This window comes from Marmota flaviventris, chromosome 6 (genome assembly GCF_047511675.1).
Source record: "Marmota flaviventris isolate mMarFla1 chromosome 6, mMarFla1.hap1, whole genome shotgun sequence".
Taxonomy (NCBI): domain Eukaryota; kingdom Metazoa; phylum Chordata; class Mammalia; order Rodentia; family Sciuridae; genus Marmota; species Marmota flaviventris.
The window spans coordinates 18,288,272-18,360,360 of NC_092503.1; the positions used below are offsets into that span (position 1 = coordinate 18,288,272).

Consider the following 72,089-nt stretch of genomic DNA (forward strand, 5'->3'; position numbering starts at 1 on the left):
CTGGGGGACGTTGTCCTCACTAGAGAACTGAATCTGACAGTTCTTTGATCTTGAACTTCCCAGCATCCCGAACTGTGAGAAATAAATTTCTCTTCCTTTTATCCAGTCTCAGATTTTCTGTTGTAGGAGCACAAACTACACGAAGTCAAAAACTGGTGCTGAGACTAGGGGTCTGCTATAGCAAATACCTACCAATATGCAAGCCGCTTTGGCACTGGGTAATCGGTACAGCTAGAGCAGCTTTAAAGTGAATGTTGGGTTTGCCTCTGTTACCAAGAATGGAGCATGGAGGGTGATTCTGGTGAGGGTGCAGGAGATGAGGAGAGCCTCAGTCTCACCCGAGATTGACTAAGTGGTCCCGAGTAGAAAGCTGCTAGAAACATGGAGAGACAGGAGGCTGTTCTGATGAGGGGTCACGTAGAAATGAAGAACAAGGCACTGGAGACGGGAGGAAAGGGCATCCTTGTTCTAGTGTCTTTCTTTCTTCTCGTGCTAGGGATAGAACCTGTGACTTCACACATGCTGAACATGCGCTATACCAGTGAGCTACACCCCCAAGGCCTCTCCTTATTTTAAAGTGGTAAGAATTCCGGCTGACTTATGTTCTTCTAGGACTTTCAGGAAGGCAGAACTTAAGAATGACGGATGAGACCATTTGACTGAAGAAATCACAAGGCAGCAAAGTGCTGAAGCTGCACAGCTTCTTTTAATTGCTTATAGCAACATGCAAGAAAACAGAAATGATTTAAAGACAGAATTCATAATTGAAGGGAAGCAGAACATAAAGATTTGGAAAATTCTCAGCCTGGCCATATAAAGAGTAAAAAAAAAAAAACATGTTTAGGAGGGAAAATCAAGGGTGCAGAGATTAATAAGATAGTGTGAAGCCAGGTTCTGTTTATCAAGACCATGGCAGAACGATTATGAAGGCATTTCAAAGATCTTCAAGGCTGATACATCCATCCTACACCCATAATACCAGAGTCTTGAGAGCAGAATAAATTTGGGGGGACATCCACAGGATATCAATGCTTGCTACCCAATGCCACCTCAAGATGCTGCTCCCCACATTCCAGCACAGGAGTCGGTGGCTACCCCAGCTGTGGCAAGAACTTGGGTTCAACTGGGGCCAGCATTCTGCAAGCACATGCAGCAAGCCTTGCTGGTATCCACATGGTGGATACTGCAGGCAGGGATGGGCTGTGGAGACCCTGCTACCACCACCCTGATTTCAAAAAAATACCACCTTGGGGCCCAGGCAGAGACCTAGGAAGGGACAGGCTGCTCTAGGGCAAGGTTTAGGGAACTCTCGGACAGGTGTGACCCCCAGAATGCAAAGCCAGACTTGTAAGAGCCTCAGGCTTCTGCCTCCATCCCATGAGAACTGTGGCTTAAAGAGAGTGGGGTTGTCTGAACCTTGAAGACCAACTCCTAGATTGGTGTGTTCAGATGGTGGGACATGGAATAAGGAAGATTATTCTGGAGCCTTAAGATTCGATGTTTGCATGGTTGGGCTTTGGCCTTGCTTTGTGACTCCTTCCTTCTTTCTTATTGCTCCTTTTGGAATGGGAATGTCCACCCTATGCCTGCCCCAGCATTGTACTTAGGAAGCATATAACTTGTTTGATTGCACAGGTTCAGAGCTGCAGAGCAACTGGCCTCAAGATGAAATGCATCTTTGAGTCTTACCCACACCTGACGAAGATGATGGATGAGACTGTGGACTTAAACTTTTGAGTTCACGCTGAAACAAGTTAGCATCTCAGATGGGGGGCTTCTGGGATGGAGTGACTACATTTTGCATGGAAAGAGGACACAAATTTTGGGAAGCCAAGAGCAGAATGCAATGGTTTGGATGTATCCCCTCCCAAACTAAGATGTTATCCGTGTATTAGTATTAAGAGATGAGGCCTTTAAGAAGTGCCTGGGTCACAGGAGTTGCTCCCTTGTGAATGAGACTAAGGCCCTTATAAGAGGCTTCACGAAGCACTTGATCTCTTCAATTCTGCCTATGCCATGTAAGGTCACAGCATTCTTTCCCCCAGTGTATGAAACCCTCACCAGAAAACAACAACAACAACAACAAAAAAAAACAGCCAATACCCTGATAGAACTTCCCATCCATCAGAACTATAAGAAAATATTTTGTTTTTATAAATTGCTCTCTGGTGTTCATAGTAATGCAAAATGGACCAAGACGACATTTTTAGCTGGTGTCCTGATCCCTAGAGCATCCCCTCTTTTTACGGTAATTTGTCAATCTTATTTCTTGATATATGGTCCTTATATTTGATTCTTTATTACATTTGGCTCTTAGAAGACATAAAGGTTAAGAGGATAGGCTTAAAGTGAAACTGCTGAGCCTTAAATTTCCGCTTACTTGGTCACTGGCTATATGACCTTGGGCAAATTAACAACATCATTTCATAAGGTTGTTGTGAAGATTAAGTGAACTAATACATGTAAAGTGCTTTGAATAGTCCTGACATATATTAAATGTTCTTTTAAAAGTGCTGGCAACTGTATTTTTAATGTTGCTTCGTAGTTGATTCAGGAATGCAAGCTTTTTCACTAACATATCTTGAAAACAATTTTCATTCATGAGTTACAAATCTCTTTTCCCACCCCTTCCACCACCACCTAGCTGATGTAGTAAAACACACTACAGTGAACCTCACCACTATGTACATCACATGACACTAGTTTTAAAAAGAAAAAAAAAACTATACGAAAATAGCAGAAAGATCAATAGAGTAGAGGGAAGGGAATTGGGTGGGAGGAAGGGAGGGGAGGGGAAATTCTGGGGACTGAATTAGAGCAAATTATATGTTTTTATAATTATGCCATAATATATTCTATTGCCATATGTAAACAAAAAGAACAATTTTTTTATTAAAAAAAAGAACTTATGTTCCTCACACATAAGGTCTTCTATCAGTTATCACACCTGGTATTTTAAGAGGTGGTATTTACCTCATTTTCCAGGTGATAGAGCAGATGGGAAAGGGTTTAGTAGTTTGCATAAGTCACAGCCAAGCATGGGAAGCTGGGATTTGTATCCAGAATTTTGTGACCCTAAAGCTGAAATGTTTCTCCCTCCCTTCCACAAACTCCACGCACATCAGAAAAAGAACAGAGACACAGTTTGCAATCACCACAGAGCTACAGGCCCCTCTTAGGTCAAGGGACTCTACCTCTCAGCAGCTTATTGGGACTCAAGCTCAGGTCTGAACAATCCTGGACCGTTCCTAACTACTCCACTCTTTTCTGCCTTCCTCTTGGTAAAAGATAAGAACAAAAGAAACCTTCCCTGAAGTTGTTTCTATTTCCAAGAACAAAAATCATGGGTCCCAAATTCATATCTGCAAGGGGTGTGTGTGAAAATGCTGGGAAGGAAGTTCGAAGCGCGAAGAATCGGCTCTGAAAATGTCTTTGCAGTTTATCTAGCAGCATACCATATGCTAACAGGTATGTGATAAAGAATTAAGGGGTTTGATTAGCTCTAATTGCAGGGATAGGCTGGTACTTATTAGTTTTAATTTGCAGGAATAGATGCCAATCCTCTCACAATTCAGACTAGGAAAAAATGATGGAAAGAAAACCTTAATTCAAATAGTGTGTCATGTTAGTCTAAGCACATGCCCTTGCCAACCACAGTGTTTAATACATTCCTGCAAAAGGAGACCTCATTGAATATATAAAATTTTACTTGAGAAATTATACAAAACAAGAATGTCAGAAGACCCAAGTAAAAGCAAAACCATACCCCAAGGTAAACTTCTAATAAAGAGAAACTTTTGTTTCCCAGATTTGAGGGTGGAAGGCATTGCTATCCTACAGACATAAAGCCACAGTATTCCTCCACCATCCCTCAAAATAGGCAATGCCTGGTAGAACCAGCTCAGACAACCTCAGGATTCAGTTTCCTTAGGCATGGGAGAAAGCTCACTTGGTCCTTCATTCACTCAACAATATTATGGAACACCTACAAGGTGACAAACACATACTAGGAACTGAGGAAGCAGCTAGTGGGGGCAATCAGATGTGCTCACAGCCTGGTGGAAACCAGCAAAAAACAAGCAGAGTAAGTCATTTAGTGACTTCCTTCTAAAGAACGTGAGGTTATTCAGATACCATCTGTTTCTCAGACCTTCCGCAGGGCGTGTTTGGCAATCCTGCTCCCTGAGCACTTTTACAGATGGGTGACCGAAGGTGTAAAAGGAAGTGTCTTAGACAGCTCTACTCCCTAGGAAAACCAAGACCGGATTCAGGGCTTCTGATTTATAGGCAAAGATCTGAAATAAAACTAAATGTATATATTCGTCACTCAAATCGTCTACTTTCGTGAACTCTCTTATGTAGATTAACTTCCAAAATGAAGTTGGAGTTAAATTGATTGAGCTAAAAGGGATGTCAAAGAATACACAATGAATATATACAGTTCATGATCTGTGCTTATTTTTCAACCAAGAAACAGATGAGACTCCACAGACATCCTGTTATTGGTACACGAAGGTATTTTAAAGAAGAGGAGCTAGCCAAAAAAGTGTCCATGGTTACATGAATGCATTCTGTCCTCAGAGTAACTCTGGTAGGGCTGGGGCTAAGTTTTTCACTTGCAATTGTTCAAGACTTCTCTTTTAAATTAAAAACCTTTAGTGGGGCAGCAGATGGCCCAGAATGAGACTAGAAGTTTTCATTATCCAGATTCAGATGAAAGACATTTTTAAAGCTGCCTAATGTGAAGTGACTTTATTAATGACAAAGACCATCTTATTCTTAAACATTTATTTGTGAGCTTTACTGCTGCATTTCCCTTTCTCGTTTTTTTAATGTTTTTTTTTTTTTTTTAGTTGTAGTTGGACACAGTACCTTTATTTTATTTATTTTTATGTGGTACTGAGGATCAAACCCAGGGCCTTGTACATGCTAGGTAAGTGCTCTACCACTGAGCCACAACCCCATATTTCCCTATTTCTAAAACTAAAAAAATAAAAAGATATTTTTGTGCCACTCACCAATATCATGAACTATGAGATCAAAGAAGACGTGAAGAACAAGGGAAGATCAGGATTCTGTACCCTGGTGCTGGCCCCTGCAGAAAATCAGGGTTCCATGGAGGTTTGGTTTGTGAATGTGTCAAGGCTATGTCTTAAAACCACAGATCTAAGTTCAAACTAAGTCCAATCTAGAAAGATGGGTCTTTTTTAAAGAAGCCATGGAACCCTTTAGGTATACTTTCTAAGATCTATATTGGACAAAAAATCAGTAGCAAAGGATCCGGGAAAACTTCTTGTCTGCCACCAACCTGGTGTGTCATGTGAGATGCCACAAACTCTTATTTTTTTTTTTTTTTTTTTTTTAGTGCTTGAACTGTGCAGTTTCTGAATCTGATGTGGTGAATCTTAAGGTCTTTTTTGATTTCCAGAATTTAAATTTTTACATCTTTCTCCTCATATTCAGTGGGAATAAAAAGAGTCACTGATAACCATCAAGACCCAACACATCATGACATTTATATATAACCCAAAGCACTGTTGCAAACTTCTTCAGATAAATTTCTTTGGGCTAGTGAGTATGCTGATCAAGTACAATCATTATTCCATTTTTTCAAGGCTCTGAAACCAGAATGCAGTTATGTTGGGATCTGAATCCAAGACTGGTTTTAACCACTGCTGAGATACTGCTTCTCTGTTCAGCTGATGCAGAATCTGTGCTGCAGAAGCCATAGCAGAATCACATGATCACACACAAGCTCCCTCCTACAACTCGATATACCCCACTACTCCACCTCCCACTGCCTGAGCCACTGACAGCAGAAAATCACACAAGAGAAGGCCACAGGAAGCACACACAACAGGACAAAAGCATCCCTATATGTATGATGGTGTTATCTGAATTCTGCATGCAGTGTGCAGAGACTTGCATTTTCCTTTCTTTCCAGTTAGAGCTCTGATTTCCCATGCTGACCATAATACTGTAATACCATGAACATTTATACATTGTCAATTTAAACAATGCAAAAACGATCACATTCATCAAAATGCAGAATGATCACAAAAGAGGCCAAGGCAGAACTGCTGTGCAGCCATAACATTTATTGAAAAGTAGACATATGTTTGCAAATGACAGAGCTGTGCGGGTTACATTACATGGTTCATAACGACGTTCCAATTAGGCTTCTCATGGAGTCTTCACATATAGCCCTTAAAAAAGATGTAACTGAAAAGGGGAAAAAATTAGTGTGTTTACAAAACCAAATGGTAGCTTTCAATTAGAACAAATCTGTGCTTGGCTACTTAGATATACACATGTTGATTGTTCCGGCCCCGCAGATACTTCTGTATAGCCACAACTCTTCAATGAATAATGGCTTTAGTAACCCAAACTGCATCTCAGAATATTCTTAAGCTTAGGAAACAGGGCCACAACTGTGATAAACAGTAAAACGTCTGACATTTGTCTCCCTCAATATACCACTTTGTCCTTGAGATCGTCCACACAGCATTTCATTTGTAGAATAATAAGGAAAAATTCATCTAAAAAACGGGCAGGATACTGAATATAATCTATAGTAGACATTTCCCATATTAATGTTTAAAAGTTGCCTTATTTCCTTTTGGTACAGTGGAAGAAAATTCTGGGGGCAAAACTGTAAAACAAAAACCAACCACCAGTTCTCAATATGGAGAATTTAACTACTTGTTTTCCTCTAAAAAGGTATCTTTTAACAAAAACAATAAAAAATAAAGCATCTCAAGAATTTAAACTATTTAAATATCACTTTCCGGTTTTACTTTCATTCAATAAGTAAAAAAAGAAAGTTGTGCTGTTCATTTTTCTAAACTACATCTTTGCCCCATTTGCCTTCTATGGAAACATCCCAAAGAGTGATATCGAAATATTTCTAATCATGGACTAGAAAGTTATTTGATTTTATTTCATTAGAGATTAATAAGGTAAAGCTGCAAAGGAGTTTTAAATCAAAGAATTGAATAGTGTAAAATGTCTGATGTGGGGATATGTAATTGGGAAAGATCAGAATAAAATTAGAAAATTCTAAATAAAAAGCTTAATTTGATTTGCTCTGAATAATTTTTTTATTTAGTAAAGCATCTATGTGTGAACCTATGCAGTTTTTTTCTAAGTTATCATCAGTTAATCTTATTTAAGAATTTTCTGATACCTGGCACTTGGTTGGAATTGAGAATTGGTCATTTAGGATTAGGTTCCCACTCATTTCTCACATGTCCCTGGGTAAAATATTCTATTATTTATCACTTATTTACTTTGAAATATTGAAATATTCCAGCTCCCTGGACATATTTTGATACCTCATTATTACATGTAAGAGATTATTTAAGTCAAACATTTTGTCTAAGAACTTTATTATCTTAAATCTCTTTTTGTTCTTCTTCAACCTCTTATACAAGGGATCCATTTACAGCACTCAGCCTAGTAACAGAAAAATTCAGACACGCCGATCTCAGTCCTCAGACAGGTACTTCCCAGTCCCTGGTTGAGCTGGTTTCTCTTCCCATAGAGAAGAGTTTGCTGATCCACCATTATCAGCCTTATCTCTTGGCTGGATGCATCCCAGAAGAAGCTACGGGGGCGATGCCTATTTGCACTCCTCCTTTATAAACCCCAGTCATAAAATCAGAGGAAACCGGAAGCTGCACATCTGCCACTCATTCATTTACACTCCAAATTTTTAAACCTTAAGATGCTACAAGAAACATAGAGGTAAGGAAAACCCTTCATGTGTCTATGTGATTATTTCCCCAGAATTGAAAATGCTGGTCTTTGTGAATCTGAGGATTGTTTTTTAAATATCATATTCTTTTCATTCAATCACTAAACATTTACTGAACCCCTACCATGAGCAAACACGGTAGCCTTTTTTCATGTCTCCAAAAAAGAAAGCAAAGGAGGTCTTTATGCTGTGGGCTACAGCGGCAGATGGGCATGTCAATTTACACTTGAGTTCTCTACTCAGTTTTAAAGTAATCTGTTCCACAGAAGAGGAAATTACAGAAAGTCAGGAAGGAAAGGGAGACAGGAGTCAGCACCTATTTCATGCCAATCCTGGACCAAGAACTACAAGTGGGTATAAGCCACAGAGGTCTTGAGCCTCTTAAGAACTGTAGGAGGCACTATACTTATTTCTCCCATTTTATGAACAAGGAAAAAGAAGCTTTAGTAATGTCCTCACCACTTAAGATCCTTTCCCAAGCTACACTACAGCTTATGCTCTTAATAGGTTCATCATGGGGAAAACACTATTAGGAAAACTCTAGAATCTGAACTGAGATCTGAGTAACTCCAAAGTGAAAACTCAATGCCTCCTGTGTTCACGTCACAGCAGTAATATGCAGGAGATTTCTCTGGACTGAGAAAATGCCTGAGTTCTCTGAATGGAGAAACAACTTTTGTTGCTACACATCCAGTTTTCCCAAGATTGTTGGCTCAGCTCTCCCTCTGGTGAGGAAAGAGCCCTTAAATGTATGTGTCCCTATGCCAAGAAATCTTTTATGTGAATAAAATCTTTCATACCCCTCAAATTTTAAGATGAACCAAAAAGCAATGTGTTACAATCCTCCAAATTCCTCAATGTGATAAAAACAGTCTGTACTTAAATCTCTCTTGGTGTTATAGGAAATATAAATCAAGATTGCTCTTTAGTCTTGATAATATATTTTCCCCTTAGTGAATTGCTATTTCATTTACATTCAAAACTCAAAATTATCGTTAGTATTTAAATAAACTGAATAAAAAACCTGAAGAACTCATCTTAAGAATAATTATCTCCAGATACCATTCATGGTAAGAATAATTCCTTTCTCTTATATTAGACCTCATATTATTTAATGCAAAGAAGGCTTCCCTCAATACTTCTCTTATTATTTAAAAATTTTCTTCCTATAGCTTTAACTAAGAAGTCTTTAAAATCTCTTGGCTATTTCATGGTTCTAAACTGTGACTCTTAATTTAGGTAGAGTATTAAATATTTTCAAATTTCAACAGCAGACTCAGAGAAAGGATTTAACTTTGGCAAAATAAGTGAAGTCAGTCACTACTCAAATAAAAAAATCAAACTTGAAATGACCAAGAGTCTTTTTTGATTTGGGGGGTTGTAGTGGACTGCATCATAATGCCCATAGTGAAAATAATAGACGTTTCAGAAATCAAGTCCTGTGCAGCCACAGCCCAAGAGCTACATGCAAATGTACATCTGTGAAATAAATCTGCCACAGATGCTGCACCTGGAAATGAGGTCTGAAACAGGAAGCCATTTACTATCACAATAAATTATATCAATAATCAATATAGACTCCCCACCCCTTAATTAAACCCAGCTTGAAAATTTTAAAGACTCTACTTCAAAAATTGATGAAAGGCTGACTGGTATATAATCCTTATAAAACCACAGCTAGGTGTAGTTTAAAGGGCAACCTACACACACTTTTAGAATTTCCTTTTATTTGTATTTAAGAGTGAGACATACTTTACTTAGTGTCTAAATTAATCTCTAAAAGTAGCTGAACTATTTAGACCTTATATTTTTTTAAAAAAAATAGTATTGTGTTAGGAGTGTCCTTGGAGACCTAATCCCTTCTTAATTATCTATCTTTTCCTGGGGATCAGTATGCTCCAGGAGATGAACATTAAATCTCTTTTCCTCCGAGAGTTTCCTATTCTTGTCCTGTGTTGATGTAAACTTATCTCTCTTGTATACTTCCACACAGTGCAAGAACACGATACTGCTTAGGGGATCTTGACAGTTCCCAGCCACTACTCTATCTTCTTCCACAGCCTCCTTTTGAATAAGTTTTGGTCCCATCAACAAGCTTGCATTTTCTAAGTAGAAAATAAAACTACCAACACCCAAAGGAAAAAAAAAAAACAATAGGAATCATAAAAACTCCAGCTTCACCTTAATTTCCTCCCTGATCCTCAACCTCTTCTCCTTCAGGGCTGTTCGTGCCCACTGCCTTCTCTCTGTCCCCAGACCCACAGGCCCATGGAGGGAGGTGGGCCAAGACACTGCAATTCAGAGGCCCCCGAAGCAAAACAATTGGCACTTGCTCGATATATGTCAGAGCATGACACTCTTTTTAATCTGAATATCTAACCTCAGCCAGAACAGATTTAAAAGGAGAAGTCAGAAGAAATTGTCTTCCCTTGGTTATGTTCCTTAATTCACTTGCTTTATGTCTGTACTTATTAAATAACTATAAAGCACCTTAAAATAAGAATTCCTTCACCAATCTATTCTATATAGAATTATGAAATATCACAACTTAATGAAAAGAGGGTCCTAAAAGAAGTGAAAGAATGTGTATGTTAACATATCAAATTAAGCCTATTGTTTAAGATTAAAGTTAGAAGTGATATAATTAAAGATTATGATTAGAAACCTACTTTTTGTATTACACTTAAAATAATTTTTACCCAAATGCCTTAACTAACATCATCTATTTTTATGAAGAATTGACAGAATGGAGGGGAAGACCCCAGTGTGTGCATAAGACTGTGTCTCATGCTGGTGTGTCCTTTTAAAAAATGAACTCAGTAAATTATCTGTGATATTTCACTACCTTATTTCTGGCTCTTAAAAGTCAGTTACCCAGTTTCCTAAGTTGATTATTCCAGAATTTTTCCAAGCAAAAAGTTAAGCTGATGAGTATATCCAGGGTCACCATCCATTTCCCTTTTTGAAAGAAGATCCTAAATATGCCCTTTTCCAGTCTTCAGGCACCTCATCAGTCCTCCACGAGTTCTCAAAAATGATATCTAGCGGTTCTGTGACGACTTCGGCCAATTCATTAAGTACTCTAGGATGCCAGCCATTGGGACCTGCGGATTTGAACACATCTGGGTTATTGAAGTTCTCCTTTACCCATTCTTCCCCTAGTCCATCAGGGATTCCTGCTCCTGCTTTTAAGCCATATTTGTTCCTCTTGGGTTACCAGGTGGACTTTTGGGAAAAAAAAAAAAAAGCTTTGAGAATCTCTGATTTTTTATGTAGTAAGTTTTTCTTTCAAGATAATAAATGAAGAATGGATTTTATTCTTTTCAAATCTGTTTTTTTTTATACACCTTTGTTTTATTTATTTATTTTTATATGGTCCTGAGGATTGAACCCAGGGCCTTGCATGCTCTAGGTGAGTACTCCACCTCTAAGCCACAACTCCAGCCCAAATCTGTTTAATTTTTAAAAGTCTACTTCTTTTGCTTTTATATAAAAAAAGAATGTATGATTAAAGTGTACTTTGTAATTGTTTGCATCCCTACATCACTCAATACTACACATTGCATCCTTAATAATAAAGTCAACAGTCAACACTCTCCCTGAGTGTAAAGGCTACCCATCTCATGTTCAAGTGCCAAAGGGTACTTATCTATTCAACTTGTATCTGCAAGTGCTAATTCAAAATGCATCTTCTATGATAAGGAAGATTCACAATCATCTTTAATCATTATCATTTATATGCATAAACAATAATTTTTTCACACAGGCATTTAAAAAGCATAGCTGTAACACAAGTCAGAAAGAAATTAATAAGGATTTCTGACAAAGCAGGAAACTAGTAGAATTCATTTGCTGTGTGGTCATCAGCATCAAGGTTCTCGGGTTTATATTACACTAATTATCTGCAAGCTCTGATAGGTGTTGACAGTTTTAACCCCTTCACTGTCACAATGATCCCCTGAAACTGAAAGACAGCAGCAGATTATTTACTGCCCATCTGTCATAGCCACACCATGTGCTGAGAATCCCTTGACAGATCCATGGTGGACAAAGAACAGGAAGAAAAGGAGAATACAAAGAGAGAAAAAGGATGCCCGAGTTTTTCCCAGGATTTTGAGGCTGCTGCTTCAGTAAAACTTTTTTAAATTGGAAAACGTGGAATCATTTTTTTTTTCTTTTTCCCTCCAAGTCTCTATCTCTCCAATATCACAACAATTTTTTTTATCTTTTGAGGCTTAACCAATGTCAAAAATAAGTAAATATAAATCATATGTGGGCTGGGGATGTAGCTCAGTGGTAGAGCACTTGCCTAGAACATGTGAGGCACTGGGTTAGAGTCTTGGCACCACATTAAGGAAAAAAAAAGGTATAAGTGTCCATCTACAACTAAAAAATATTTTTTAAAAAAATCATACTGCAGAACTGGGGCTGTAGCTCAGTGGCAGAGCACTTGCCTCGCAGGTTTGAGACCCTTGGTTTGACCCTTAGGACCACATAAAAATAAATAAATAAATGGAGTTATTGTGTCCATTTACAACTTAAAAAAATTTTAAAATCATATTGCAAATATCCTGAAGACTTTTTGTAATACTGGGGATTGAATCCAGGGTTGTGTTACCACTGAGCTATATCCTCAGATCTTTTGATTTACTTATTTTATTTTGGAACAGGGTTTTGCTAAGTTGCTTAGAAGGTCTGACTAAGTTGCCAAGGCTGGCCTCAAACTTGTGATCCTCCTACCTCAGCTTCTCAAGCTGCTGGGTTAATAGGCATGCACCACTGTGCCCGGCCATCATGAAGACTTTTAAAGAACAACTGCACATTTTCTCTAAGGTACAATTTGTTTTAGCACATGCTGTTTTCACCCCTGTTCCAATAGCCACCTGCTGATGGCAACATGTTAACTAATATGTCATTATTAATTAGTTTGGGTGACACCACCAGGCAATCACATCTAAATGATAGAAAGTATTTCTATCCAGGAAGGGTGTTTCTTTCTCCAGAGAATCAAGTTATTCTCAGGCCTTTTGTTGTTTGTTTATTTTGGCTGCAACTAAAAAAATATCTAATAACTAATATATTCAAATAGTCACCCTCAAAAAACAATATCCATGACAATTCCTATATTGATATCACTTCCTATCATGATCTATGAAAAAGTTAATGCTAATCTATCTTGATTAGCCAAGTTGTTGGTGTGTTCTGGAGGGGGGAGTGAGGTAGTGAGGGAGGTCCTCTAAATACACTTTAATACAAAGAAGTATATTATAAAGAAGAAAGATGTTTGCTTTTTAATGCTCTAGGAAGTGAAGAAATGAGAACACATTAGTGGTGAAAATTATATTTATTATAGAGTATTAGATAATTAGCTATTTGTATCAGGGGAAAATACCAAAACAACAACAAAAAAAAAAAAAAAAAAAAAAGAAAGAAAAAGAAGAAGCCTTAGGCCACAGAGTTACAAGAAGACTTGGGCTAGGACAGGCAAGGGCCACAGGACCCTGGCCCCATGCATGAAAGCAGGAAGATGGCCTCACCTACTGTATGATCCAGGACACACACAGAGAGAGAGGAAGTACATTCGGACAGGTTTTCATCTAGCACACATCCACACCTCCACATGCAACTCATCTGGAGACGCTGACCATGAAGTCATTTCACAAATCTAATGACAAGCCAACAGCCTCCACAACCTCTGGTTCCACAAAAACAAATCACATTCATCCAACAAGCCCAGCCTTGCAATTTGCTACTTTTCATTCTTTGGAGGAGGTGGTGGGAAGCAGACAAACAGGATTTCTGCAGTTGGGTCATGGAGAGTTTCAAGATGTGAGAGCAGCCACAGACAACAGTAATTAACTGCACACGTTGCTTCATGATCATAGGAAACATTAGTAATTCCCATGTCACGAATACTCATCATACTCTGGTGGCTGATACACACTGTGACATCCCAGAGCCTGGTCCTAATGGATCCCATTTTTCTAGTGGAATAGAAATCAGCAGATTTTTTAAAATTCTGACCATCTTGAAGCTAATACAGGCAAACATGCACTCCATGTATTTCATTTTTCTCCCAACTGTTCTGGGATAGTCCTATCATGAAAACCAGGGCTGTCTTCACTCCAAGGAAAACGATGTCTGTTCACATGTGTTTGTCCTCTTCCTTAGTTCTATATGAGACAGGCTTAAAAATCCTGAAAGCAATCACCTCTAAGTTCTCAAAGTTCATGAAAGCCAATCATGGGAAGAATAAATTCCATGTTTTATTTTTGGTTCATAATACTCCTGAAGTTTTCCCATTTTTCTTTTTTCTTTTTTTAAGACATAGGTCTCAATATGCTTCCCAGGCTGATCTTGAATCCCTGGGCTTAAGAGCTCCTCCTGTCTTGGTGGGGCTCTCCAATAGCTGGAACAATAGGTGCACGCTATTATGCCTGCCTGTTTTCCTTTTTTTTTAAGTTAAAAAAATATTTTTAGTACTGGAGATTGAATCCAGAGGTGCTTTACTACTAAGCTGCATCTCCAGCCCTTGTTATTTTTTTTAATTTTGAGACAGGTCTTACTAAGTTGCCTAGGCTGACCTCTAAGGTGGCAATCCACCTGTCTCCATCTCCTGAGTCACCTGGTTTACCGGCATGTGCCACCATGCCCCAATATTTTCCTATTTTTAAAGACAAGCCTGGTTGGGGAGAAAAAAAATTAAACTGCCAGCAGTTTGTCTGCGGTGTGCCAAATTATCATCTCCTTGTTCCTAGTAAAGCCAAAAGGCTAGTTGGTTTCCTCCCCGTACCTGACTGTGAGACCATGCTCAATCAGAGAGCCCTTGTATTAGGACCATCCAAATATAATTCTCAGGCAGAACTGTGGCTTTCTCAGTTTTTTCTTCCCCTAGGCTTTTATGAAGCTGGGAGGAGCCTCTCATTTCCCAGAGATTTGGCAGATCTCCCATGCCAACTCTATCAATGTTAGTACTCTAATTTGAGAAATATGAAGGGACAGAAAAAGTTATTCAATACTTAAACTATTACCCTATGGTTAAAAATTAAGATTTATGAGATGATTTTTTTTCTAAGTTGATTACTCTGATTTTAACTGACTTCAAATCTGTTATTCTCTGAGCTTTTGATTTTCCCCTAATTAAAGGCAATCAGAGTTGCATGCAGGCTAAACCCACTGAGAAATGTCTCTCTATTGTGATGTTACTGTATAGTGCATACATAGTTCAACTGTAGATGCAAAGTCAATACACAAATTCTCCATATTTGGTTTCTTAAATAAAAAAAAATAACTGGTGTGTAAAATTAATAGCCTGTGCAATTTCCAAAGAGTTTGGGGGGCAAAACACAGTTAAGGACGATACAAACAACTGTCTTCTCTTCTAGTTGACTGAAGGGATATAAAGTTTAACTGTTAGTGGTACTGGTGATAAAACATAGGATATTTTTTAAACCTCATGATAGATTAAAAGATTTCCAATATTCAGCCATGTCACACTGGCTTTATTTATGGGGCTAAGAAAGGTGAGAATTTACTTAGAGGGGGGATTTAAATATAGCCTCATTTTAACTATTAACCTCTCCAAGGGCAAAATCCATATTTTACACTTTTTTATACTAGAGAAGTCCTACAGGATAGAGTTCCTCAGTCTATAGACTAGAAAAACATTTGAGCTATTCTGAAATAAGCTACATAGATTTCTTCTTCTTCTTCTTCTTCTTCTTCTTCTTCTTCGTGTGTGTGTGTGTGTGTGTGTGTGTGTGTGTGAGACTTTAAAAACAAATACCCAAATGTTGTCCCATTACAAACTGCTCTATTTAACCATCTGATCTGTTTTCATGCATGGTGTGTGCTTGACAGGTTGGTAGGTGCTGATTTGGCATTCCAGTTTCTGGGACAAATTAAGTGGGTTATAAGAAACTGCCTCTCACAGTCTCCTCTGGACCCACACAGATCTAATATTCACTAAGGACTTATCTGCAGCTTTTCAACCAACTACACTAGAGAGGCTGGCTGGAAATTTTCCTACTCATTTGTTATTCAGAAAACTCTCAGGAACTTATTCAGAGGTTAAAAAACAAAAACATCTTTGTTTATGCTGTCCTCAGGGCATTAACTGACTTTATAATTTTTCCAACTGAATAGCTATGTAAATTCGCAACTCTTTTAAAAGCACTTTGCTGCACTTATCACAGAATATTCTGAATCAGCGAACTTCCCACACAAGGAACAAGAACCAAGGTCTGCCAGTGGCTACAGGTGCTCCCTTCTGTCCAGGACCTCCCCACAGCTGGAGGTAACATCACAGCTCATCTCCCCCAGCAGAGGGAATGATCAGGAACTTATTGTCTGGGAATTTTGTATTGTATGTTCAATAATTTTATAAAAATTAACCTCTGGTCACAAGAAGCCAGGACTAAGTCATTACTTTTTCATGAAGTTTAGTAGTCTGGCTAAGGAGGTGAAATGCCAATTGATTTTAAGAACAGGGAGGGAGCCTGGGGACACACAGACAGTGAGGAAAGTTTCTATGGAGAGACTAATGGCAAAAGGGTGGTGGTGGTAATCAGGGGCATAATCATTACTTATGTTAAGAGTACTCATTAATTGCTCTCATTATATCAAAGAAGACATTTGGCATTTGTTTTTTAGGGATTGGCTAGCTTCACTTAGCATAATCTGCTCTAGTGCCATCCATTTCCCTGCAAATTCCATGATTTTGTCATTTTTTAGTGCTGCGTAATACTCCATTGTGTATAAATGCCACATTTTTTTTTATCCATTCATCTATTGAAGGGCATCTGGGTTGGTTCCACAGTCTAGCTATTGTGAATTGTGCTCCTATGAACATCTATGTGGCAGTATCCCTGTAGTACGCTCTTTTAAGGTCTGAGAAGGGCAATAGCTGGGTCAAATGGTGGTTCCATTCCCAGCTTTCCCAGGAATCTCCATACTGCTTTCCAAATTGGCCGCACCAATTTGCAGTCCCACCAGCAATGTCCTCCCTGCAACTAAGAACAGAGCAGGGAGGAAGAGCAGGAGGAAAAGATTAACATTAAACTAAGACATGAGGTGGGAGGGAAAGGGAGAGAAAAGGGAAATTGCATGGAAATGGAAGGAGACCCTCATTGTTATACAAAATTACATATAAGAGGTTATGAGGGGAATGGGAAAAAAACAAGGAGAGAAATGAATTACAGTAGATGGGGTAGAGAGAGAAGATGGGAGGGGAGGGGAGGGGGGGATAGTAGAGGATAGGAAAGGTAGCAGAATACAACAGACACTAATATGGCATTATGTAAAAATGTGGATGTGTAACCGATGTGATTCTGCAATCTGTATTTGGGGTAAAAATGGGAGTTCATAACCCACTTGAATCTAATGTATGAAATATGATATGTCAAGAGTTTTGTAATGTTTTGAACAACCAATAAAAAAAAGAAAATAAGTGAAATTTTAAAAAAAAAAAAAGAGTACTCATTAAGAGTCTGAGAGGGGATTGAAGTAATTCCTCATCAAAAATAGAGGGAAAGACTGGGTGCAGTGGCACATACGTGTAATCCCAGAGGCTCTGGAGGCTGAGGCAGGAGGATGGTGAGTTCAAAGCCAGCCTTAGCTGAAAGGGAGGCCCTAAGTAACTCAGTAAAACCCTGTCTCTAAATTAAATACAAAATAGGGCAGGGGATGTGGCTCAGTGGTCTAGTGCCCCTGAGTTCAATCCCTGGTAACCAAAATAACAAATACATAAATAAATATCAAGGTAAAGAAGACTAGATGGGTAAAGATGCCAACACATTGGAGGTGAAGGACGGAGGGAGTGGGGACTAATGATGAAGCTGGTGCTGTCTGCAGAATGGATGCTGGAGTGGGCAAGAGCAGAGCTCTGAGTAGGAAGTGGGGTTGTCTAAAATCACCTCCCAAAGACTTGGCTGCTGCAGGAAGGCAGGTTCAGTGGGCCTTAGAGTCTTTCTCTGCATTAGGCTTAAAAGTCTCTGGTACCACCCAAAATGCAACCAAGATACAGGCCTATAAATGCCCAGAACACAGGAACACATAAGCGCTAGAGCGATTTGAACATGAGTGTGTTGAACAGGAGCTGAACACGTTCGATGGCTCTGTAGTTGAACTCTTCTGATGACGTCTGTCTCCACCCAGGCTGCTCAAGGAGGTTCTCCTCTCCTGCCTGTCTCACCCACGTACTCGCAGTAAAATCATCCATTATCAAGTACTAATGGTCTTTGAAATCAACACTAGTATTAGTCTGCTATTATTCTGATTATCTCCAATATAACTGCCACTAACAGTATGCTGATGATACATACTACGATTATTATTATCTCCTGCCCTAGCAACAATTGAAAATTACTATTACTAATTACTGGATGAATGACCTCTGTAGCAAGCACTGTGCAAAGAAGGTGTGTTTATACATAATCTCCTCTAGGCAACCCAGGATAACTCAATGGTGATCTGGGACCAAACTTTATACATGAAGCTAAAGATTTAAAGTGTAGATAATCTGCCAAGGTCAAGTTGCTAACCAGGAGCAAAGGATTTCTGTCCAACAATAAACCCAACCTCATCAAATTACTTCTATACACTACAGTCATTTTCAGTCGGGTATCTGTATTAGTTGAACAATGTCCCTCCAAATTCACTTTCATCTAGAACCTCAGAATGTAACCTTAGTTGGAAATAGGGCTTTTGGAAACAGATATAATTAGTTAAAAAAAAAAATCTCTGGATGAAATCATCCTGGATTTAAGATGGCCACTAAATCCAATCACTAGTGTCCTCTTGAGGGGCTTGGTAATTTTTGTTTTGTTATGGTTTGGTTTTTTGGTAATAGGGATTGAACCTAGAGTTTTGTGCATGCTTATCAAGAGCTACATCCCCAGCCCACTGATGTCCTCATGAGGAGAGCACACAAGGAAGAAAGCCACACGAAGATAGGAGAAGAGATTCGATTACAAGTCAACAATTGTCATGAATGGCCAGAATCTGGAAGAGACAAAGGCCTTATTTAACACAGAAGAAAGAACAGCCCTGCTGATGTCTTGGTTCCAGCCCTGAGAACTATGAGAGAAACAATTGATTGTTACAAACCACCTGGTTTGTGGTACTTTGTTACAGCAGCCCTAGGACACTAATACAGAGCCCCTTCACCAAAATACATAATTTCTCAAATGCTCTTAGGAATATATTTAATTGCTTCATTGTTCCTGAAAATGAACACAAATGTAAATATAGGCAAAAGGTATTTTATTTTTATTCAGAATATAAAATGTGCAAAATGTTTATTTAGATGATATGTTTAATCTCATTCATAATGTATAAAGAAAAAATTGACTTTTTCTTATTTAATTAGTGATATAAACCTCTTAATTATGTAAGGGAAAACATAATTTCAATTTATAAAAATAAATTAAAATATGTACTACATACACATATATAATATATATGTGGAACAATGTATATTAAAATGCATACTGAGATGCAGCTAGCTGCTACAGCACCAAAAATAGCAAATAGTTAACATACAGAACTATTTTTTTTTCTTTTGCTAAAAGTGTCTACCAGTTTATTATTTACTTGAATACTGTAATTTCCTTTAAATTGCAAGATAAGAAAGAAGTTTCCAGTGGCTATTTCCAAACATTTTTCTACAAATGACACACTGTAGTTGTAGCCAAAATTTATCTCTGATGAATTAAAGTTGAATATAATTTTCAGTAGTTTTCTGTTTTGATATCAGTTTTTAAGAATGAGAGTTTAATGTGTGATATAAGTATATTTGAGCTCTAAGACTTTTTCATGTTAAAGGGAAATATTTAAATAACCATCATTCATATATCTAATAATACATAATGAAACAGTCATGATTCCTAATTTGGAAATCCTTTTTGAATTCTCTTGACAGCTCAAAAACTTCCAGTATGAAAATACTACAATATTCTACATTTGCAGTTTTTAAACATTTCAGTTTGGGATGATGTCTGCATCTTTTTAAAAAATTAAGGATTCCAAAGTGATTTTGTTTATTTGAGTTATAATTATCGGTATTTATTGTATTTTGAATTAAAGCTGATAAATATTTAAAATATTTAATTCCTTAAAAAGTAACACCCATAAATGCACTATATGTTAACACAAATAACTATATTTCTCACCAAAATTAAGAAGAGTGGCATTGTTTTACATTTTGGTCTATCTCTTTATGTCTGGCCTGATAAACTGAAAATACTTTCATCTCCTACATTCAATGTGTGAGAGAGAACATGTGTTTCAGTTGAAGTACATGAAGAAAATCCAGCCTCAAACAGATGTGTCACTGGAAAAGGGAGGAATAGTTGAAAAGTATTTTTAGATAATTATAGATATTCTTTTTGATACCATTCTAAAATGGCAACAGGCAGTTTCTAAAAGATCAGTTGCAATGTGAAATCTGAAACTGTATCAATGAACCTTTTGTGCTCTGCTACTCCATTAAAATCACTGGTCTATTTTCTACTTTTAATGTACTTTTCATTACATGACTTTATATAACATCAAGCATTGCTCATGTGGAAAATATTGGGTTCCTATGTTAAGCAGATCTTCCAAAGGTTGACAAATAATAATTATGCCATTAAAAAAAACATAATATTGCCAACTGTCTTGTTAAAAAAAAAAAAAATCTCCAAGTCCTAGAAATCTGTCAATCTCACTGTGACAGATAGGCGTTTTTTAAGTTCCCAATTCTCCCTCAACCATCCAGCTTATTATTAACAAATATTGTCAATTGTTTTCCTTGAATGGTTAGATTCACTTATTATTAAGAAATCTGCAAATACCCAAGTCTAGATGACCACAGTTTGCCCTGCAGATGTCCTCTCAAGTACACATGGTGTTGTATGACAAAGCAAGATGCTCAGCTGGCATCCTGCACAATGGCATAAGTGGCTGGCCAGGTGACAAGGGTCATATACACTTCCCTCTGAAGAAGTGCTTCATTAGTAGTTCCATTTTGTCACACAGAATTTTTTTTAAATGTGCAAAAAGGCTGAGATTTAATCAATTTATTAATTTCTATTGCTTCATCAATAGTTTTTTTGGGGGGTTGACAAACATGAGAGTGAAGAATATAAAACATACTAATACAGACAGGTACAAATGTGCCAGCATCTGCAGCCATCCTTGATTTTCTTCTAACAGTGCAAACATCTACACCATGAAAAAAAAAATGAGTAACATCCTGGTACTACTGTGAAATTATACCTCACAGACCCCTGAAAGGGTTATATAACCCACAGGGGTCTTTGGACCATGCTTTAAGAACCACTGCTTGATTTCATCTCTGGACCCAAGAAACAGGGAAGATGTCACATAATCAGCATCAAGCAAGTCTTAGACCAGTCTATCAGTCTGGAATACAAATTTGCCCTCTCACATGATACCTCCTTTCTAGCAATCAGTCCACATTTGCTATCCTGGCCTCCCATCTGGCTTGGTTCCAAAAAATTGGTACCTTCCTGCCAGGAAGGTGAGGTGACCTTTCACTCATGTCTCGTGAGAGGATTTGCAGAGATGGTTGGTGGGTTCAGAAAAACCTGCTTGACAGAGATACTTGCTTGCCAGTCCCTTTCAAAGCAATGCAGACAATTCTGAGAACTGCCAGTCTGCCACATGAAAATAACCGGCTGCCTGTCTCCTGGCATCCAGTCTCAGCCCCTACACACTGAAGCATGGCCTCCACTGGGCCTTGACCTCACCTGCCAAATTGGAATGGGCAGGGAAGCAAGACAACTGTCATAATCCTCTTTCGCAATTCTGCAAAAAGGCATATTTGCATGTTTAGTGGCTTCCAGAGTGAGGGCCTATCCAGGGAGCTCGAGCTGTTTTCTATTGCCCTACCTTGTGTCTGACTTTGGCAAAGGTGAAAAGTGACACTATGACATCTAACAAAAACAGCAAGCTATGATGGACCACCACCTAAGGGTTTTAAAGGACAGCCATAGAGAGTCATCTAAACAACCCTCAGAGGCCAGCCTTGTCCGAATGAACTCTGAGGAAGTGTAAGAGCTTACCCGAAGCAGCAAAAGATGTGAGTAGGACTGAGCTGCTTCACACACTGGAGACCCTAACCACTCACTCTTGCTCCTAGGAAGTAGCAGTTCCCCGGAGAAGATCTGGCCCCTCAGTCAGTCCCAGGTCACCTAATGCGTTGTATTCAGAGTGGGCACAGGGTGGGTATGGGGGGTAGTTTTGGGGGAGACAGTAGGGAACATGAGGAATGAAGGACACATGGCTTTTATTACCTCAAACCAAACCAGTCAGCCCCTAGCCACCCCTGGCTGTCATCTCATCTGGTCCAGCCAGGACTAATGGGAAATTCCTGGGGGAAGCAGCCCAGGGTAAGGGATCTGCTCTCTAGATTCAAACCCCAACCCTGCCACTTCCCAGATAGGGTTCCTTGGGCCCAGTGGACCTAACCACTCTCTCCTTTAATTTCCCCTATAAAATAGGAACAAGACTAATACCTCCATCACAGGGGGCTGCTGACAATTAAATTAGCTAAAATCTTAAAATCTTAAGTCTGCTTTGAACAGTATCTGGCTTGTCTATCTGGATGTTTTTCTAGTGCCTGCCTTATACAAAGATGTGGAATTTATACATCTCAGCTCAATCACTGAGTGATATAAACCCATCCCTGAGGAGACATAGATACTTAGGCACATCTTCAGAACAAAAACATAATGGATGTTCAGTGGCATTATTAAGTTAGTCATCCACAAATGTTATTAAAATAAATCATGAATAATGCGTGTGCTTTAAGCACCGTTTAGCCATTAACTTTAAAAATTTTTTCATTTAGCTTTGTGAAGCATGCCCTATAGAACATAAGTACTGTGGTAGTAGTTCTCAGCTTGTTGAAGCATCAAGACCTCTTTAATTGTTTTAAAAACAGTCTCTCCCCACACTGCACATGACTGTGTGTATGCATATAAGCAGAAACACTCACACAGCATAACCTCACTATTATATTTTTCTTACATTGAAAAAAATCACTGCTTTAAAAGAGACCGAGAAATTTAGAAACAACTTCACATATATTTATATAAAGCATATTATTTATGGAGCATCACTGACAACAGTTGATACCCAAATAGGTTCTGGGACTCTTGTATTTATTCCTCAAGCGTCTGTGTTCCTGGCACAGGGAGTATTTTCACGGGGAAATGGAATCATCAGAAGCTAGAATTGGATTCTTAAAGAAGTTCAAACACATTAAAATTTTAAAAAATGGTTAACCAAGCAAGAGTCAAACTCCAGAATCCAAATTTCAGAATCAGCACGAGTGGTCCTACATGTTTGCCCTGGTCAGCATGCAAGAGGCAAAAGTTGACAGCAGCATTTCAAGAAGCTAAAGGCCAACATTTTTTACATCTTAACTCAGAATAACTGGATTTCCTCTCCACACAATCTTCCAAAGGCCTTAAAATATTTCATTGTTCACCCCTTCAGGAATCTGACCCATTGTAGCAAAAATGTTAAATAGAGAACAGAGATTAAACTCATGGAGTTTCTGCAGGAGCCATGGTTCCCAAAACAAAATAGAAAGGACACAAACTTCCTGGGACTCATACAGATCCATGGAAACACACCTGAGTAAAAACACAGAGGTTCAATGGGATCAGTTCCCCCCACCCCGAAAATGTATTACCCTCCCTTCTATTGATAAAGAAGGTTATGCCCTCCCTCTTATTGATAGGAGCTTCCTGTGTATGTCATAGGACACAATTCCAAGCATTGACTTTGGTCCATCAGAGATACATACACACACACACACACACACACACACACACACACCTGCTCAAATCACATTTAGAAACAAATTCTTCCATTTTTTCCTTCTGTGAACTTTTCTTTCCCTTTGAGCCTAAATATAAAATAACCTTTCACATTAAAGAAGAAGTTGTTTTTATTTTGGGATGTAACGTGCAAAATCATGCTATTTAACACTACATTATATTCACAGATCATGCAATTTAAATAAAGACACCTTGCTGATTTCTTAATATAGATTCAGCTAAGATTAGTTATGCATCTGCCACCTTAACATTCAGATGGGGTGGAAAGAGCCTTAGTTAAAAATCACACTTGCATTGTAAGTGCTTAGAATTTCATGGTTCATTTAAGAGCATCACAATCAAGAATTTAATTATGTCAAAAAAGAACAGTATCTTCTCAACAGTCCAAATTATATCCCCCTCAATTTTTCTCCCCACCCCACAAAACAGATCACTTTCCTTAACCTCTATGGATTTATTTTCTGATCTATGAAATAAAGAGGCTGGCCAAATGATTTTAAAATATCCTCTGGTTCTATCATGCTAGGACTTTAGGATTCTTAGGGAACAGAGTGGCAAGGAGTCCAGGAGGGGCAAGAGCCAAGGCACTATGGAAACGGGGTCAACTCAGTGCCTGGGCAGGGCAGCATTTCCCCTGGTACCCGACAACTGTTGTACAGGGCACTCGGAGCTGGTGGGCAACAAGGTGTGGGTGTGAAGGATGACTATTGTGCCAAAGCCTCAACCATGTCATAAAATTTAAAGATTTGCCTACCAATGTGCTATTCGACAATCGGCTGAATCTCAAAAACATGGATTCCTCCCATCTAATACCTGTACACCACCATCATCAGGATGGACTGAGAAGTATCTAATGAAAGGGGATCAATCTGTGTGGTGGGGACAGGGAGAGGACTTATTTTTGGACCAGAAAACCTAACAATAACTTCCAGTGTTAAGAGCAAAATGTTTATATTGTGTGAGTTATTGTAAGTATACAGTATTAGCCTTTACTTGTGAAATTAAATATTTCACTCTGGATGGGGGTAATGTTTTGATTAGTCCAATTAAAAGAGGGTCTAAGTGGTAATGAGTCAGGTTCTTCCAGCAAACAGAATCTGAGACACAGGCTCATGAGCAGGCAATTTATTTGGAGCCAAAATTCCAGAGAGTACAAGGAAGGGAAGGGAAAACCAACACAGGATGTATGATGGGGTTGACCACTGGGGATGTTTTGCTAAATTACACAGTACTTTCCCCCAAGAGCCTTAGGAAGTATCATTCAGAACTGTGCAAGGAAGAAAATGAGCAGGGAAACATTTATGACTCAGCTTCCATTTCCCACTTGTCCATGTTGCCTTGTCCAAGATTTGAATTTCCTTGGACTTCCTATTGTCTCTGGACATAAAGCAGGAAGCCTGTACCTAAATCAGTGAACTGTCAGACTGCACCTGTGTTCTGTGCTTGTTGAAGCCCATGTCAAATTGTTTGCTTAATATTAGCTAAAATAAGACTTGAGGCCAAGATGATCTCAGTGGTGCAAATAAGTATCAGGCCATGTGTATCAGTCAGGATGGGCCAATTAATGCTGCAGTAACAAATGATCCAGAATTTTAACGGCTTAAAGACAAGGGTTTATTTCTCGGTCATGCTACAAATCTACTACGGATCGGCTATAGTTCTTTGCCATTTTCTTCACCCCAGATCCAAAGCTGACAGAAGAATTTCTATTATAAACACTGTCAGTCATTATAACAAAGAGAAAAAGATTTAAAATTTTTGAACTATGCAGAGTTTTGTAAAGTTTCTGCTTAGAAGAGATTCACATCACTTCTACTCACCTTTTGTTGCCCAAAGCGTGTCATAGTTCAAGACTGGGACACACAATACTTCCAACAATATTTCTATGGGGGGATATAGGACAGGTAATTAAGAGCTAATATAATACACTGGACCTCAATTCCATGGGCAGAAAGTCAAAGGCCGGAGGAATAATTCACTCTAAGGAACCCTGTGCAAACTCCTTCATAGGGCCTTCTTTTCTTTATACACATGGCCACTCAATATTTAGAAATATTAAGTGCCAATCAAAGAAAGGACATCATTTCCAGTAGACCTTTGTCCAAGGAGAAAACAAAACAAGGCATTGGGACCATCTGAGGCCAAAGCACTAGAAATCATCTCGTTCCTATATTGTGAATTTCTTTGTTTCACAGACACTTAGCTGACATCAGTTCTCAGAACTCACAAATGAAGCGACCTCTAAACGAGTTAATGACAGAACTGGAGCCGGGACTCGGTTTCCTGTATTTGTATTCCAGGGTCAAAGTGATACAAAACATTACAGTCATCATTCTGTATTCAAGTGGGGATGCGGAGAATAGACAATGACACATGTAAACACACAAGATAATTTCAAATCCTGTCTAAAAATAGTAAGACAGTGAGAGGCAGAGACAGGGCTGCCAGTCTTCAAAGGATGATCTCTCTGGAGAAGTAACACTTAAGAAAATTATTAAACCACTTATGTAAAATCATAAATTTTTGTTTTGTTTTTGGGAAAGGTCTTGCTATGTTGCCCTGGCTGATCTCAAACTCCTGGGGTCAAGCAATCCTCCTGCCTCAGCCTCCTGAGTAACTGGAACTACAGGAATGTGTCTCCCTGTATGGTTTACAAAGTGTTTTTTTATAAAAATATTAGCAAGATGACCCACTTAGGGCTATTGTTATCCTATTAAGATCTCAATGGACATCCCAGTTCCCATGACATCTCTCTACTTTTATTGACTATTACTCTTTTTTAAGTGTACTTAATAAATTAAATTTTATAAATATTGTTCTTAATTTTAAAACCAAGCAAGTGAACTATTTTATATGCCCGTGACCTAAGTGAACTTTCTTTTTTAACATTTTCTGGACATCAAGAAGCTTTTGAAAGAAAATTCTCTTTTCCCACCAATTCCAGCCATACTCACATTGAATTCTTATTTTAGAAGAATTTCTTACTTGACAAAACTGTGTTTGAGCAAAAATGCCAGTTCTACTAAACAAAAAATTCCTAATTTTTCCTGGGCAAGAAACACATAGTAGACAAAATTCTAAGAAAAGCCCAGTGATTCTTGCCCTCCCTTCTGAGTGTGGATAAAATCTGTAAATGCATGAGATGTCACACTCCCATGAGAAGGTGACAGTATGTGACAAAAGGAAAATAGTTCAGGTTGGCTAGCCTAGTACAATGTGCCCTTTCAAGCACTGTGCTTCTCTGATTGGAAAACAGGAAGTCAGAGACATGCAAAACTCAAAGATGATACAACTCTACAGTCCACTACTACTGGTCAAACATGGAAGGAGCCAGGTGAAGAGGAAGGAGGCCGTCTTTAGACCCAGACCCACGGTAACAGCCAACAAAAGAAATGGGAACCTCACTTTGCTGTTGCAAGAAACTAGACTGTTCCAAAAACCTTAATGAGTCTGGAATCAGGTTTTCCCTCCTAATCTCCAGAGAGGAGCCCAGACTGGCTGATACTTTGCATTTGGCTCAGTAAGACACTGAGCAGAGAACCCAACTAACCAAGCTTGGAACTTGCTCAGAATTCTGACCTACAGAACTATGAGATAATAAATGGGAGTTATTTTTAGCTACTAAGTTTGTAGTCATTTATTAAGCAGCAATAGAAAACTAATACAATATGTAACTGGATTTATCATCTGCAGTATTCTGTTAAACAGTTAAATAATGACTCTTTCGCATCTTCTGAATGTGCACCATTAATTTTCATGAAAGGGAGGGAATTCCCTGGGGACCAAGGAAGGAGAGGTCAGTGATGGAAAGGCTGGCCCAACGTGGGACAGACTAATGGGGACTATCATCTGCCCAGTGGGCAGGGTTGCATTTAGGCCAGGCAACCAGCAGCTCTAAAGGAAGATAGAGGCCGACTGTGATAAATGACCATGTACCAAGCCATGAGAGATAGGAATCTGGATGCAACCAACGGATTTTCTTTCCGTTTATTAGTATGTGGGGCAGAAGGTAGCAGGGAGATGGTGAAACTACTTAAAAGATGTCATATATTAATGATTTTCCTAGCTGTAAATTCACAATAGTACATGCTGAGCACAGAAGCATTCACATATTGCAGCAGAGAAAACGTGTGATATTCACAGACTACTATTTTGTTTCCCTTTTCTTCAACACACCAAAAGGCTTTCATTCCCAGGTTTCCTTAACCATAGGCCGAGGCCCTCCTCTGATGGAGTTCTGATCGATGAGTTGTAAGCAGAAACAACAGAAGTCTCTTCTAAGCCTCACTCTAAAATCATCCTATGCCACTGTCCCCAAAGAAGTCAGTATTGAGAGGCTAGGCCACAAGATGAAGGTCACTGAGGCAAAAAAAAAGTCTCCACAAACCCACAAAAGAGTATTTGTGATGCTAAGGTTTTGAGTTGGGTGTGGGAAAAGGAGCTGATATCTCCTTTTAAAAGCATAGCCTAACTTATGATAAATACATATATTCTCATTTGATTTAACAGCTTCCTAGACAGTCTCTTTCTCTATAACTTTTCTCTTGATTTAATATAACACCTAAACATTAAATAGGAATTTGAATATCAAAATAAATATTATAAGGAATTTTTATTCCGATGCATCTTGATGTTTACACTGGATGATTTCTTATAGAGTTATAATAAGAAGCATATAAAACCTAATTTTTACAAGTGTGTGTACATGTATATATACACACATAAATTTATACATAATTATTAACGATGGGAATAATGACAAACTTCCTCCAGCAATGCCAAATTAAAGTATACTTAGCCTTCGCATTCCCATCCCCCACGGCCTCCACCCCAGATCAGGAGAAGGCCCTGACCCTCAGATCTTTTCAGCCTAATTCATGGAATGTCAATCTGGAACAACGACAAGTTATAGTGAAGACTAGCATGTGCTTAGCATGGAGAAGGATTCACAATGAGAAGTTAAAACTGTTTTGAGAACACTCAGAAAAGGTGTTAACTATTTATAAACCAGGAGGCAGAAGTAAATACACCAGATGTCTAGTCCAATCACCTGTATTTCCATGTACTTGAAATGGATTTCAAAAGACCTAAGAAGAGACAAAGGGCTAATACATATTCTTTAATGTACAAGATTATAATTAACCTAACGTCTGTTTCAAATTTACTATTATCTATTAAGAAATAAATAATTTTACAGCCCTCTAATGTAGCTCTTAAGCTTTAAATCACTGACCATAACTAATAAGCAGCCTAATAGCAAGAATACCCTAAATAGAGTCACAGACCGCAATTTCTCTGAGCATAAATCATCATCATTTTTAATGCAAAGGCAACAGCAAATCTCTGTAATTACTGGGTGCATTTTGAATCACTTTTATTATTACTGCACTGGCCCCATTAAAAATCCAAAACACTGAACTGCATGGAATATAAAACTGGAATTATGATACACTACAAACTCTAATTGAAATCCATAAATTTTCTACTAGTATTCAGAATTATTTTGTGCCAGAGAATTTCAGCTATGCAGAATTAACTTTGAAAGCTTTTGCTCTGTCTAGAGCAATAAGAACATTTTATACTGTAAAATTTGAAGAGTTGATTCTGGAGCAAAATTCCTTGGATTTTTTTTTTCTTATTCACTCAGGATTTTACATTTATCAAGTAAACAATAACAAAAATAGAATGGAAAAACCAAATGGAATTTACTATTTCCAAAAGGATATAAAGTCATGTGCCAATGGCAGTGTCACTACCAAACTCACCCTCACCAGAGGCAACTACAAGATCTTGCAACATTAGCATTAACCTCCTTAACAAAAATGACAAAGTAAGTCACTAAATTTGAAAATAAATAAATAAATAAGATCAAGGACACTAGAGCTACACTGTTACTTTTGTGCACTTAAGAAATGAACATACCTGCAAGCCCAGGGGCTGGGGAGGCTGAGGCAGGAGGATCGCGAGTTCAAAGCCAGCCTCAACAATTTAGTGAGGCCCTAAGCAACTCAGCAAAACCCTGTCTCAAAATGCAAAATAAAAAGGGCCAGGGATGTGGCCCAGTGATTAAATGCCCTGGGTTCAATTCCTGGTAAAAAAAAAAAAAGACAGAAAGAAAAGAAAAGAACTGAAGATAGGATGGGCCAGCAAGCCATTCTTATGGAATGCCAGTCTCTGGATATAAATTTGTAAGCTTAAAGGCTAATAATTTAATAATTCCCACTTTAAAATCTTGAATATGCTTCTTATAAACATTTATTATAACTATGGGTCAGTTGTTGGGCTATACATATGAAGTTTTTAAAATGTTACTCTTGAGCAGAATTGCTAGGTAGGCAGGAAAATCTGATATTTTAGGATGAGTACCCCTTACCCAAAAACCTTTGGCCCAAAAGCATTTCAGATGATTTTTTTCAGATTCTGGAATATTTGAACATACTGAAATATCTTGGGAATAAGACCTAAGTCTAAACATAACACAAGTTTTGTCTATAGTTCATATATATTTTATACACATAGCAGGAAGGTAATTTTACACAATATTTTTAATAACTGTATGCAGTAACTGGTTATGTAGTATGTAGTTTCATGGTGTGGAATTTTCCATTTGTGGTATGATGTTGATGCTCAAAAGTTCCAGATTTTGGAGCATTTTATTTTTTTTGGATTATATATATTAAACCTGTACATCTTTTAGAGTCAGATGACCATTCCATAAATACTTGAACTGGCATGAATATACATAAAATACTGTTTATAACATACAACTCATGAAGCAACACAAAGCATCTTATGAAAATCCAAATTTTCTATCTATTATCAATGTGGCTGTTGTCCATAATGGAGGTGATAGCCCTGCTAACCAAGTTGTCTTATAATAACACTGTACCTCCACAGGGAGTCTTTTATAAAATTTTATATGTGGTAATTTCCTATTCACCATGTGCCAGCATCTTAAGGGGCCTTAATCTCTTTTGAGTATCTTAATTTTAAACATACCTTTCCAATTGCCTTTGAGAGAAGAGGACCTTGCTCCCTTGAGCATTTCTTTCCCAGGCTACACATCTGCTGACACCCTTCCATCTCCTGAATCCCACCCCCCCCCCCCCGCCCCCGCCTGCTCCTTCCCACTCAGATCCAGACCTGGCTCCGAGTCCACCCTTTATGTTCTAATTCCCAGGCCAGCTCCTCCTGAGAAATTCATTCTCCCTACTCACAACTCTCAGTCCCTTTAATAATCAGCCTGATTTCTCATCTTGGCTGCCTTAAGTGTCTCTTTACTTGAGCATTTAATATTTTATAAATTTGTCTTATCAACCTTAAGTTCATCAGTAGAGACCTCTCTCAGTGCTGAAAGAAACTGTCCATAATTCTAAATAACCAATACTTGCATAATTTCAGAATTAGGTGTTCTTAAGTTATTTATGCCTAAATATTGCAAGTTCTGTCAATTATACCCAGTTATAATTGGGTATGATCAGCTCAAACACACAAACACCAATATGAAGACCCTTAATAGTAAATTTGTTAAAAGTTAAAAATTTTCTCACTTCCATATAATTTCAGCTAAGATCTATGGTACTGACCTCACCATCATTAGAATTTTTCTTTACAAGTGGAGTCCTGTATGCCATGAAACTCTTATTATAAATTGTAAAAATGTTAGCAGATATCAGAAGGTGTGTGTGTGTGGGGGGTGTTTTAGCAAATCAGTGCAAGCAAGGGCAAGACTACAGGCCTTTCAACAGGAAGAATTCTGCAGCTAAGAAGGAATGGCTTTGATTCTTGATTCTATTATTCCACGATCATGGGACAGACACTAGTTCAAGAGTTAAGTAGTTAGTTAAGAAAAGGGAAGTAGTTAGTTAAGAAAAGAGAAAAGAAAACATGGTGGGGGAGTGGGGGGAGATGGACGCCAGTGATTTTCATACCACGTTCCAGAGATGTGCAGCCTGCTCAAGGGAGCTGGTTCCTGTTCTGTGCCTCACATTGATTTAGATAAGCAACTGTTAACTGTTGGGGGCGGGGGGGGGGGGGCTTCAGATTTCCTCCAACAGGGTTCCATAAGGAAAAAAAAAAAAATCAATGTAAACCCCAGTCCTGTCACTTCTGATGTGGCATGTCTCTACAAATGTCTTATTTTACATGGCAGAAAACTCACTCAGGATGGAAGGATAAAAGGATTTACCTTCCAGAGGCCCCACTGAACCAGCTAAGAGCACTGCAGAGAGCTGAACCCCATATTTCACTTGCTGCCTTTTTCCTCCATTCTCGCTGCCTCGGGCTACCTCCAGGCTGTGGCAGGGGTCGCCTGCCCTCACAAGCCCTCCTATAGACCAGGATGGTTAATTTTATGTGTCAACCTGGCTTGGGAGTGGTACCAGTTTTTATATTAAATACCCATCTTGATGTCTCTTTAACATCTTTTTTTAACATGTGACTAGCATTTAAAGCGGAACATTTTGAGTCAAGTAGATTATCCTGCAAAATGCGGGTAGGCCTCATCCAATCAAAACGGAAAAGACTGATGTTTTCAAGAAGAAAAGAATTCTGCTTCCAGACTACCTTCAGGCTCAAGATTGCAACATCGGCTCACCCTTGGATCTGTAGCAGTTGGTCTGTCCTGCACATTTCAGACCCACTGGGCCCCTACAAGTGCCTGAGTCAATTTCGTAAAATAACAGAAGAAAGAGTCAGACAGAAAGCCTATGGTTCTGTTCCTTTAGCAGAAGGCTCCTCATCCTAGCCAACTAGTGGTGGTGACCCTCCGTTTGCTGACTTCTGCCACCACTGATATTCTTGTAGATCTTAGTATCTACCTTCACATTCTTGAGCTGCAAGCCTATGTGGTTTCTTAAATGTTCAGTTTGGTCCAATCTGGTCTACCAGGAAGTTGAAGCCACAGGGCCACTCACCTGGGATTTCCAGTCTTTTACCTAAACTTTTCATTCTATTGCCTTAAAGAGGCTCCCCAAATTTTTTGTATCATGTTTTAGGAGCCCTGGATCTACCCTGGACTCCGTGGATTGGTCTGGGATTTGACATGGGGTCTGAGTTCTGCTGGCTTGTAGCAGAATACCAAGCCCCTCCAACCCAAGGCCTGACCTGATTATGGGGCCACAGCTACATTGCCTTCATTCCACCATACAGAGTGTACACTCCTGTGATCCCAGCAACTTCAGAGGCTGAAGTAGGAGGATGATGAATTCAAGGCCAGCCTCAGCAATTCAGCAAGACCCTGTCTCAGAATTTTAAAAAATAGCTGGGCATGGTGGCACATGCCTGTAATCCCGGTGGCTCAGGAGGCTGAGGCAAGAGGATGGAGAGTTCAAAGCTAGCCTCAGCAAAAGCAAGGTATTAGGCAACTCCGTGAGACCCTGTCTCTAAATAAAATACAAAATAGTACTGAGGATGTGGCTCAGTGGTCAAAAGCTTCAGAGTTCAACATCTGGTACCAAAAAAAAAAAAAAATTTTCTTTTTAAATAGTACACCCCTGGGTTCCGTCCCCCAAAACGCAGAGCACAAGAAGTCATATATGGCTGTCTTTCAAATCCCAGCTCAAAAGAACCTTAGTTAGTCTTTATTACCCAAAATCCTAGAAGTAACTAGATAGTATAAAAAGACTTCCTCAGTGATATGATGCTAAGGGTTTAACAACTGGCTCTGGAGGAGGAAAAATGTGTGCACATATGCATATTCATAATTTATTGTAAATTATAAATAGTGATGATATAAAGGACACAACCTGTTTAATAATTTATGTGTAGCACACAATTTACAAAAAAAAATGAACTCAAAATTATCATATACCATAGAGCCAATGAATTAGAACATTTTTGTTGATTCTGGCTGAAGTCTTATATGAGAAGACAACCTATTGCTATAATAATGCTATAGTTCTGACATAAATTTTGGTGACTATGTTTTCTACAGACATGCACAAAACGAAAATGGAGGAAAGAGTCCTCTGGGTGACCATTCCATTCAGTGCCATGCTCACTGGGTACCCTCCAGGCCTTGTGTGGGGGCTCCGCAGATGAAATAACTAAGACATGAGTCTGCCTTCACATCTCATGGAAATAAGAAGACTTAAAACAGCAATTATCCTGATAATAATCTAAGATTACAATTAAATACAGCAATTTGAGGCAGGGTATTTTAAATGCTTAGCCAGATTCAGTTCTACAATTTACATAATCATAACTGATCATCCTGACTTTAGTGTAATTTCACATGTGGACTGGACTTTATCCACAAAAAACAGGATCAAAGCATTTTTATGAAACATGAGATCAAAAATTCATTGAACATTTTCAAGCCTAAAGAAATTATTTTATCACTAAAAAGTATTATTTTAAAATCCTTAGAAGTTTAAATGTCCTGTGATAAATGAAATATATATTCTGGGTTTTTTAATACAGACTTCCTAAGCAGGGAAAGATCTACAGTAGTAGTGGGACAGGGGAGGGCATAAGTTTAATAAACACAACACTGTTTCATTTGCTACAGTCAAGACAGTAGTTCAGATTTTAAACAAGACTATTGTGCTAAGTGAAATAAGCCAGTCCCAAAAAGTCAAAGGTGGAAGGTTTTCTTTGATATGCAGAAGCTAGTCCAAAATAAGAGAGAGAAAGGGAAAAAAAGTGAAAGGAAATTTTATCAAAAGAAAGATCATCAGCAGAGGAGACTAAGGGGATTGAAGAGGAAGGAGAAACAAGAAAAATGAAGAACAGCAGAAAGAATCTGGCTGGACTTTTTTATGTGCATTCATGGATGTGGCATGGTGGATCCCAGCACCAGGTGTATCCACAGGACCAGGACGCTAATTTAAAAAAAAAAAAAAAAAGTAAACTGTAAATGAATTGAAGAGGCTTTGGTGGAGTGGTGGAGTGGAGGGGGCAGGGAGTGCTGGGGACAGAATTGGAGCAGGTTGCACTCCATGCTTCTGTGACTATGTCAGGGTATAGTCTGGTGTTATATATCACTAAAAAGAATGTTTTTTAAAAGGCTAATTCCAAGTGAAATTAGGTCAAGTTCAGAGGTTAACTTGGAGTAACTTGGATCTGCATTTCATGATTTCATAGTTCTCAGAATAACAGATTAAGACATCAAGTACAAATTGCATAGAAGGCTGATTATGCAAATGCAGGGCTCAGAATCCAAGACCAGATTCTTCTTTTTTGTGTTTGAGAACCACTGGCCTGGCCAGCATCTCACTATTTCCTTAACTCCACCACCACATTCCTTTCTTTTCAGTTGGTGATTTTTAGCACTTACAGGAACTTCCCCAGTCTTCAAGATTTGCCTCTCACTGGTTGTTCTGCTTCTTAAATTAAATTACACAACCCTCAGTGGGACCACAAGACAAAAAGGAAAACCACAGCCAATTGTGGCTGGGGAGGCAGGGGCTGAGATCGGATGGCACTTCTCCAAGAAGTCAGGGGAAGGAAGGAGCAGGCTGGCCCCAGAAGGCACCAAGGCTGCTGCACTTCATACCCCTTAGCAGAGAGGAAATGAGAACTGACATGCCTATCACTGGGAAAAACCCTTCTGCACCTGCCTCCTGCTCACACACCTTACTCCTCCAAGGTAAATCCCAACAAATAAAATGTGCAGAGACACACAGGTGTGTATGTGTCCACACCTGTGCACACAGCAACCTGGTGCTGTTACTGTATTACTAAAAATCATTCCTCCTCTGGTATGAATGTGATTCCTGTCCATGTTACCTCTATTTAATAGTTAAAAAATAATAATAAGTTTAACTCTCAAGGAACAGAAATCTCAAACACAAACAACAAACATTTTCCTTTCTGTGAAAAAAAACCTCTTAATGGTTAGTTTGATAGTTCTTAGGTAGTTTTGTTAAGCAGAAACGAAATATCAGAAAAATATCTTCCCCATATATGGTAACGACTAATCCACTTGAAAGAAAACAGACCACCACAAGAAAGAGTGCAGAAGACTCCCAAATGTATATGTTTTTAAATGTTCTCTCAAACCATTTCTAAAACTAGAAATTATTTTTTCACTAACTTTTTTCTTTAAATCAAGCAATATAAGTCGTGAATATCTCAGAGACCATATACATTGTTCAAACTGTGCAAACTCTGAAACGTGTGTGTCTATGTGTACCCTTCTCCAGATCAGGACACAGTTATGCTACAGTCACCTTTTAATTCCCCCATCTAACACCTAATAGTGTTTTGCACATTCTTCATGTTTTATAAACACTTGCTGAATGCAACCAACAATATTAATTAATAATAACCAAGTAATACGCTAAGGTAGAGTACTAAATGTGAAATTCACCAACACTAAGTCTAAAAAAATCTAGGTTTAGTGTTTCCCCAGAAAATCACCGTTCCCATTCCCTCTGTACAGGTTCAAGCTTTTTAGCTGAATTCCAACAAGCCTGTTTCATGTCTGAGCTCTACCCCAAGTGCTGGGAGCCATTAGCCAAGTAGGTATGACAATTTCCTTGCCAGCGTACCCCATGTTGCTGACATGTTGCAGCGACATTGAATGTAGGTGACCTTGCTCAAGGACCAAGGCAGATTAGGGTGTTCCCGGTTTTAAGATAATCGTGTTTAGGGCGTTCCCAGTTTAGGTTCCAGGTTTAAGGTTTAAGATTATTCCTGCTGGGAATAGGGCGTATCCTGCTGCCTGAGTTCCCCTTGAGTTCTCACGGGATTCAGACAGTATATTTTGGAGATAGATGCCCAGTGAAGGTGGAGTTGGGCAGAGAACGTGGATTTGGGCAGAGAACGTGGATTTGGGCAGAGAACGTGGATTTCCCCAGAACGTGATTGTAGACGGCTGGTGTGAGTTCGGGAATAAAGAGTTGCTGTTTGAATCTACAAGCTATGTGGTGGCTCGTGATTGTGTGCCCAGCCAGACTGCGGCATTTGTGCCCAGGCAGACTGTGGCATTTGGTGGCCCGTGCGGGGAACTTCTGAAGCTTAGAGGTAAGTGAAATTTCTCACCCCTGAGGAAGAGCAAAAGAATGGGTGACCAATTCAAAAAACAATGTGTTATTGTTTTGATTTATTTTGTTTTTATTTCAAGTTGCCTGTTCCTAGAACTTTCTCAGGCAAACTGGGGAAAATGGTTGACTCAAGGTTTGAAGTTGTTCGCCTCCGAGCAAGAGAAATTGTCAGAGGAAGGAGGCACCCCAATGAGACCAAGAATAATTAGTGCATATGTTGATACAATACAAAAATGTAGCCCATGGCTTTTTAAAGACAAGTTATTAAGTATATCAATGGGACCATCATGGTATCCTGTAGAAGGAGTTTTCTTCAAGAAAGAGATGGCTAGTTCTGTTTACTACACTTGTCTAAGATCTTGGTTTTTACAGATATCTGATTAATTTACAATGCTAAAGTGTTAAAATATCAACCACTAAATATGAAATCAAGTACTCTTTACTTATTAAGTTCCATAAGGTAATATATTTAAACATTATGTGTGTTTTCATAAATTGGTAAATGGAAAAATGTTTAATATTGCTTTGTGTCTGTGTCTTTGCTAAAACAAGTTTACTAAGTGTTAAGATTCTATCATGTGTAATTTATATACAAAGAGTAGAAAAATTTTCAGTTGGGTTTCAATTATAGTATAGTATCATAAAAAACATGAAAGTCTTTCATCTTATTAAAGTGGAGTAATTTGTCTAAATCAGAAATTTTATAAGAGTTGTTTCAAAATGTGAATTTATAAAAAGGGTTAACGGTTAAAAAAGAGAAAAAGATTCAAGATATGGAAATATATTTTAATATAAAAGGTTAAAGGAAAAAGAAATGTTTCTAGATGAGTGATAATCTGTGTGGTAAAGTAAAAAGTTGTAAAATGCCATTTAAAAAGATTTTGAGGAAACTAGACTTACTTTAAAAGCTTGAGAAAGGAAAAAAGAAGAAAAAGGTATTTGTACATGGCAGATTGAGACAAAGCTTCTCAATGGAGTTTAAAAAAAAAAAGCCTTTGGTTGAAGGGCAGCCATGTAAACTAACATTAAAGAGATTTAAACAGAATCTAAGCCTCGTTTAAAAGAGTGAAGTTGTAGGTGGTGAAAAAGTACATTTAAAAGTACAGGGGTAGATGATAATTGGAAGGCTTTAAAAGGTTAAATTGAAGGTGGTTAAAATGACTTCATGATGGAGGAAAGAAGCTTAGTTAATCTTAAAGGCATTGCTTAAAAAATGGGAAGATAATAGGATAAAAGATATTTAGATAAAGAAGATTAAAAATTTGAAGTGAAAAACTTTAAAGACAGAAGTATAGAAAGTTAAAAAGAAAAAGATAAACAAGATGTAGAAAGATTAAAAAATGTAGGAAGACAAGAATTTTAAACCCACAAAATAGGAAGAAAAAAAAACTAGGAGGAAAAAAAGCAACTAAGGGTGAATGTACTAACCTTAAAGGAAAACTAGAAGATGATCTTTAAGGGGTATATATGCCCCAAAGATAAGCTTAAAATAACCCTTTTTACACTAAACTTTTTAAATTTGGATTCATAAGGACTTAGTGCTGCGGAAAGACATATGTATCCAAAAAATGTACATAAGCCTAAGGTACTTTGGAAAGATATTCTAACAGGACAATGGAAAGGTCCTGACCCAGTGATTGTCTGGAGTCGGGGTTTTGTTTGTGTGTTTCCACAGGGAGAACAGCCGATTTGGATTCCAGAGAGATTAACTAAAACAATTTCTACAGATGGAAAAGAAGATGATTTGACTCAAATCCATAACAGCTGATATCCAGAACTCCAGCTTGGCCATTCTTACATCTGCGACAGTGATTAACTAGTGATGCAATTTTTATTTCCTTGCCAGTGCACCCCATGTTAATTGTGGTAGTGCTGACATATCTTTGCTGATGGTGTCACCAGTGATGCAATTTTTCCCAAGGAGCCATCAATTGGCTTGGTGTCGTGGCATTTCTGTATCCTCCTCCCTTCTGGTAATGATGGTCTAAAATTTGGGGGCCAATGGCTTATGCTGGACCGGTAGTCAGTGACGGGTATGATCCAATTGCAGTGGTATCAACCTAAGACAGGAGGCTGACGCATAAAGGTCAGTTTTCCAATGACGGGTAAGAACCATATGTTGAATTGGACAACCTACCAGGCACGGTCCATAAGCCACATTAACCTCACTCCCCCACTGGCACCAAGGCCAAATTTGGGGGCCAACAGAGGTGAGGCAAAGAACCTCACCCCCCCACTGGTGCATAGACCTATCCACAAGTATGGCTGTATGCTGGACCGGTAGTCAGTGACGGGTATGATTCAATTGCAGTGGTATCAACCTAAGACAGGAGGCTGACGCCTAAAGGTCAGTTTTCCGATGACGGGTAAGAACCATATGTTGAATTGGACAACCTACCAGGCACGGTCCTTAAGCCACATTGCTTGTTGTTTAATTAATCAGAAGGGGGGAGATGCTGGGAGCCATTAGCCAAGTAGGTATGACAATTTCCTTGCCAGCGTACCCCATGTTGCTGACATGTTGCAGCGACATTGAATGTAGGTGACCTTGCTCAAGGACCAAGGCAGATTAGGGTGTTCCCGGTTTTAAGATAATCGTGTTTAGGGCGTTCCCAGTTTAGGTTCCAGGTTTAAGGTTTAAGATTATTCCTGCTGGGAATAGGGCGTATCCTGCTGCCGGAGTTCCCCTTGAGTTCTCACAGGATTCAGACAATATTTTTTGGGAGACAGAAGCCCAGTGGAGGTGGAGTTGGGCAGAGAACGTGGATTTGGGCAGAGAACGTGGATTTCCCCAGAACGTGATTGTAGACGGCTGGTGTGAGTTCGGGAATAAAGAGTTGCTGTTTGAATCTACAAGCTATGTGGTGGCTCGTGATTGTGTGCCCAGCCAGACTGCGGCATTTGTGCCCAGGCAGACTGTGGCACCCAAGAATTCATTTCTATCAGGCCATTTTAAGAGCATGGAATGAAGGTGACACTGACAAAGTGTCAACAGGCAGCCAGGTGTGGTTGCTGTGATACAGCCTCAGATAATCTAAACCTGTCCCTGATTGCTGGAACTTAAAATTGGTTTAGGGATGAATGTCTTATGACCACCATAAAACTACCCAGCCTTCCAGAAGGCAAGCTGGTTTCTTAGTTCTGTTTGTCTGTGCGTGATCAACAGACTGGTCCTGCTCAAGAAGCAAAATCTGTCCAGCACATTTGGAACACTGGTGGCAACCACTGCTTCCTAATACAGGCTGACAAAGGTCTCTCTTTATCCAGACTTTGTGACACAGCCATCTGTTGATTTTGCTCACATGGTGACCAATCACCCTGGTTCATTCACACCTTAATTAAAATCTGCACTGATGTCCTCAGAATTTTTATGGCTCTGGTTTATTTTAAATTTGATCTTCCCATTGTGATGGAAAACAATGGGAACTACATGCTTTGTAAAGCCTAGCTACCAATCAATACTTAGGATATCAATGAACAGACTTTACTACAAAACCAAATATCCCTTACACAGATTCCACTTTTAATTTTTTCCCCTTCCTGTGTGAGTATTCCGTAGACTTTTTAAATGCATCACTATTCCTGAGAGTCAAAGTGATGACATGCTTGCCTCTTTAGGGACCTCCATACCATCACCCACTCCATGAAATATCTTCCTCTCTGCCATAGGAGATGCCTATACCATGGTCCACCTTGGCAGGTCCTCTTGTTCACTCCTAGTACTACTTATCACAGAGAATGCAGACCCTACAAATTGGTCTGTATCACAGTAAGTTTTTGAGGGCACACACCAAGTCTTCTTCATCAAGGTAATTCTACCACCTGCCTTGTATAGAGAGTGCTCAAAAACAGATTTCTTGAATTAATGCAGAAATGAGATCAGTCAATAGTACAAACATCAATTTTGAAGAAAACTCATGATGCTTCTGTAAATTCTTTCCTTAGTACATGGAGAGCTAACGTTTCAGCCCCTACTATACATAAAAATTAATTCCCCATCAGCATCATCACAGATATGTCATCTGAGTACTTGCTATGTTCTGGGATTTTTCTAGGTACTTTATGTGTACTAATTAATTAAATGCTCACACACACACACAAAAAAAAAAAAAAAAAAAAAAAGTCACAGAAGATAGGACTGTTATCCCATTTCACATATAAGGAAACAAGACACTGAGAGGTTAGTAGGCTCAATGCCACCAGACAGCACAGTCTGATAGGAACAGAAAATTACCAAAAGCTTCTTAAATTTCATTTTAAACATGCATTTTATGAGAACCCACTATCTGTTCTTCCAGAGTTTAACAGCATTCTTGGACAAGTTTGTTGAGGTACAATGTAAATTACTTACCCTTTTTAAGTCTACAGCTCAATAAGTTTTGAGAATTGCATATGGTCATGTAATCACCACCATAATCAAGATTCATAACATTACTATCATCTCAATGTTCCATGTGCCCTTTTATAGTCAAGCCCATCCCTCCATCCCAGCCCATGGTGAACACATATCTGCTTTCTGTCCCTTCAGTTTTGGCTTTTATAGAATGTCATATAAATGGAGTTACACACTATGTAATCTTCTATGTGTGGCTTCTTTCCATCAACCTGATGTTTCTGAGGTTTTTCCATGTTGTTGAAAGTAATGTGTTCCTTTTTATTGTCCAGTTTATTCTGTAGTTACAGATGTATGGAAATCTGTTGATGCATTAACAAGTAGATGATCCTTAGGGTTGTTTCACATTTGGGGCAATTTTAATTGAAGCAGCTATGTCTATTTATATACAGGTCTTTGTAGAGATGTTTGCTTAATGTTTACATTATCAAAAGCACTTGGTTCTGAAAGGCGATTAAAACTGTGGCAAAAATTGCATTTCTCTGACAACTAACAATGCTGGCTATCTTTTCACATGCATAACAGTAACCTGCATATCTTATTTGGTGAAGGTCTAAATAATTCTCCATTTTTCAGCTGAGTCTACTGTGTGCTCTTATTAGTGAGTTATAAGAGTTATTATTCCAGTTACCATTTATTAATAGTGTGATTTGGAAATACATTTTCTTGATCTCTGGCTTGACCTTCATCTCCCTAACAATAGATCTCAAATGTATTCCTTAACAATATAAATTTGTATTAAACTTTATTTTTGGATTTACAGAAAAATTACAAAAATAGTATAGAGAGATCCTATCTACCCCTGTACCATTTCCATTAACATTTTACTCAAGTATGATGCTTTTTTTAATAATTAACATCCATTTTACAGTTTGTATGTGACAGTTCCAAATTCCTAGCCATTCCTAACTACTTTTTTCTCCGTAAGTCATTTTTTTTTCCATGTGTAAATTTTGCTTAAATGTAAAACTTAACATATGTAAAAGAACAGCTGGGCCTGAGATAAACCGATGTCCTTCTGAAATGGGCACATCTCTTCCATGGGCATTATTATGGGTGGTCCAGTCAGTCTAAGTAGTGGTGGAGCTGGATTTGGATTTTGTTGTTATTATAGTAACCTTCAGTGCAGCAGGGACTTCCAGCTCCTCTAGAAGTGGATTCCAGCCAACTTGTTCTATGAAGCCTGGGGTGACACAGTTTTCCTGAGTGCTCCTGCTCCACCCTCTCTCTGCAGTCTCTGCACACCTGTGCCACTGCGGGTGCTGTTCTAGGTGCTCACGTTCTTCCCCCAGCTTGGGACTTGTTGCTCCAGGGGTGTCTCACACGGGAGTCAAGAAGGTTCTTCCTCTGCTGCAGCTTCTGTCTTTGAAGGACTCTGCACTGGAGCTTCAGGGATGAGAGTCTCTCAGTATTCCTACATGATTCCACCCCTGACTGACTGCCCATCTCGACCTTGAATTGATGTGGGTCTTGGATTCAGCCTGATCCTTTCAGCTACCGCACACCACCACATTGTATTGTTCAGATCCTGGGTATAAGTGGATTTCCTAGGTCTCCCCTAGTACAGATGGGATTTATCTAGTGTCAGCACAGGGCAAGGAAAGCATCTTTTTTTTTTTTTTAAATATCTACCCAAATAGCTGCCAATTTTTATCTGGGTCAGGTGTTTGGGCAGGTTTCTTGTTTACTGAGCCCCTACCTCTAAGTTTTTGTGTCCTATGACAGAAGGTCCCAGACTCTGGTGGATTTGGGGCATATTCTCCAGGGGTAACTGATCACCACCTGTGTACTTACCCAGCTTAGAATCTGTCTGGGTTTCCTGCTCTGCCCCTAATAGTTCTCATAATACCCACTGGAGGCCTGTTATAAAGATCTGGCATGAAGATACAAATCTTTCTACCTGTGGTTCCTGGGAATTCAAATTGTCATGCTAACCCATAGCGGCCTTTAAAAATTCACAAAAACTTTAGTTGTTTTTCTCAAATCTACTTTGATGGTTGTTAACCCTCCCCCTTGGGCTCTGCCAAAAACACAACAAAGACTCGCCCTTCTCTCAACTGAATTTAGATCACCTGGCTGCCTTTGTACCTCAGATCTCTGGGGGGACAGAACAAGTGGCATTGTAGACTATTCATCTTTTTCTCATTGCTAACATGGGAGGGATGTTTTCTTGGGGCTCTCTGTGACCTATGTGAAAAGCAAAACTCAAGAGTTGAATATCCTATAAAATCAGCTACTAATCCTAGAGGACATTACAGTATAACCAATATTTTCTCATAATTTCCAAACTCCCCTTTCCTTCTTTTCAACACAATAAAACCACTGTTTGGTATATACATCTTTCATTCACACGCCTATGTTTTCAAGGTATCCCAGGCCTATTCCCATTAAAACACACATGATTTCACAGATGGAACACGGCCCAGTCTTATTGGAGCTGTCTAATATACTAATTCCTCAGCACAGGTTAATTTCCTCTTTCACAATTAAGGCTTGAGAACAAGGAGTCTGTTTCCCTATGTTCATAATTGCTACTAACTGAATTTTAAATATTTGTTCTCAATTTTAATAGCAAAATAAGACCATTCAAATGCATGATCTATGTAGAGGGGATACTTATTAGAAATGACTAAGTACATTTTTAAAAAAGCAAGCTTTATATATGCCCCCTTCCCCCCCAAAAAAGCATTTTTTAAAGCGATTTTTTCCTGGGAGACTTGTTTATGACACAGTGTAGCCACACACATGATTAAGGTATTAAGACATTGATTCCCCTGCAAATGCCCACATCTAACAAAACCAGCCTGGACACTTCATAATCACATTTTTGTTTATTTTTTTATTTAATTTGGAGATGTGGAACTTCAGTCTGGACATTGCATAATCACATTTTTGTTTATTTATTTATTTATTTTTATTTAATTTAAGGATTTGGAACTTAAAACAGGACTAGTCACTAGCTAACTTTATCTACCAAAATGACTTACAACTGTTTCCAAATCCAACCCCAGATGTCAAATAAGTCATTCTGGCACTTCAAAATCTGCTGGAGGTCAAAAAGCAATACCAACTAACTTCTAGACTTAGTCTAAGTAAGAAAAGAATCATTTTATTAAATGGCTGCTGGCTCCAAGTTATTCTCCATCTCTAATCTTAAAAGCCTTGGATCTTAAGATCTTAAGTGTGGATTTAGAGAAGATTTTAATATTGTAAAAATTCCTGAAGACTGGAACCAAAGAAAACCAATATCGTTTTGTACAGTGGGTACCACAGTAGTAATCATATATGGCCAATAAAGACTGATAACTTTCTCATCCTACAGAGAACATGGAACAAGAGGCTGGATGCTCAAGTTTAATAACATGAACTTCTGTTACCAAATTAGTGTGATTTCATTTATAGAGGACTTTTTCTTCATACCTCCTATTGTCCGTCAGTACTTATATAATACACATTGAAAGAATGAAGGAATTCCCTATATCTTAAATGAAATATAAAATATGGATTCATTTTACCATAACATCTTTGAAATTTAAACTAATTAAGATGCCATCAAAGTTTTTTTACAAAGCAATAAAATCTCTAAGACATATCCATTGCCTATCTCACACCTATTTTTCACCAAGAGATAGTTCCCAAATCCCATGATGCAATGGTTTTAGGGAGAACTGCACAATGATGAGGCCCTTGGCTCTGGAAACCATAAATGGTTTCCAAATGAAATTTACTAGTTGAGTGACTTTGCATAAGTTGCCCAAACTCTTTTAGCTTCATTTTTCCTCATGTAAAAAATAGGGATGACAACAATAACTTCGACTTTAGAGGAGTGTCACAAGACATGAACAAAATAGTGTAGGAAATACACTAATGTCCACCTCCTGTTGGAAATAATAATAAATAAACATCTCTGCTGTTATGATTTGGCAAATTTAAGGCTGTTGTCTAATTTGCCCAACTCTGACTTAAAAAGTGAATCTAGGTGGGGATGAAAAATAGTAATCTTTCTATACTCCACAAAGAGAGTAAAGGAGGTGACTCAAAGCCTAGAAGACCCCTCCAGATGTGAGGAGAAAAGCCAACAACTAATTAACATATGGTCAAGTGCAGAATAATTCTAATTATCACAATTAATGAAATCAAAGCACAATGAAAAAAATTTCAAAATATAGCTTCAGTTCATTGTTCATCTCTTGCTTTTTTCAATTTTCCAGCTTTCAGTTAAAAAAAGAAATCATTCCCCCTTTCTCCACAATGCACTTGTAATATAATTTAGCATGTGCATCTTAGCACAGCCATGTTGGGGATGATGGACCATACTGTACTTCCTGTCAACAAATCCACCTAAAAAGGCCCCAGCAGGTCAGCTGGGTCATTGACATACTGTTTTAATAAATGATCATAAGATTCAATTAACTACCATTTTCAAGGTGAGTATATTCATCCATATAAGGATCAGAGATAAAAACACTGACCCAAATTCCTATGCCAAAAAAGTGGCAGTAAAAACTGATTTAAAATAACATAATAATAAAACTCAAAGTTAATTTCTCCAATTTAACTCTCTCTTTCACCCCTCTGCAACAAAGTGGGTCTCAAAGAGTAAATGAATTTGTAAACCCTCTGGCTCAGCCCTGGGTACAATAGGCATATCCTGCTACCCTGCATTTGTTTTCCTACCATACAAGCCTAAGCAAGCTAGAGATACATTTTATGTGATCCAAATGGAAAATAATCCCATGCTTTCATTAGATGCCCATAAATGACAGTGACTTGGATGTAAATAACATTGAATTATCAATTTCTTCTCCCACATGAGGTGGAGATACTTTGCACCTTAACCTGATCCTGCAGGAAGCAAGTCCCATCTATTGCTCTGTGGGGAATTTTTTTATGTAAAATATTTTCCCTTCATAAAGCTCATCTATAGTTTTATTACTTTCAGGCCATGAAAATATTGCTACTACTTAAAGCAGTACTATTTTTGTCAATCAAGAGCTTCCCAGAGGAGCCTTCATAATACAGCAGTGTTGACTTCTGCGTTGATACATGGTTACTTTAAAGTGGCTGTATCTTTATTGCATGATTGATGGCCAGCTTGGGAAGTGTTGGGTGTATCCATTTCTGCAAACTCAGCTGAGTGCAGCACCTGATTTATTATCTTCTCCAGAAACATTCTATTCCTACACCCCATTTTTAATCCTTGCTTCAATGACTTTATCAGAAAAAAAAATCCATCTATTTGACCCTTTCATTGTATGTTTAAATGCAAATCAAGGTTTGTTAAATTAATACTTCTTTCAGAGTTTTCCAATTTCATCTGTGTTACACATTGGGCTATTCTTGCTATGCAAAGCCAAAGATTCAATTTAAAATGAATGCCAATTTGATTTCTTTTATAAGGGTTTTCAATTTTATATAGATAGGGACTCCTTGCCAGATGCCATATCTTCCACTAAGGCTACGAGAGTGGTTAAGGGTCAAAAAGGGAACAGACGACTGGGGGAAAGCGAAGGATGGGAAATGTGGGAAAGGAAAGGAGAAGAATATGTTTCCAGAATCCAGGAGTTTCCTAAACTATGCTTGGAGAAAGAAAAGACCCTTTTTGCTATGAAAACAGTAAAATCAACAGAGATATAGGCTAACCCTTTACCCACTTCAGAGTCTCCACCCCCTTGTTCAAAAACAAAATTTCTATACAAGACAAGAATACTAAATTATTACCTCCAATTACATGGCTGTTGCCTTTCGGGTATGGAAACTGCTAGTCTCTATACCTGTCTAGACAGACAACCATCACTTCCAAAAAATTATTGGCAGGAAGTCAAATGTAACAACATCATGGAAATAATTGATGAACTGGTTACACAACTAAAGGTAAGTGTCAAACATTATTCATGACAGAAAAGATATAATGTAGAAGAGTGTAATCATGTCCTGGGAGAAAGATTAATATAAATTCCTGTACTCACAGGTTGATTCAAGAGACATTTCATGTTTTACTTTACCAGAGCTATGTGAGAACAGTTTAATCTTAGGAAATCAATTAATGTCCATCTCAACAGGAGATATAATAAGGAAAAAAACTTATTTTCAAGTTGCTAAGAAGACATTTTGTATAATTAAATATACACTCCCAGTAAAGATTCTTATAAAATTAGAAAAAGAAGGATGTTTTCTTTACATTGTGAAGGATGTTTTTTTTACTGTCCTAAACTGAGAGCCAATAAAAATAATAGCAAAATATTGGCATTTTCATTAGAATTTGCAATAGGATGAAGAGGCCTAATTGTATTTATTATTTAACACTGCTTTATAAATTCTAGCCAACACAATAACACCAGAACAAAGATATGAGAGCTATAATTTCTGTAAAATAGGAGATACATTTATTGTGTGTATAATTATGTATAAAATTAGAGCTTTAGATTATGTACCATAATAAATTAGAGACTGATTACAGAGCTAAATGTTAAAAAAAGAAACAATAAAAATAAAAGATGTATATATGTGTGCATATACGTGTGTGTGTGTGCATAGATATATACACACAAAAACACTAACTGTGGCTTAGTGAAGGGATTCATAAATATAATTGCAATTGCAAAAATAGGATTGATTATGCTTAATTAAAAAGAGAAAATCTACAAGGTAAATAATAAATAGCAAAACATTTACAATGGTGGAACAGAAAAAAAAATGTTATTCTTGTTAAAGAATTTTTTAATTGTGAAAAGAATGCATCTCAACTGAATGGCAAGGAGATGAACAAATAATTTAGGATATGAATTTCATCTAGAGAAAAACTTTGTTTATTAAGTTATGCACAATGCATAAATATCAGCCAGATGTTTAGTATGACTGCAGTGTGTCAGGTATTGCATGAGACCCTTCTTGTGAATGCCTCATTAATTCATCACAAAAGCCTTAAGAAGCAGGTGATAGTATATGCATTTTATAAATGAGGCAACTCAGGTTTAGAGAGATTAAGTAACTTGTTCCAATTAAGGTTAAATAAAATATTCTACCTCAATTCCGAGTCTGTAATAGCTATAGTTCTCTAGCTTGGAAGAAACAGCTAAAAAATTCCTGATAAGGTATAATATATAAGAATTTTAAATTTCTGAATATCCAAAAAGTATCAAATTCTAAGCTAAACATATTCTTTTTGAGAGACAAATTTTTCAACTTCGGTGAAGTAATGATTATTGTCCTTAATACATGAATACCTCTTGCAAAGCAAGTAGAAGTAGTGTAAGACCAGTAGAAAAAATAAGCAAGTACCATGAACAGGAATACATGATATTTAAAAAACCCACAGACATCAAATTATATAAACTGATAGTCTTAATACAATTTAAATAATGCCAAAATTTCATTTCTCAAAGTTGGCATGCTCAAATAATGAAAATTATAATAATCAATAATATAGGTAGGGGCTGGGGTTGTGGCTCAGTGGTAGAGCGTTTGTCTAGCATGTGTGAGGCACTGGGTTCGATTCTCAGCACCACATACAAATAAAGATCCATCAACAACTAACAAAATATTAAAATAATAATAATAATAATATAGGTAATAATGTGAAAATAATTAATGTAAATTGTTTCCAACCCAATAAGAGAATGCCTAAATTAATTATGATTGACCTGAGATAGAAAATTTCTTGGATGAAAATCATTTTTTCCAAGTGGGAGCAAAATGAGGAAATGTTGGTTGAATGGTATAAAGTTTCAATTAAACAGGATGAATAAATTCTGGAGCTCCCTCATACAGAACTGGGATTATAGTTAATAAAATGTATTGTATACTTGAAAACTGCTAAGAGATTAGAGCTTAAGTAAATCTTTTCACCATAAAAACATGATAAATATGTGAGGTGATAAATAAAGCTAATTAGCTTTACTTAATCATTTCATAATAAACACATACGTCAAAACATCACACTGTACACTATGCAAAAAATATATATATATATATAATTTTTATTTGTTAATTGTATCTTAATAAAGCTGTGGAAAAATCATTTTTCAAATAATACCTGTTTACACAAAAATAACCTGACCCTTATTCTCACACAATGTGATATAAGTTTAGTGCATGAGTAAAAAAATATTCTGACACATAAATATTTTTTTAAAGAGAGAGAGAGAATTTTTAATATTTATTTTTTAGTTTTCAGCAAACACACATCTTTGTTTGTATGTGGTGCTGAGAATCAAACCCGGGCCGCACGCATGCCAGGCAAGCGCACTTGAGCCACATCCCCAGCCCCACATAAATATTTTTAAAGCAATAGAGAATAACATTAGATGTTTCAACATAGGCCATGTAAAATTTCTCTTGGTCCAGTTAATTTTTCTCCCAATTTTCTCAGTTCAGAGTGTTTGCTGTTTTCCAACAGAAATACCTTTGAAATTTTGTTATAAACATTTATTTGCTATCAGTGGAGGACACCTTAAATGTGGACAGTTCTTTTAGAGTTTACAAAGCAACTTCATATATATTATGCCATTAAATTCATACTACAAGGTTGTAAGAAAAATATGGGCTCTACATAAGAAAAAAACTTTTTCATATCTTGTACTAACAAAGCATAGGGAAGGGCTCACCCCAGTTGTAGACAGGAAGGAGTTCTTGAAAACAGAGTAAAACCTTTCATTAGGAAAATGCTGTACTAACAATTCAGTGACATTCTAAACAATGTCACTGACAAGACACGTTTCTCATGGGGGGGGGGGGGGTCTTTTGCTGGCCTAAATAACTGCGGCTCTTAGTGTCTGTTGGGTTTCGATGATGTGCACTAAGATTTGAATTGGCATCTCTCATTACCTGTCCTTCAATAAGCACTGCAGTGTCACTGGAAGTTAATTCAGAGTCCCCAGTTACAGAGTTGACCCCAAGCCACACACTTGGTTACGCAAGTCCTTTTGGACAATAAGTCTGTAAAGCTATTGTACCTCCTTCATGGATTACATACTCTTGAGTTAAGCAGTGAACTTGAAATAATGATAGCACCATGATTTGTAAAAAATGAAAAAAAAACAGCATTTGGATAACTTCACTTCTTTCTTATATTAGTTTTACTTGTGTTGAAAACTTTAAACAGTAAGACAGAATACAAACAGCAAAGTGCAAAAATTTCAATGCACATTCTATTCAATAGATGAAATTATTTTTACTAAATTTGAATCCTTTTAAAATTTAAGTGAATTTCTTCTTTCAATTGTTCATTTCTTTAAAACAAAAGAAGGAATTAAGAAAATAATAATCACTGCATGTTACATGACTATTACTTAAAATAATTTTGTCAAATAAAGGTAGGTATTAAACAGTGGCATATTCTGGGTGTCAAATAGGTATGCCTTTATTATTACTTTCTTGGGGAAAACAATCTTAAACTTTGTCACATGTGGTCATTATGATTTTGGTTAAGTCAAAAATCGTGTATGCATAATTATGATTGTAATGCATTCCACTATTGTCATGTAGGAAATTTTTTTTAAGTTAAAAATAATAAAAATAAATACATACCAATTGTCTTTCTTTCTGACATGCTCCAAATAAAATAGGTCTTATTTTGTTTGTATTTATAACTTTATGGAAATGTAACAGTAAGCTTTTTAGAGAGCCTCAGACTATTTATGTCAATTAGAAGCAGTAATGAAATCTTTAAACTATTAGATATCACTTAGCCTTTGTGTAAGACAGATCATATGCTTAATGCCTTTTGGCATGATCCCCAGTTATGGCCCTTAATTGTTTATTTCTGTAGTACTGGGTTTAATTTCTAGTACTACAGGCAGGTGCTCTGCCTCCCAGTTCCCCTTTTTACTTTGAGACAGGGTCTCTCTGAGTTGCCCAGTCTGGCTCTGATCTTGAGATCCTCCTGCCTCAGCCTCTTCAGAAGTTGGGATTACAGGCATGTGCCACCATGCTTGTCCCTTAATATTTCTTGTATTGACTAAGAAAAAGATTTCCCTCCTTCTCTTCCTAGGTCTCCACAAGTCCAAATCAGTGGTTGATCTGAAGCAGCATTATTTCACAAAACTTAGAAAAGAACTCTTAAAAATCTTTCAGCTCAGTTTTGCTGGTGGTAAAAACAAGTCTTTGCTGTAGCCAAGGACTCACTGTTGGCTCTAACCCTACATAGGTTGTGACCTTGAGAAGCTATGACACATCATGGTTTCTGACTGTTATGATTTAGATATGTGGTGTCCCCCAAAAGTTCATGTGTGGGTCACCGGGTCATGCCTGTTTGGTATATATTTTGTCCTTGGTGAGAGAATCTTTCTGTTTTCTGGTGGCCATGTCCTGAGCCACTTTCCTCCACCACACTCTTCCACCATGATGTTCTGCCTCACCTTGGGCCCAGAGCAATGGAGCCAGCTATCTATGGACTGAGACCTCTGAAACTGTGAGCCCCCAAATAAACTTTTAATCCTCTAAAATTGTTCTTGTCAGGTCTTTTGGTCACAGAAGCAAAGAAGCTGACAAAAACATATGTCTTACTACCTTAGACAGTACCCTACTCCTAGGAGAAGGAAGCTTTAATTCTGTACCCCTGACTTGAGCATCTTTTTAGTCAAGAGACTAGAAGGAAAAATGAGTTCAACTACGACTCCTTTAAGACCGGACATAACAATGTAGGGAAGAGAGCTGTCTAGGAACATCAAGACAAGCAAATACAAAGGCCTATGAACCTTCTTGCACTTTCCCAATTCTGAGTAACCCACGGGCATCACAGTTTTTTCCTGTCTGTGCAGTTTACCTGATTCCTTCTCAGCAGCACCATAGGCACTTTGCAGCTATTTCCTACTGGGAAAGACCATCACTGTGTCTTGTTCTTCACAAATGCTAGGAAACTGACTTCTGTATTCTGAAAAGTATTTGGAGGAGTTTCCATATTTGCAAACATGGATGCACACTTTAAAGGTTTAAAAATAGGAAAAGGATGATAAATATCATAAAATCCAAAAACCAATTTGCAAGTCCTAACAAGAGTAGTGAGAACCCATTCTCCATTTCACATTTTACTTAATGTCATTATTCTCAATTGACTGACTTTATTCCAAATTACTTTAAGTATTTACCCCAAACCAGATCTACCTGAGGACAAGGGCTTGCCGCCACTGTAGACGGGCATGAAGTTCTAGAAATGATCTGAGTAATGATAACAATATTATCTTTCAAGTGATTGTTTCTTAAAAATTGCAACATAATTTTGAATATTTAAATTCTGTAATTGTTTTTACTGACTTTTAAAATTTGTTCTAATTAGTTATACATGAAGTAGAATGCATTTTGACACATTATTCATAAATGGAATATAACTTCTCATTCTTCGGGTTGTACATGATGTAGAAATACACTAGTAAGCAAGATGAAGTGACCACCCTTGATTTATTGGTATGACATTTTGCATGTCGGAAAGTGGTAAATGAACCTGATAGACTCAGGGCCTTCCACCTCAGTAAATTTTCAGGGATCCAGTGGTGGGGAGCATAACAAGAGACCCTTTCTAAAGTGAAGAATAAAGTTGTTGCGTCTGACCTCCTACAACAACCAAGAAGGAAGCACAATGTCTAATGTGCCTCTATTTGGAGGCCACATCTTCATTTGAAAGTGCTACTCCAGCCCACTTACTGTGTGACCCAAAAAGCTGCCAGTTCTGAGTGAGTGAGGCCCAGAACAACAGAAGGCTCTGCTGCAGGCCCAAGCTGCAGTTGGAGCTGTTTTGCCACCTTCGGTCACATGATCTGCAGACCTAGTGGTGCTTGAGGTGTCAGTAGCAGATACAGGGATGCTGTTTGTAGCCTTTGGCAGGCCTGTCTAGGTGAATCTAGGTACAGGTCCTTAGGATTTTAGAGTAAGGCTCTTTGCCCTAAAAGTTCTGCTAAGACCTTGATCTTGGACTTGCAGTCTCCAAAACTGTGAGAGAACACATTTCTGTTGTTTCAAACACCCAGTTTGTGGAACATGTTGGGGCAGCTCTAGGCAAGTGTTACAAATTTTGATCTAGTAATTTCATGAGTGTGAGCTCATCTAATCTCCATAACTACCCTATGAGGTAGTCACTAGTGAGGCCCCTTTTTTTTAACAGAGGAGCCAAGGGTGATCTAGTATGGATCAGAGCTGGGATATGAATTGTGCAGTCTGGATGTGAGCCTGTACTCATAACCCACCCTGTGGTGTCAGAAAGCGTAATCTCAATCCACAGAATTGATCTCACCTGGATGAACCCTATGACCTGCCAGACCTCACAGAAACCATGTTTGCTTGAGTTCGGGAGACCAACATCATCATGACTCTCAGCACATTGTTACTGAGGGTAGGAGTTAGGTGTAGGAAGAGTAGGTGAATGCTTAGTGTGCAATTCGAGAGACACTGAGGATACCTGCACATTCTTGAAATTTCATGATAAGGAATGTTGTTAATGATGGCTGGATGTCTAGTACCACCTGGAGAGCAAGCACCTCTTTATCTGTGCACCCTGAGCTCCTGACCTACCTCACACTTCTCCTGGCCCTGCTATAGACATCTTCTTATGCATGTCCTGCAGGATCAGCATTTTTTTCTGAAATGTTTTTATTGGTGTATTATAGTCAAGCATAAAAGTAGGATTCATTATGACCTAATCATATATAGTCCATGCTATATATGGTTGAGCCATACCTGGCTCAACTTTAATCCAAAGTGCTTCCTTTTTCCTCCTCCTTCTGCCTCCCTCATTCCCTTCTCCTCAATCCTCTTCCTCTATTCCAATGATCTCCCCTCTGTTTTCATGGGATCAGAGCCCCCCACACACACACACACACATACATTTTGTTTTCCTTTACTTTTCTCTAGCTACTGTATGTGAGAAAAAACATTTGATGTCCGACCTTCTGAGTCTAGCTGATTTCACTTAGCATGATGTTCTTCAATTCCATCCATTTACCAGCAAATGCCATAATTTTATTCATCATGGCTGAGTAAAACTCCATTGTGTGTATGTATCACATTTTCTCAGTTCATTCATCTGTTGACAAGCACCTGAGCTAGTTCCATAACTGGCCAATTGTGAATTAGGCTGCTACAAGCACTGATGTACCTGGATTACTAGAGTTTGCTGATTTTAGTTCTTTTGAATAAATTCCAAGGAGTGGGAATAGATGGGTCATATGGTTGTTCTAGTCCTAGGCTTTAAGGAATCTCCATACTGCTTTCCCAAGTGGTCGTACTAATTTGCAGTCCTACCTACAATGTTTCAGTGCACCATTTCCCCTACATCCTTGCCAGCATTTATTATGATTTGTATCCTTGAAGACTGCCATTTGAACTGAGGACCAGCACTTTAATTCCCAGTCCTTCTCCAATAACACTTAAGAAATAAACATGTTTTGACTTTTAACTTCATCTTTCATTACCTTTACTCAAGTTCTCACCAAAGTTGAACTTTTGTTAACATTTGAAAGGAACACAAGTGTAAAATCTCTAACCCCTGAGGTTTGTAGAACTAACTTTGATATAATGTAACTACTTCAGGCCAAATCCTGGGTTAGGCCCTCCACATATAAACACACATCTGTCTAGCTCCCTGCAATCCCAGTCCGAAAACCTAGCACATGGCACATGCTCAGTATTGGTAAAATGGGAGGATGGGTGTATGGATCAATGAACAATGGGTTGATGGACAGAGACAGATGAACAGACGGGAGGATGTCTGCAGGTCCACTTACACAGAAACTCCATACACAGAACCACAGGAGCAAGAGAAAAGCAGCAGCCCCACCACCGCCCAAGCTCTTGTCTGTGTCCCATCCCTTCTTCCTTCAGTTCTCCAATCAGGGACCAAAGACAAAAAGCCCATTAGGATCTAGGCTGAGGACACTTGAGGATCTTGATTGACCTGGGAAAATCTTAAGTTTGCCAGTCTCCAATCTGTCCTGGTAATATCATGAAGGCAGAAGGAATTCTTGGGAGAAGCAATATTTATTATCATTTCAACTTCTGCCACGACCCCAGGCAGGTCTCCAAATGACAGAAGTGTGTCTGTCGCCGGCATCTCCCCTTCCTTTCTAAATCCTTCTTCTCTCCTCCATACAGAGAAACCTTCGTGCCACCTCTGCATCTCTAAATTCCTCCATTCTAGGCTGTCCCTCCAGAGTATCCATAGAGAGCCCTCTTACCATGGAGTCTTGTTAATTAGTTCATTTAGCACTAAGGTACAAATGAAGATCAACACTTCTCCAGCATTATTCAATAAGTCATACTAACTCAAATAGTTTCAGCTGAGAGATGTGGCAAGAGGTACTTTCAGTCCAGAAGCCTAGAAGCCTGCTCCACCTCCTACCTCCCTGGGGCCTGCACTCTACCATTTCAAGTGTGGAAAGAATCTTTAAAGCCCTGTTACCATTCACACCTACCCCAGACCCCTTCACAAGCATTGTTACACTTCATAGAACTCAATGAAACACCATGCATAACCTATAACCTGTGGTACGAATATACGGCAAGGATACCTTTCTCTGTGTAACTGTATTTAATTCTATGTGTTTTATTGCATAGTGTTTATATTTAGGCATGGTTAAAAAATCTGATCACAGCCACTAACATTTGTACATCAGTAATGTTCTCCTTTAACCTCTAATTCTCCCATTCCTCCCATACTTTCATTGTCTCCCCTTCTCTCACCACTGCCATGAACACTTAGACATGTTCCGGTTTCTCTCATTCTCAAACACAAGCCCACGAAACACTTCCCTTGACCTAAAGTCTCCCTTCTTCCTCCAGTGGCTGTAGATCCACCTTCTCAAACTCTATTTTAGAGAGGGGCATGCCCCATGTCTCCACTCTCATTGTCTATTGTAAAGGCCTTTGTTGGCATGGTTGCTATTTCACCAAGATATACTAGAATCTTTGCCTGTTCTGACAAGTCACTTCCTCCTTGAAAACAGAGCTTCAAGTGGCTTCTAAACAGGACTTCTAAATAGGACTTCCTCCTCTTTTCCTCTGACCTTGCTGATCACCAGTCCCTGAAAATTAACCTGGGTACAACTGTTCCAAGTCATCATTATTGTTCTATCTATTTTCTCTCTGCTAAATCCCAAGATCTCTGAGGGCAGGCCTTCTGCATCCCGTCAACCACAGTAACCTAGAGAGGTCATGACATAGAGAAGCTTGGTTTAAAAAAATATATATACATATAAAAATCTCTATTTGTAAAGGCAACAATCACAGCTGTCAAAGAAGCTAGCTACAGAGCAGATGAGGGATTCATCTCCAATTTCAAAGCTGGTGCTCTTTCAAAGCTCCTGGTTTTCCAAAGCTACAGACTCCCTTTGGGAAACAAGGAGAAACTTGCTTTTTAATTCCATATTAAATCACTGATTACTAAACCAAGAAACCTGAATAGTTACTGGAGCAAATCCTACAATCCACCCTGGTGACTCTTGGAAAAATGCTCTGATCATCCTTGATATAATCCACTTTTAAGCCATCTAATATTCTCACCAAAGCATAAAACCACAAGGATCAACAATGCAAATGACCATAAAGGAGGCTGGAGCCTATCTTCCAAGCAGAATTCCAAATGCACACAACAAATATTACACATGCTGATCATGACAGAGCTAAGGAATCTGGAAAAATTATAATGCAGATCACATTTTAAAGAAAAATTCCCTGAACTGCTTATGAGTGAATGAGGTGCATAAGGAAAAAAAAAATCCCTAAATAATTTAAATCCACAACTTAGGAAGCAATGAATACACATGCAATAAATTCCAAATGAACAGGATCTGCTACTACACACCTCTATGCGGTTTCATGTCCTTTAATTATATTTTAATTTTTGGCAAAGTGAGTTATTCTTTCTTACAAGAAAGTTTGTCAGCTTTGATTTTTTTTTTGGGGGGTGTCCCCAGCTGGAGCACCTATGAAGGAGGTAATGAAAACCCTTCTGCTCCCATTTTTATCCTTCTATCAGTTCAAGAAAGAGAATTAGTATGTACAGAAAATGAACAGGCCATATCTTTATTAGCAAACATTATTGTATTTATATGAAAGTTGAATGAAATAATTCTTTATGTGGAAAGTAAATAGCATAACAAGGCAAGTGAAAATTTTCTTACATAAATCTAACTTAGAAAAACACACTGCTTTATCACTCTCTGATCTAGGCAGGAGTCCACAGTTTCAAAGCCTACAGTCAGACACTGCATATTCTTAAAATCCTTTACAGTTTCCAAGTTTGATATTTAGGCCTGTCTTTGGGTCAGTAAGGATCAGAACTAACACACATTACAGTGCCAACTCCTATCACCCAGGTCCTCAGCCTCCCACCTCCTCAGCTGTGTCACCTCACAGCTTTCCTGAAGACTAAGCAAGCCCTAGTGACACACCTTCCGTCTGCTGCCCTTTGTGGCCAGGACTTGAACTGCGCCCTCACCACATGCCCAGGTACTTACAGTCTCTCAGTCTAAGCCCACCTACATTCTGGTGGCAATTAATAACAAACATGGAGCTGGCTCGGCCCTCCTTTCTTCCAGGAGTAACTTCCTGTATGACTGACCAGGATCCCTCTCTACCTAATGCTAACTGCTTTGGCAAATTGCATCCATTCTTGCTCCTGGCACACATCAATAGTACTGTCAGAGCAGGGAACTGGAACGTATGTTTAAACGGAGGCCCACTGTCCTCCTGACCTGTCTTCTTAATAATAAAAACCAACTTATATTCTCAAGCAGGTTATTCCCTTACCTGCAAGATAATAGATGGATAATATCAAACCCTATATTTCCATCTGCTTATTACATAGCTTTCACTTGAACTTTCTTAAATCCAGGCATTATAACCAACACTTAAGAATATAAAGCAATTCAAGGGCCCCAGATGCCCACAAAACACTAGATCATCCCCATTTCCCCACCAGGGTGCCGTTTTCAGTCCCTGTCAGATGAGCATCCTTGCCATCATTTTCTCCCTGGGCTTCTTCCAGTCTTGATTTTTCAAGTTGAGGTGTTCATTTTCCTGTGCAATCTAGGCGAGGTTGGTTACCTATGCTGTTTATTTCCTGTCAAGTCAGGCCTCTGTGGACAGCTGCAGAAACCTCAACTGGACTAACCCAAGAGACAGAGGCAGAGCTCCAGGGTGAAACAGTACTTTCTGTTACCTAATTATTCAAAGCCCACTGCACATTTCAGCCTTGCTCCCAGAGCAGCTGTGAGCATTTCCAAGGTGCTCCCCACCCCTTCATGCCCCCTTGCAGAATCCTCTCTTGAAAGTGAAATGTCACCTCAGACTCTCTAGAAGTAAGTCACAGTTGTACCTACTTCATCTCATCTGGATCAATAACAGCCAAAGAGTTGACACCACAGACCTCCAAAGGGCGCCCTCTGGCCCCATATTTCCCAATGTCTTCAGTTCCTCATTACCAAACACGGGATAGTTAAGTTCAAAGAAGGCGTCTCACTCAAGTGCATGGGCACATGTTTCGTGTTTCATTAACTCCCTCCCAAGGATGTTCAGGTTAATGGTACACTCCTCAAATCTGCAGCAGCGGCCGGGTTATTTATTTTATAGAACTGAGAGCAACTGGGCCCAACTTCCCACTCTTTATTCAAGAGAGTTCATCAATTTATTTCTTTGGGGAGTTTATCAAAACTCGGAAAAGTAAAGAAGAAAAGGAAGGTTGAATATAATGTTCGGTGTTGACCATGTTTTCTGGTATCCTGAAGACCCAAGCACCACAGAGACGTTGGGAATCCCCCTACTACCAGAAGCAACTCCAAGTCCACAACCCCTAACAGATGAGACCCAATGACTACGCAGAGAATCCGAGCTAGTTTTGAGTTAATATCCGAGTGCTGGATCTTGTCTTATCAACCACTAGTGACACAAGGAAGGAAGGAATAAAGAGATAACAGAAAAGAGAAGAGTTCCAAACACCCAAACCATCCTGCCCTCCCCCTTGTCACCTGGAATGGGCTGCCCAGCCCGGCGCAAGCAGTCTGGATCTGTCCCCACCCTCCTCCCGCCCGGGCCGCCTGGGCGGCGCCTCCTTACCTTTCGGGAGTAAGGGGGCTTGCTCAGGTGGATGCCATCTCGAACGAGTTTATCCCTGATCATGATCTTCAGCTTCAGTTTGGGGTAGCTCACCAGCTCCCTACTCCGGGGGGCGGTCGTCTGGCTGCGGGGGTCTCCGCAGGTACCCTGGGCTGGGCCGCCGCACGGTTCCCCCCGGCGGCAGGGGGGCATGTCGTCCGCTGGAGGCCCCGGCGACGCGGGCTGCGGCTCCAGTGTGAAGTAGAGGCCCGCGGCGGCGGCATCCTGCTCCCGCAGCCGGCGCACGGCCTCCAGGATGCGTCGGCGGTGTGCGGGCGCCAGCACCCCGATAGCGTCCAGGTCCGGATCTCCGATCTGCTTGCACACCTCCAGGTCATCGTAGCCGTTATCCACGAAGGATTCCGCGTACTGCGGGAGCTGCAGCGCTTTCAGCCACTCGTAAACTATGTTGGTGCACATGGTGGGACTGAGAACCCCTCCAGCGAACACCTTCCCAGCGCCCAAGCGGCACGGGCGGCACCAGTTCGTGGAACTTTTAATCCTCTCCTCGAAGGGGAAAAAGAAATCGCAGTAAAGTTTTCCTGTTAAAGGAAACGATCAGGCCTGAGACCGAAAGCCATTCGAAGCGGTCTGAGAGAGAGAGACACGTTAAAAGCAGCAAAGTGAATTCCCGGAGCCGCCTCGGAGCTCGCAGGAGCTGGCGGCTGAGCTAGCCGCTGCGCTCCGCACCGCCCCTGGATGCGCCGCCGCCACTGGGAGGGGCGCAGGAGGGGGCGGAGGCGGGCGGGGCCGGGCACACCCCTCGAACCTGCCCTGGGTCAGCACCCAGCGGCGCAGCCCCAGAGTTTCCCCAGCCCGGACAGTCCGGCGGCCGCGCGCCGCATCTCGCCTTCTGCCCGCCGCGGTTGGCGTTTGCACGCGCGCCCCACGCTGGGGAGGCGGCTTCTCCGCGCAGACCAGCGGCTGCCCGGGAGCGCCGAGTCTTCGCGAGTGCCAGTCACTGTCGTCCTCCTAGTGGGGATCGGGTGGTTTTTAAGCTACCGGGCTCCAGTGGCCACCCTGGATTGCTTTCCACATTTCTTTTTAAATTCGACTTCCTTAGCCCGTGAAAGTCTCTGCGCTCACTTCTTCCGGAGTCTACCTGACTTCAGCTTGCGTGCCCAAGGCCGCCCAAGGGCAAGACCCCGCCACCCACACAGAGCTAGGCAAGGTTTCAAAATCAAGTATCTTCTCTCCCTTTCCGATCCGCGTTGAATCCCCCTTCCTTCCTCGGAGCTCCTGTGAAGGCTGGAGCCCGCAATCTGGCTGTTTCTGTGGTCACTCGCTCTGTGTCCCGAACAGAGCGGCGGCGCTTTGGCAGGCGGGTGGGCGCGACGTGGGGACCGCCCGCGTCCAGCCCGCGCTGCGTGCAGCACCTCCTGCTACAGCTGGGCACGCCGGCGTGGAGAGGCTGCTGTTGCTCCCGCTTGGCTCATTCTTGCCAGGCTCCCAGATATCCGAAAGTTTAGGATGGATTGTGGTTTCTCCTTGGCCAGTGCAACCGCCTGTTCTGCTCTGCTTTCAGCTGGCTACCCTCACCCTCTCCTGCCCTATGCTCTTTCTCAGGTCTCCCCACCCTGTATTCTATCCGAGCGCCCTGGGTGACATGACTTTCAACGGACAAGCGAGGTGTTCGGTCCTGGAGCCCGGGAATCAGAACAGACCCTCGCTTCGTCCGCCCAAGGATCGCAAAGAAATCAATAAACTAGATGCCTCTAGTAACAGAGGGGACGCTAGGACAACCTCCGCCGGCGACACTTTCTCTCTAGAGACTAGCAAAATCCCTAGAGTCTCCTCATCCTGCTTGAGCAACCTTAGGAGATGGGGACCCAAGCGTCAGGTGGAACAGATCCTGCCTGGATCACTTTACCTGTATCACGCCTCTTTGGGGGGGACTAAGAGTAGTTAAGAATCTTGGACCGAGGCCACACTGTCTCCTTTTAGCACAAGTGCGGTTCAACTTCAGACCTGAAAGATTTCATTCGGGACCTGCCTTGGACCCTTTTTTGGAAGGCGTATTCGTGGGGTGTGCCAGCTTGTCGCCCTGACACTGAGAAGTGGACAAGTAGTGATGTTAGAGTCATTTCCCAGTCTGCTGCGTGTTTAGCCTTTGGGCGTGTGTGTGGCGGGGAGAGGCGGGCGTTCCTCTTTCCCTAAATTGGAAGAACTCAAGCACATCTTTGGACACGGACCCCTTACGGAATCTGACAGCTTTTTTCCTTTATGCCGAGGTGCGCGATGTAGATGCGCCCAAAATGTTCCCTTACATTTGCAGTTGGTTCCGGATTCCCTAGCTCCGGAACTCAGCGAATCTAATATTAAAAACAGCTGCCAGAAAACCTTATATTCGGCAGGGAAGGGAAAGACGAACGCGAACAGTTGTGGGGCTGAGAGCGCTGCCAGCCCTGGATCACCCAGGCGGCCCTTTCTTGAGTCAGGGTTAGGATCTGTGGCGCTGGTGGAACGCCAGGCGCCAGGGCCTTGGGATGCTGGATGCTCTCAATCCTCCCAGCCCCGCGCGGGTGGCCGCCTCTCCCTCGCCAAAGCGGACGCACAGTGCCCCCTCGTGTCCGCACTGGCGAATTTTTAAGGCGTTGTCCAAGTCCTCCAAACTCATTTTATTCAAGCAGAAGGCATTGGGTTTTATGGCTACCAGTTTCCCGCCACCTTTTAAAAGTACAAATATTGGGCTAGGGCTATAGCTCAGTGGCAGAGTGCTTGTCTAGCACGTATGAAGCACTGGGTTCAATCCTTAGCACCACACAAAAATAAATAAAGGGATTCTGTCCATCTACAACGACAAAAAAAATTTAAGTACCAATATTTACATAATGTTAATCTTTACATCCCAGTGTTCTCTCATAAAAACTTGAGTTTTAAGAGTAAAATATTTCCTAGTTTGAATTGGTCTAAGAGAGGTTATAAACAAACATTTGTGGGGAAATCAGTATATGCAAGGCATCTATATGTATTGTCTATACATATGTGATGAGTAGGATTATTATCCAATATCCTACAGAGAAGAAATCGAGGCACCAAAACATTAATTTGCCCAAGAGTTATCACCAGTTACAGGTGTGCTGTAATGAGCAGGAAACACTGGGTTCTTTCTTTTTCAGACCGGGAAACTTAAAGGAAGAGGATTTTATTGACCTGGTTTTTTATTCTCCCTGTTGTGTGAAAAGTCCAACAGTGCTTCTTACTAGTTCTTTGCCTTCTTATACACAAGCTTTACCCTCTGGGAGCCTAGGGAGATTCATCTTGTCTCATTAATCTTCAGCCAAGGCAGTGAGTATTTTTTATTTCCATTTTATAATTAGGGAAACTGGTTTAGAGGAAGATGAATGACTTGCCCAAGGTCATATTGTAAATCAGGACAGAGACAAGAAGGACCCTGTCTTGTCAGAGGGTCTCCCTGACAGGCAGCAGTGATTCTCCTTTATTTATGTGCAGAAAACCATCTAATTAGGAAATAAAGCATCCTGGTGCTCTTTCTGGAAGGGACACCTTTTATGAACTAATAATCTGTTAATCTGTCATAAATAAAACCTCCTAATTTTGACCTCTTGAGAAACTTGCTATCTGGAGACTTCATTAGTCTGAGCTATAGAGGATTCCTTTCCAGGGTTCCCTTCTCTTCCCCCCACTTGCTCAAGTCTTCTGTATGAACCCTGGAATCTTCTTCCTTTCCACCACCTGCCTTAGCATATTAAACCTCTTAATATTTTTTTTTTCTAGAGGCTAACATGTGAAAGCACAAAGCAGAACTTCTATAGTCTAAATATGACTCTACTTTTCTGTAGACACATATGGATGAAGTCCACAATAAAACTGCCAAGAACAAGAAAGAACAATTTAAAGATTTAGAACTGTAGCCTTTTAGAGCTCAAACATTATTTGCTATTATCTCTGACATCCAAATTTATATGAAGGAAATAAGTGGTCCAGGGGGGTCAAGTAACTTATCTAAGATCACACAGCTAATGGGTGACAGAACTGGGACAAGAACTCAGCTCTGTCCCTTGCATGGCTCATTGCAGTACACTGCATGACCTCATTTTTGCTGTGAGCACCTGGCTACTGTCAAAATCATTTATTTAAAATCATAAATGATTTTAAAAAATCATCATGTTTATTAAATAGGCACTTCAGTACGGGGCACTGAAGCAAAAAGAGTTTTTCTTCATTAATTGTAACTGAAGAGATTTCAGCATTTAAAATATGTACAGAATAACTGGTAGTTTTTTATATGCTGGTTCATGAATTGTGAAGATTACAAAGGTACAAAGGTTCTGCCTTCTATCTTTACTATATACAAATTCTATATATGATAACATTAGCCAAAATTTGATATTAAATTATATTTGACATGCAGACAAAAGAGTACTTTAAAAATAAGTGGCTTTTATGATCCTAGGTACAGCCTTGAATTCCAAATTAATTTACCTAGCATGTGTTGTCAAGTATGTTTAACTTTACAAGATATTTTTGAGTGATAATGCTTTCTAAGAATTGTTTTCCTTTAGATAAAAATTTCAAAATATATATCATATTGATTACTACTTAATATATTTGAGGCGAGACTTTTTTGCATGGAAGATTCCTTGCCTAATGAAAGTCACTGGGAAAACCAGTTGTGGAGAGAGTTTTATTTTAGGTACTGTTTCAGAACTATGACAATCACTATATGACATGGTTTCAGATTTCAAAGTGCAAAGTTAACTTAGCACTGGCACTCAGTGAAATTAATGAATGATAATTATATTCAGGTTTTAAATTCCACATATTAAGAAACAGCTTTTCTGCTTTGCTCAGTAACTCAATTTCAGGTTACAGAGTGAAAAACAATTTGTTTTGGAGATTTCTTGGTGCCACATAAGATTTTATACTATTTTATTTAGGAGACAGATGTTCATACCTAGCATGTATAAAATTAAATTCCATTAACATCTATTAAATGTGAATCCCCAGGGTGTCTAGCCTTGTAAACGTAGAGGATATATAATATTAATCTTAAAATGCTAAATATGTCTTGTCTTGGCTTAAACCCTGAGCTAAAAAAACATCAAGAAGTTACATATGTCGTGGAGAGAAGAGAGAATAATGGGCTTGAGTGATGTAAGGGGCAATCTCTCCTTCACCGCTGGGAATGAGGCATGGGGTTGGCACCTTAATTAAGGGCAGGCTGGGTGGGGATGTCTGTTAATGTGCCTGAGCTGCAGACATTATACTTGTGTGTGACAACACATATTTGAAAGAAGGAGCGACAAGGAGCAGTAGGGAACACCAGCAGGATGCCATTAGATTATTCATTGCTAACAGGCCTTTCTTTTCTTTAAAGAAGGAAGGGGGCGTACACATTCGAGAAGTCATAGACTGAGAGGTCACTCACAGGAAGAGTGCCGAGCAAAAAGATGGTATTCATGATAGAAAATAAAATGAGGTCCATTAAAAAACACTCTTACACTCTTATCACCTCATCTCTTACAATCTCCAAAAGTTCTGTCCTTTGAAATGTACTCAAGAAGAGAAGGAAAGATGAATCCAGTAGTTCCTGGGGGTAAAAATGGTTGTTGGTGCAGTATTTTGTTAAATGAACATAGACAGTTCTTAGGAGTACTTTTTTTTTTTTCCCAATCTGATGTCAGCAAAGTTAACTTAGCGCTTCAAACTTGGGTTACATAACCTTATACAAGTGAAATGATATTGATAAAAGCTATTTTAGACAAGTGAAAGTTGCTGATACCAACATAAAATTATTCATGTCAGGCTTAGAAAAAAAATAGAGTCTGAAAAAGTGATAAAGGGAGAGAGCTCCTGCCTGCCTCTCTGAAGTAAATCCTATTTCAAGGACTTTCCTTCACATTCTGTGCCATACCCCACTATTTGTAAGCCGCACACATATGTACCAATTTCTTTAACAAAGATTATCTTTGATATTCTCTAAGACTGCAACAATTGAGACAAGATGCTATCGAAAGAACACTTGCCATAGCTTATTATGACACCATATTCCCAATGTAATGCTATCTCAAGTAAATACCATTATTCTTTGGAGAATCTCTCTCTGATTATTCAGATTAACAGTAACCTTTAGAGAACATTTCAGAACCACTTTATCATTTTGAAAACTGGTACATAAAAGAAGTAAATCAAACATTTTTTTCTGTTTTTTTTTTTTTTTTCTATATGATCTGTACCGCAGGAAACAAAATCATTGATGAGGAAGAGTTCCTTTGCAACTCCTAATGCATGAATGGATCTCAGCCAGCTTATCTTCTATATGGACTGCTGAAGATCCCTAACACTGTTTTAGGAAGATCACAAATTCAATCTCATTTTCTCTTTGTTAACTTTGCATTAATGCTGCAAAGACCATGATGGTCAAAAAGGGCTGGTGCCTTAGCATCAATGAGTGGCACTATGCTACTAGAAGTAATTGCATTTTCTACCACATTGCATTACAAGGGACAGGATTAGTTTCAGTGAAGAATTTCCTTAATGAAGCAGTAAAAAGTATGAATTGTATTAATCTTTACCTTTGTATACTTTAAAAAAATATTCCACATAATGCAATGAGAATGACTTGTGAGACACGTGGATGCATCTGACCTTGAGAACCATCTATGTGATTGCTTGAGTTGCCAGCTGAACTAGCCATACTTTTCATGGCACATCATTTTCATTTTGCAAAATGACAGGCAGAAAAATTTATGGTTATATACATTCAATCCTTTGGCAGCATTTTCTTGAAAATGAATGAAATAAATCTGACATATCAGGTAAATCACCAACAGTATTTTTGGCAGTGGTAATATTCAAGCTTTCAAATAAAATTTGAATTTTGGCAAGCTTTGATCTGCTACCATGAAATTGAGAGATTCTCAATATTGATAGACTTTTCTAATAACACTAACAGTTAATAATGTTGCTCTTTAGTATTGAATAGTGAAATATTTCCACATTTATAAATCACATATATCAGTGACCCAATATATTCCAAATAATGTTACAAAATCATGCATAGGCAAGAGATCCAGTAAAAGAGCAAGATAATTGGGAGGCTAAGGCATGAGGATCACAAGTTCAAAGCCAGCCTCAGTAACAGTGAGGCGCTGAGCAACTCAAATACAAAATAGGGCTGGGGATGTGGCTCAGTGGTTGAGCAATGCTGAGTTCAATCCGTGGTTACCCCTCCCCACACTCCCCTCCCCCACACACAAACAGCAAGATAAACCAATGAATCTTCATGTTACAGAATGAAAAAGTTTATTGACATGGTTTCAGATTTCATACCTCAACTAACTTCTAATAAACTACCATTTGTCACATTTTGATAAAGAAAAATATCCACAACTCCTTGAAAAGGGTACTAAAATAATCTTTGCACTGCAAATTCTACATTTTTGTGAAGATGAAATTCATAACTTTAATTAAAGCAACAGACTGCATGGGGAGGCAGATAAGAGTCTAGCTGTCATCTTCTGTGGAACCAGACTGTAAAGGGGATTTATAAAAAAATATAAACATTGTCCCTCTTCTTATGAATTTTTTATTTTGGAAGACGAAGTTATTTCTAATAAAAGTATGGCACTTATTATGATTTGTACAGGGTTTTCATAGTCATCACAAATAAGTAAAAATTTAAATTTTCCTCCTTTCTGATTCCTAATATCAATAGATAAATTCCACATGAACAAAAGCTGGGAAATGCATGTGTTAAGACCAAAAATTTGGTGAGTGCTGATCTAAGCAATATCTGACAATCTCACAAAAGGAGAGAGAAACAGACATTGTTTTTACTTCTTATTGAAAGTAAGCCACCTATGAAGTAGTCATGCCAAAAACTATATTGCACCAGAATCTGATCAAAGCTCTACATCTAACTATCAATTTATAGAAAATATAACACATGAACATGTGAGAGAAGCAATGAGAACAAAATGACCTGGTTTCTTCAAGAAAAATGGGGATCAGGGAAAAGGGGAAAACAATCAAGACAGAAAGAAAGAGACTTCTGCAAAGACATGATATGTAGATCGATATCTTTTCTGGAACCTCATTCAAACAAACATAAAATATTACTATTAAAAATGAAGAAATATGTGAGCAGTAACTAGATATTTGTTGACATTTAAGAAATTGTTAATTTCTAGTTGTGATAAACTATTATCGGTAATCACAGTAACACATTTTTCTTTTTTCAGGTAATAGTGAGGCTTTAATAAAACATTTCTTGAAGAGTTTTTTCAGTAGAACAGACACAATTATTCAGCAGATCCCTTATGTTAAAAGTAATGAAAGAAATTTAAACTTCTGTGTGTTTCTATTCTTTTTTTTAAATACCTTTGTTTTATTTATTTATTTATTTTTTATGTGGTGCTGAGGATCGAACCCAATGCCTCACACCTGCTAGCCAAGTGCTGTACCGCTGAGCTACAACCCTAGCCCCTGTGTGTTTCTATTCTAATTTGTATCTATAGTTTAATATTATTCATTCTTTTAAAATTTTAGATATTGTGTATGTTCACATGGAAAACAAAGGTACAAAATGAAAATATAAAACAGAAAACCAAGTAATTTTATGAAGAGGAAAAAAAAACCCAATGTGAACATTATTGAAAATCCCTCCTATTTTTAAACTTTTGTGTATGTATCTCTATGTATATATTTTGCAGTACATTTCTGCCAAATTGGCATTCATGTGTGCACATCATACATACAGACATACCAACTTCATAGTTTGGAAAATTGTGGTTGTAGTGAATATGCCATTGTTTCATTAAATCATTTTCTTTGTTTCTGTCCATTTTAAGGTAGATATTCCTTATATTTTGGAGATGAAATTTTTACAGATGAAATTACGTAATGCCTGGGATTGACTTCAGAATAATCTGAGGAGATAGTGGGTGATAATATATGAAACAAGATTAAGAATGAGTTAATTGTTGAAGCTGAGTGATATTACTATGGATTTGTTACACTCTTTATTAGTCTCTGTGCTTATGAATTTCCATAGTAACACATCAAACAAATACAGAGGTGATAAAAACTCCCACTGCCCGAAGGAATGACTTGCACCCCGGTAGAAAGACACAAGATGGCCTATTATAATGAAAACAGAACACTTACCATCTCTCAGAGGATGAGCTTGATAATGACAGAGATCAGAGCTATTCTGTAGGGCTGGGAGCTGAGGGAGGGCTGGAGCTACAACAGAGGTGTTAAGGTCTGAATGTATGTGTCATCTCAAAACCCATTCTGTTGGAGCACTAATCCCCCTGTGGAGGTCAGGAGGTAGGTCTTTTGGGAGTTAATTAGGTTTAGATGACGTCATGGAGCCCCCACAATGAGATTCCTACCATTATAAGAAAAGAGCTGAGTTTCTCTCTCTCTCTCTCTCTCTCTCTCTCTCTCTCTCTCATGCTGGGGATTGAACCCAGGGCCTTGTGCATGCAACTGAGTTATATCCCCTCCCCTCTTCTCTTCTGTCCCCCCCACATCCCATAGAACCAAATCCTCTGGCACCTTGATCTTGGATTTTCCAACCTCCAGAAATTTGAAAACTAAGTATCTATTGTTTAAGGCACTCAGTCTATGTATTTTGTTTTATCAACCGAAACATCTTTAGGAAAAAACATATTGAAGAAAGCACGTAGCAAAGAATATACCAAAGAAAGCATATACCAAAGAATATGCACCAGTGGGGTGGGTCTAAGCTGAAAATATGAGAGACACCTTTTGCCATTAATTACTTTTATTTACTATTTATTGAGTGTCTATCATTATTTCCAACCCTGTTCTAAGCATGCAGAAACAATAGCAACCAAGAAAGACTAAGTTTCTACCCCGTGGAGCATAAATAAATAACTATCTCATTTCAGGTGATGACCAAAATACAAAGAAAAATAAAGTGGAGAAAGGAAGGAAATGTGTCAAGAGATTCCCGTGGGAGGAGCATCCCGGGTGGAGAAACAGTGAATGAAAGGATGGGTCAGCACCACGCATGGTGTGTCTGGGAAGCAGCAAGCAGGCCCCTGTGCTGGAGCACAGTCAGTGTGGAGGAAAGGGGCAGCAACTGGACTAGAAAGGGAGGCAAAGCCAAATCACTATAAGCTTTGGGGCTCATTGCAAATGTGCTGGAAGCCACTGAAGGTATTGCCCAGGGAGCAAGGTGAACTGATTCATAATTTAACAGGAGCTTTCTGGCTGCAAGAGTAGAAGAATTGAGAGCACTTAGAAAGCTACTTCATAGTTCCAGCAAGAGCTAGGCATCACCTGGATTTGGGCACAATAGTGGTAAACCTTTAAGATAAGAAGCATTCAGAATTTCTATTTCTAGTTCTTGCTGGAAGCAGACAAAGGAAAGAGAGGACCCAACGTCGACTCCTAAATATTTGACATGACCCATTGAGTGAATGAGTTGTTCTGTCCTAAGGCAGAGAAGACATAAACAGAGTAATCTTGGGCATAGGGAAGGGAAGGAGCAAGAGTTTTGGTACTTTGAGTCATAGGACCAAATGGGTTTAGATTAAAGAAGGCTAAGACTAACACATAGGGCACTCCAACATGTAGAAACTGCGAGTGACTCTAAAGAGCCACAGAAGGGAGGGGAAAGGAGCAGCTAGTGAGGTAGGGATCTGGAATCCTAGAAGAAAGCTGTTCCAAGAAGGGCAACTGTGTCCAGTGCTGCTGAGGTATCCAGAGAAATGAAACCTAAAACTGACCTAGATCAGGTACCACAGAGGTCAATGTCTGGGTTGTCTGGAGCTATCTCAGCTGGAGCTGACCCAAGAGAGACTGAGTGGCAGCAGAGGAGATGGTAATAGGGGAGTCTGTGGGGACAGATTCAGGTGGGTTGGTATATTTGGTGGAATATGAGGTGGAAGTTCTGATTAATGACCAGAGTCCAGGTCATTTGCTAAGAGAGCAGGAGGCAAGGGAGCTATGAGATACCGCAGAAACAGTCCTCCAAGAGGCAGGGACAGTGAATGAACCGGAGAACAAGAACAAACATGTCAGGGATTCTGGGGTCACACCAGAGGTTTAAAGTCATAACCCTGAATTGAGACCAGTTATCAGTATTGAGTTTTGTCTTTCTGTCTCGTGGAGATGTACAGATGCAGATGCAGATGCAAAACAACCACAATTCACCCTAACCAGACTTTGACTCTTAGAAAAAAAATACAGAGAAAAATGCAAGATAGGATTTACATATGAAAAGTTTAAAAATCATGCAGTCATACTGTGTCAGCTTAAAACCACTATAACAATATACCTAAGGTAATTATTTCATAAAAAGGAGAGATTTATTTTGGCTCATGGTTTTGGCAGTTCTAGTCCAAGATTGGATGGACCCATTACTTAGGACCTCGGATGGGGTCCTAATCACATCAATGGGAGGAAGCATATGGTGCAGCACACTGCTCACCCCATGGCCAGGAAGCAAAAGAGAAAGAGGAAGAGACCAGGGCCTTGCAATCCTTTTTGAGAGCACACCCTCAATGATCTGAGGGCCTCCCACAAAGCCCTTCCTCCTAAAGGTCCATAACCCTCTCAACAACACCACCCTGGGAACCAAGCTACACAACACAAGAAACTTTGGGGAACAGTCAACTTCCAAACTGTAATACACAAAGCCAGCTTCAAACTAGGCCAGGTCTTCTGATATCCAGCATAGAGCAAAGAAAGAGGTGATCTAGTTAACCAAATAATTTGATTAATAAGAATTCCTTCTAAAGGATAATAATTTTTTTTGACAGTGCTGGGGATAGAACCCAGACCTTACCACTCTACCACTGAGGTACATTTCCAGCCTTTTTAAAATTGTTTTTTTTATAATTTTTTGAGACAGTATTTTGCTAAATTGTGCAGCCTGGACTCAAACTTTCCACCTTCCTGCCTCAGACAGGCTGTGCCACTACCCCTGATCTACAGGATTATAACTTTTTAAAGGACTTATATAAATAAAGTACCTAGTAAAACCAGGCTGACAACCTTGATGGTTCAGAAGGCAGAGTGGCCACGTTGGGGTTATGAGCACCAATTACTATATTAGTGAAAGATAGGAGAGAGGTGAGCAAAGGTTAACCATGCCCGACAGAATTCCAGAGAACCCAAGTTACATCCTAATCACAATCACCTTAACACAACCTACCATCCTGAAAGTGATGTACAAAAGGAAATCACAAGACTCAAAAAAAAAAATCTTTTTCCAGGGCCTGAAATCAGAAGTGTAGATGGGCAAAAACAATTTACAAGTCACTGACTGTGGGCACAGAGAGACGTAAATTTCAGGTGCAAAGGAAATAAAAGAAATGAGCATGAAAGCTATGTGAAAGGAAGACTCTCTTCTTTAAGTTTTATTGCATTAATTTAATTCTATTCCTGGAAATAATAGAAAATGACTTAAGGCAATTTCTCTTTCCTTCCAGAAAATTTTGAAGGATTATGCTTTTGATTGGTAAAAGGAAGGAAGAAATAACTTATAAAAATCATGATGAAGGATTTATAAAATATAAAGACTATAAAGAAGACTCTTTCTGAAGAGGTAGAAATTTAAGATCTTCGCAAAAACTGTGTTCTCCAAGAAGTTCTATGAGATTATAAAAAGAAAGTGTTTAAATTTCTTTGACAAGAAACTTAGGATGTTCATTAAAATGGAAATCCAATGAGGAAGAAAGCAGATAATAAAAAAGAACATAATAACATATTATGTAACCTTGCAAAAACTTATGTTCATATATCTTCTAGTTCCTCATGGAATTGCTGGGGAAAAGCAGGTTTCTTGAAACAAATGATGTCAATGTTAGCATGTGGTGGTAAAACACACTATTGTGCCTTTCTTTAAAACATACAAAGCTCCCACAGTTTTGGAGATACTCTTATGTGATATAATGAGACAAGGGAATTAGCTAATGTTTAAAAAATAAAAGAACTGCACGATACAAAGTAATTGATAAGCAAAAATTTTTAAAGTAACTGCTTTCAGTAAAATTCCATATTTTCTACACTATTAC

General features: G+C 39.1%; 1 protein-coding gene across 1 annotated transcript; it reads right to left on the minus strand.

Moving 5' to 3' along the window:
* Window positions 1-6,126: 6,126 nt before the first annotated feature.
* On the minus strand, window positions 6,127-59,732 carry Samd5 (sterile alpha motif domain containing 5). The gene is made up of 2 exons (XM_027939380.2): window positions 59,032-59,732; window positions 6,127-10,860 (listed from the first exon to the last, which is right to left on the minus strand). The coding sequence occupies exons 1-2, from the start codon at window positions 59,488-59,490 to the stop codon at window positions 10,798-10,800; spliced, it is 522 nt and encodes a 173-aa protein (XP_027795181.1). The 5' UTR covers window positions 59,491-59,732; the 3' UTR covers window positions 6,127-10,797.
* Between the last annotated feature and the right edge of the window lie 12,357 nt (window positions 59,733-72,089).

Coding starts and splice junctions, on each gene's coding strand:
- Samd5 (XM_027939380.2), bottom strand. CDS start 59,490: ATGTGCACCAACATAGTTTACGAGTGGCTGAAAGCGCTGCAGCTCCCG. Junction 10,861..59,031: donor AGCCCCCTTACTCCCGAAAG/GTAAGGAGGCGC, acceptor TCAAATCCGCAG/GTCCCAATGGCTGGCATCCT.